The 55,544-nt window shown below is 43.4% G+C and overlaps 1 protein-coding gene across 1 annotated transcript; it reads right to left on the bottom strand.

The window, feature by feature from the left end:
- Positions 1–11,970: 11,970 nt before the first annotated feature.
- DAP (death associated protein) lies at positions 11,971–47,089 on the bottom strand. Its single transcript, XM_053397165.1, has 4 exons — positions 46,919–47,089; positions 41,691–41,793; positions 14,073–14,115; positions 11,971–12,704 (listed from the first exon to the last, which is right to left on the bottom strand). The coding sequence occupies exons 1-4, from the start codon at positions 46,971–46,973 to the stop codon at positions 12,585–12,587; spliced, it is 321 nt and encodes a 106-aa protein (XP_053253140.1). The 5' UTR covers positions 46,974–47,089; the 3' UTR covers positions 11,971–12,584.
- Positions 47,090–55,544: the final 8,455 nt, after the last annotated feature.

Below are 55,544 nucleotides of genomic sequence, written 5' to 3'. Positions count from 1 at the left end.
CAAAGCAAGAACTGGAATACAGCAATCCTTTGAAATTCACATGTATCTGAATCTGCAATGCAGTTTTTCAAGCAATGCTTACAAAAATGCATGCACCGGTATATAATTTAGGCAAAAGTGTGCATAAAAAACACTAAAATGCGAAAGGATTTGCATGACTTTTTTTTTATGCAGACTGTTGCAGAAATGTGGAGAACTGAATCTAAGATTTGAAAAATGGGAAACACAATACCAAACTGAGAGACACTACTTCCTGGTCTATATGGGACAGGAGCCATGCATCTATATGGGACAGGAGCCATGCATGCTTCTAGTATGGAAGACCATCAACTAAATGAATGCATATACATTTTTGCCCATTTTTTAATCAGTTCTCTGCAAAACTAAATTGCTGATATGTATTAAGTTCTGCTATTACTAAAATTTATGGCATCCTAAAAAGATGTCGGTAATATTTTCAAATGATGCTCTCCCCTTTTTTATAATTAGAGGGCAAGCTTTTAGATGCCCATGGCAAAACTGCCTATATGCATCTTTCTCTTATGCTCCAACAGAGATGATATATTTTTTCTTCACAGCCAACACATAATATTTACATATCAAATCAGTCAGTTTCTTTAAAAAAAATCAATTCTTACAAGCAAGTACATGAATTTGCACTTTGATTATCATCTAAAGGACAGGTTCAGCTGAAATGCACTATGACTCTCAGGGATGAATTTAAACAGTAATGTTCAAAGGGTTTAACCCATTTGTATGTGTATATGTTATATTTTCAATTATGAGACAATAAATTCTGTTTAAATTATGGCATGCCTTACCTCAGTTTGGTTTGGGACCAGCATGATCTTATGATCAGCTTCTAACACCATGAAATTGCCCCGCCCAGCTCCTACCTTTGCACATTCGACTAGGTCAGCTTCAACTTCGGCCGCCTTTATGGCCAATGCTCCATTAGTGGAGATTTGTAGGGTAGCCACTTGGTTGTCTCCCTCCACTTTCACAAGACATTATTAGTTAGATCAAATGTTTTCAGCTGAAGCGGCTTTTGGCCGCATGGTATTACTTCAGGTCTTGTAATCAGTGCGCCAGCAGTGTGGACTCACCCAGCTGTTGGGAAGTGCTGCGGTATGTCCCAATCCACTGGCCTTCCCTAAGATGGTCTGATTTCTATTTTTTAGAGGGGGTTCTGTCTCTTCTGCTTTTTAATTGGTTTATGAGCTGGGAGGGAGGCGGGCTAATATTCCATTTTCAGGTGCTTCGGTGTATGGTTTAGGGAAGTTTTTAATGTTTAATGCTGTTTTGTGTTTTTAAGATTTGGTTGGGAGTTGCCCAGATGTAAATGATATATTATTATTATTATTATTATTATTATTATTATTATTATTATGCTGTTTGGCAAGTCCAAAAAAACTGAGCAAGTGCCTGCCTTCCACAAGTCTTTGCTCCTGCCTGCGGTCATGTGAGAGGACTCACCCAGTCCACTGTCCCCAGCATCCTACTCTTAAATCTACACTTCAGGTAAGCCAATCATTCTTTTCAAAACTGTTAAGATACATAAAGAGAGAGAGACCATTTTCTAGAATGCGTTACCTATATTTTTGCACAACACAATTGTCAGCGCTGCCCAAGGTCCCAGCTCACACAAGACCAACGCTGCTTCTTCCTCAAGTAAAAAAGTCTTTATTGAAGTTCAGTTTCATTTCCAGACGCGCAGCGCGCAACGCTACGTCTATACCTTAGACCGTCGAAGTTCCATCTGAATCTCCTCCCCCCTGACACCAGTTTAAGATTCTAGCCTTACTCCACCTCTTACTCTGTTCCTTCTTTCTCTGGGTCCTCCTGCTAGTCGGAGTCTCAGCCCTCCTAGACTCCTCTGACGCTGAGTCCCCTGACTCTTCCCCCTCCCTCCTTCGGGCTTTAGGACCTGGCTCCCAATCCGGGTTTTCTGCTGTCCCGCGCTCCTCCACATTTGAACTTGGCGCGCGCGCGCAGCCTCCCACTTTCCTTCTGACCGTTACACTTGTGTCACTGCTCCCTCTTTCGGGGAGGCTAGCTGGACCTGGCCTTCCCTCCGTTTCCCCACTTCCCGATGGGGGCGTGGTTACCCCTGACTCATCTTCTCTCCCCGCTGGAGGAGAGGCTGGTCCTGACTCATGTGACTCTTCCCCCCCACTGTGCTCTGGTGGGGGAACTGGTCCTGATCCTCCGCTACTCCCTTGGGAGTCCCCTCTGGTCCCTTGTTTATGGAGCGTCCCCCCTGGGACCCCCCTCGCCCTTACCATAGGCGCCCCCTCCTGGGAATCTTCTGATTCGCTGGAGAAGCTCATGGAATCTCTCGGGTCACTGTCATATTCCCCTACGCTCCCCTCTGATTCCTCTCCTCCGCTCTCTATTTGCTCTCTCCCCTGCGCTTCTGCTCCTGAGCCTCTGACAACAATAAATCCGATTCTTACTGAAAACTTCAGGCAGAGCTTATAAAACTTAGGCAATCTATTGCTATCAAAGGGATCTTTATGTGCTTGCTCTCCAGTTGAAGGCCATAGTACCCAAAAGCAAATGAACTGAAGAGCTCTGCCAGATGATGTCAGAGGCTCATCTAGTCTCCAGCATCTTATTTTTACAATGGCCAAACTGATACCTATGGGAAGCCCTTAAGCGGGAATTGAGTACAACAGCACCCCCACTTGTGATTCCCAGTAACTGGTATTCACAGGCATATGTTACCTCTGACAGTGGAGGTAGGACATAGCCATCATGGCTGGCAGCTACTGAATGTCGGACCCTCCATGAATTTGTCCATCCACATTGGTTGCCATCACTGCATCTTGGGGTAGCAAACACAAGGAACTAGTTTCCCCCCTGTCCAGTGTTTTCCTATCAGCTTAATAGAACTTTAGCTGTATTGTGCCCAAGAGATATATGGAGCTCAGCTAGCATTGATGTATGTGTGTGTTTTTACAGTGAAGTCAAACTTTGCTTTTCTGTTATTGCTTCCTGAGTTTCAGTCTTCACTGATTTATTAGCAGTGCTATGCTACTACACCTAAAGTCAATATTTGAACTCCCTTTATGAGAAAAGAACCCTAGAAGCTAGCTAGCAAGCAAGCAAAAAATACTGATCACACAACTGTATGTTTGGCCACTGTTGAAGGATTTTGACCTTTTTACTTTGAAAGTTGGTAGTGATCTTTGCACAAGACATTATGCAATCATTTTGTATTATGTCTAGGTATATAGACATACACTCTATTCCTGGATCTACTCCACTGTTTCAAACCCTTTGTAATACTGGGCTACACATTTTTCCTCTAGACTTTCCTAAAATGGAAGTCAATAGAAACCGTTCAATTTGTCTTTTGTTGCAGTGGATTTAACTAGTTAATAGTTGTAGTGGTGTCTTATTTTTGAGTACAGTGGTGCCTCGCAAGACGAAAAGAATCCGTTCCGCGATTCTCTTTGTCTAGCGTTTTTTTCGTCTTGCGAAGCAACCCTATTAGAGGCTTAGCGGATTAGCGGCTATTAAAGGATTAGCGGCTAAGCTGCTAAAAAGCTATTAGCGGCTTAGAAAAAGGGGGGGGGCGAGCGGAAAAAAAATCGCAAGACTAGCAAGACGTTTCGTCTTGCGAAGCAAGCCCATAGGGAAAATCGTCTTGCGAAGCAACTCAGAAACGGAAAACCCTTTCGTCTAGCGGGTTTTCCGTCTTGCGAGGCATTCGTCTTGCGGGGCACCACTGTACAGTGATATTGTTATATCACCCAGAAGACAGTACATAACAGAGGCCACTCAAGTTTCCTCAAACCCAAACCGGAGTCTAATTTTACATTTTACCAAAATAAATAAATAATATTCTGTTGTTGTCCCCAATGCTTCTGTTCATCCTCCCAAATGTCTATTTAATTTACAGCTTCAAAACAGCATCCAACTATCTGAGCAATAAACTGAACACAGATTTAAAACAGAACCAACAATTAATTGCACCCCATGAGCTTGTTTTTTTTTTGGCGTAATTGTAGCCAGAACATTTTAGCTCTCTGAATTCTTTTCTATACCTATTAGCCCCGTATGGATTCTGCACTAAAAATAAAATTAAGATAAATTCCTCCCCGACATCATTACACTCCTCCCCAACCAACAAATGTTTGAAAATAGTTTTGTCACTTTCTTTTTTGGAGAATTTATCATGCAATTTTTTACTCACTCTGTTTTTTAATATATAATTTAAAAAATAGTTTTCCAATATACCCCCAATAATAGCCAAATTATAACAATAATAATTTATTGATTCTTGTTTTACAAATCATAGTGAATGGCAAGGAGCAATACAGGGAGGTTGCATCGCCAACTACTGGAAATTTCCCCCCACTCACATGTCTCTTCTGAATTTCAACTGCTGTGACCTTAGCAGAAAGGACTACTGCTTGCAGAAGTCCAGGCATTGGTGTGTGTTGGGGAGGGGGAAACCTCCTGGAACAGAACAAGATATGGCTTGGAGGGCTGCAAGAGGAAAGGAGGATGAGTGAAAATTGGGTGTCCCAACTTGCACAACCAGAAGCGCTTTCCACTAAAGCAAAGCCACCACTGGGTATGACCCTTGAAAAGCAAAGAAAACTTACCTTATGGAGGAAAGAGATATGACGACTCAGGCCAAACTAACTCTAGCTGTTCCCTGCTTTGCTAAATGCCAACGAAATGGAGAATCAGGTATTTCCCTCATAACCAACAGAACCTTATAGAACACTCTAACAAATTGCCTAGGTGCATTTTGGTGCCTCTGAGTTAATGACAAATATGCTCAAACTGTATGTCTTTAAATCCAGAAGCTTTTACCTGTTTACTCATCTTCCTCTAGCATCAAACTAAAGGAACAAGGAGCAGACCTTTTACACTAGTGGTGCCCTCACTATAGAACTGTCTTCCCAGCAAAGCCTTGCAAGGCCAGTTCTCTTTTAGGGTGGCTAAACAATGCTTTCTTCTCCCCCCCCCAAAGATAAATTGTAATTTATGCTCAAACTGAATTTTAAATTGATTTTCCGTTTGCCATTTCTCTAATTTTCATAATTTGTTTTAATGCTATTCTTATTTGTCTTTGATTGTTGTAATCTGCCGTCAGGTTCATAGTTTAGTTGAAAAGTTAGAAATTAAGGTTGTAGCCAACTACCGTATTTTTCGCCCTATAGGATGCACTTCCCCCCTCCAAAAATGAAGGGGAAACCTGTGTGCGTCCTATGGGGTGAATACAGGCTTTCGCTGAAGCTTGGAGAGCGAGAGGGGTCGGTGCGCACCGACCCCTCTCGCTCTCCAGGCTTCAGGAAGCTATCAGCAAGCCTGGGGAGCCCGCGGGAGTTCCCGCAGGGCTCCCTAGGCTGCGGACAGCAGCCTGCCGCCCAGCGCGCCCTGAAGCAGAGCGCCCCGCGCGCCGGGCAGACATCCGCAGCCTGGGGAGTCCTGTGGGAGTTCCCGCAGGGCTCCCTAGGCTGCGGATAGCAGCCTGCTGCACAGAGCGCGCTGAAGCAGAGCGCCCCGCGCTTCTGGCAGGCATTGGCCAGCCCCACAAGCTTGGGGGACAACGGGGAGGCGCAGCGCCGCCATCCCGCTGTTCCCCGGCCTGGTTTTTCCTTTATCCCCCCCCCCCCCCCAAAAAACTAGGTGCGTCCTATGGGACGGAGCGTCCTATGGGACGAAAAATACGGCAAGTCCTAAATCCAATGAAATTAATGGACCTAAGTTAGTCATGCCCATTAAATTTAATGGATTTACTTGGAGTAGAACTAACATTGGATAGAAGATTATATGTATCTCACCCAATGGCAGGAAACAGGATTCACCCTGTGTGATTCAGTCACAGATGCAGCCTTTGATGGTGAGATGAAGGCCAAGGCACCTGTCCTATTCAGTTTCCTTTCCTAGTACAACGAACCTAATTAAGTTGCCACCAAACAGCTGTAATGCAATCTTGCAAGCAGATAATTACTTTGGCAAAATCTGGAGCCACTGCCAGCACCTGGACTCCTGTTCAGAACTTCCCATTATAAATTTTCCGTTCCTTTTAAATTGGTGCACTGTGCAAAAAGTTGTTCCTTTTTGTTGAACTTTTCCTGCGTCTTCTAACAGCAGCACAAGACACAGAAATTAAACATAACAGGAGTTTCCCCTAGCATAGAGTGGTGGAAACATTTTTTCAGTCTAGTTTTATAAAACTGGAAGCCACTTCTTGTGTGATAGATAGCATCTTCAGTGTGTTCTGTTTGTCCTGTACATATTTTCTTTGGGGGGGGCAGGGGAGTTTACCTTGGAGATAAATAAGAACTAACTAGCTCAGAAAAAGACGTTAAGCGTTGGAGGATACTAGTAGCAGCTGCACAGTGCTGGTGTCTTGTTTCAGCTATTCATCCATTATGACCAGCCTTCCTCAATCTAGCCGGAGTTGATGGGAATGGTTGTCAAAAGCATCTGAAGGTCACTAGGTTGATTAAAGCTCCATTATGCACAGCAGCGACATACAAAAGCAGCCCACTCTATGTTGTAGCATATGTGTGTGTGTGTGTGTGTGTTTTTCTGCTGCATCGGGGGTCCAAAAAACCCAAGAGTTTTAATAACACACTAGCAATTCACCTAGTACCATAGCTCCGTACATTTCCAACATATACAGAATAGCAAAAGGAGATGCTGTGCTTTTAATAAATGTTCCCCTAATGAGCTCAACTGAAGAGTTTATTTAAGGATGTTGTTTTTGTTCCAGATTCTTCCAGGCGTCACATTTGTCACATCAGTTGCAGGCTAATGTCCTCTCTGCTTGATAAACCATCACTTGTGGATGTCATCATGCCAGCTGATCATAGTATCATGAGCTCATGGTGAGGCAGCTCAGGTTAATTTCCTCCCCACAGAAAAAGCAACAGTGATTTAAAATGCAGTTATTCATCGTGCTGAATTTTTAAATGGACAAGGCCGCCACAAGGTATTCAATAAATATGGCTCCATTGAAAGCTAATCTAATGTTGCACCTGCCAGATAAATAAGATGCCAGATCTTAAATTCAAAAGCAGTCGGCTTCCTTGCAGAATAGGATGCAAGGTTTAATGCTACATACTTCTCTCTAAATTTTGCTAAAACTGAGTGGATTCCCCAAGATGCAGTATTAGACTTTTGCGTCAAAAGCCACTCCCATGTATCCTTGAATTCAACTCCAGTGATGTTTGTAATAGCAGTCAACTGTGACAACCAAGCAAGCAAACTATACTTCATCCAAATAAGATTTGGCTAACAATTCTACTTCCAAAACACAATCCCAAATCTGATTGTATCCAACTAAGTTATACAGATGGCAACCATTTTGTGTGGTGGTTCCATTCCCAGCCCCCACACACATCGGCAGCGTACAAGCATGCCCCACCCCATTACACCCTACCCACGTTCTGCCCTCTTCTGGGGCCAAAAGGACCTGGGGTCACCATCTGTACTCAGAAAAGACCCATAGAAATTTACGGACTTAAGTTAGCCATGCCTATTAATTTCAATGGGTCTACACCAGTATTTCCCAAACTTGGGTCTCCAGCTGTTTTGGGACTACAACTCCCATCATCCCTAGCTAGCAAGACCAGTGGTCAGGGATGGTGAGAACTTGTAGTTCAAAAAGAGCTGGAGACAAAAAATAGGGAAACAATGGTCTACACTGATTTAACATTTAATACAACTGTATTGCATTATCATGTTTTAAATAGAGGTACCGTATTTTTCGCCCCATAGGACGCACCTAGTTTTTTGGGTGGGAAATAAAGGGAAAAAAAATTATTTCCCCCCCAGGTGCTCTGCGCTAATCCCGAAGCTTGGGGCGTGCGGAGCTCAGCGCGCCCCAAGCTTCTGGCTGCTGGCAAGGTCTCCGCTAGCCGTGGGAGAGCCGCGCGGCTCTCCCACGGCTAGCAGAGCGCTGCGCTAATCCTGAAGCTTGGGGCGTGCGGAGCTCAGCGCGCCCCAAGCTTCTGGGTGCCGGCAAGGTCTCCGCTAGCCTTGGGAAAGCCGTGCAACTTCACGCGGCTCTCCCAAGGCTAGCGGAGCGCTGCGCTAATCCCGAAGCTTGGGGCGTGCGGAGCTCAGTGCGTCCCAAGCTTCTGGGTGCAGGCAAGCTCTCCGCTAGCCCTGGGAGAGCTGGGTCTCCCACGGCTAGCGGATAGCTTCCTGAAGCCTGGAGAGCGAGAGGGGTCGGTGCGCAACGACCCCTCTCGCTCTCCAGGCTTCAGCGAAAGCCTGCATTCGCCCCATAGGACGCACACACATTTCCCCTTCATTTTTGGAGGGGAAAAATTGCGTCCTATAGGGCGAAAAATACGGTAATAGGAGTTTAACATTATCCAAAGAATGTATTCAAAACAGTGACAGGAGGAGTGCTTATTCTTACCACCACAGCATGGATAATTAATGTAAAGTTTTTATGATGCATTTTATGCCAGTAGCAAGGCTGTATAAAATTAGAAGATATTAACAGCCAAGTAGGTAAGTGGATAGGTTAGGATGTCCTTGGTAGTCTTTCAACATATTGTGCTTTCTTCTGTTACAGTTTAGTAAATGAATCTCTTTTAGGCTTTTATGAATGCAGGATATATTAATTTAATATTGGAGGTACCCCACCCCCCCCAGTGCCACTAGTGAGAAACTTTTTAAGGCTGGTCATATACATTTGGCTTGATTGGGCACAGGTTTTACAGGTCTGAATGATTCATTACAGATACACTTGACAATTTTTTTTAAAAAAAATCACAGAACTTGGCATATTCCATATCTATCTATTACACATTGACGATTGCAGTTTTGTGGATATTTGCAATATTTCATGTTGCCATGGTCACAGCACATAGGTCTCTATTCGCCAGGCACAAGTAGTGAACAGGATCCAATGACCCAAAGACAGTTATGAGCTGCAGTTCTCCAGAACCTTTAATTCAGAGCTATTATTAAGAAAGAACAAGGTGCTGAATACAGTGAAAGGACACTACAGTCAGCAAACATAGCCTTGCCCTGTTGGGAATAGATGTATCCACTGGTATATTGACCTTAGTGAAAGCAGCCTTGCATGGGCAGCCAGAAACACCACCTCCGGCAGATAACATTACCTCTCCCGCAATGCTTTTCAAGTCACGTCAGTTTATCATCGAGTGTAGGGATGGAAACAAAACTGTCACAGGTGTATGATCCAGGTATTAAGTGCTGGTTTCAGTGCGTCCAACAAATGAGCAACTGAACTCCAGATAGGACCTAGGTTGCAATGCTAAACATACTGAAATGGGAGCAAGTCCCGCTGGACCCAGCAAGACTTCTCATACATCGAAGAGTTGCTCATGTTCTCTTGATGATGTGCATAAAGCCCAGTTTGATTTATATCCATAAAATACATCACATGTACAGTTATTGAGATGAGCAGACTTTCAGAGAGTAGATGGCTACATTGCACCTCATGACAATAACATTTAAATTATATGTGTGTGTATGCAAAACATTTTATTTAATATCTAGCATTCAGTTTTCATTTGTCACAAGGTAGTCATTTTAATGGCACTTCGAGAAAGAAGAGTTTGCCTCATAAGCTACACACGCTGAAACTTGATTTCAAAAAAGGCAAAAAAAAATTCTGGGAACAAATTAGAACCAAGTCATTTAAAGCCAATAACATATTTGCCTTAGGTTTCACTTCTTATTGTTCACATGGCTTATTCTGGTCAAGTCAAGTATCTCTAGGACTTCAGCTGTTTTATGCACAGAAATCTGATAAGCATATACGTACATGAAATAAGTATAAGGATACCCTTTAACATTTATCCCTCTAGCATTCTATTTCCAGTGGGCAGCCTGATGATTTTGAGTGCTCACAAGCAGGGCATGAAAATGATAGCCTTTTCTCCATCATAAGAGCAATATTCCTCCTCCATACACCGAGTTCCAATTTAGTTACCATGGATAAGCACACGAGAAGCACACTCCATGAATGTTTTCCTCAGCAGAGAGATTCTGCCACTGAAATGCCTCAAGGGTTTGAAAACATTTTTCACAGTTACATGTGAAACATGCAAACAAGAGAACCATTTTGATTGCAACTATTTAGATACAGAGAGCAGCAAATCAACTCCATCTAAAGAACTCTAGGCAGCATGTTGCTCCTATTCACCAACTATGCCTGTGTTGATGAATCGGTGTCTAGGTAGGTTCTATGGCACAGTGACATCTAGGCCATACTGCACCAAGCACCACATGTATTAGGCAGTTTCTACTCATTTTTCTTTCTGCTCAATCATGTACTCATAGAAGAACCAGGCAACCATGCCTTAAAAGGCAAGGTTTACCGCGCCTGGGCCGGTTCACTCCAGTGGAGATCCCTCTGTGGGCCGGATTGCATGTGCGACTGCGATTTCCAGTGTCTGCACCTGCGCAGACGTGATTTCTGGCGTCTGCAGACGTGATTTCCAGTGCCTTGGAAGCGAGTCCTCGGTGGTGCCTTGCTGAGCGGGCGGCTCAGTTCGGGGGTGGCTCATGGGCCGGTTAAACATGGGCCGCTTGTGGCCCATGGGCCTTAGGTCGCCGGACCCTGCCTTAAAATGTGAGAAAAGATTCATGTCTTGACCAAGACATAGAAAGGTCCAGATGTTGCAGACGAGGTTGCTGAATTCACATACAAGCTGGAGAGCAGTTATGGATGACACCCTAGCAACACATGTTCAAGGATCAGAGGAATGACCCAATGCAAGCAGCTACCATGTCCAATTTGTAGTTGGGGGCATTTTTCCACGTGCAGATATTGATTCGTATTTGAAGAGTTTGCTGTTTGACCCAGTTTTCCTAGAGTTCTGTCATCAATTTAGGCATAATGATCAAGGGTACAGAGGTTCCCTCTGTGCCTAATAGCAAGGTGGGCATCTTTAAACATTGAGGAAAATAGTAGTACGCAGCCCTTTGTGAAGCTTTGACTTGTTTTACACACAGTGGCTGAAGAAACCAAACAGACCCCATTTCTGTTTTGTTTCAAAACCATGGCAGTCGTAAAATAATTACACATTTTTATGAAGCAGTATTTCAATGGGTTTTTATTATTATTAAACCTCTCTCCTCTTGCAGTTTTCTCATGTTATTCGTCATTAAAAATAAATGATTCTTCAAAGCCCAAGGGGAGTGGAAATCTTCCATGGTTGCCGGAAGAGAAATTGTAACAATGATTTATTAGCAGCCAACTTTTTCTGAAGTTATTAGAATGCATTGTAGTCTACAGGATTAAAAAGAAGAAGAAAAAAGAATAGTGTGGTTTCACCATTTAAAAAATAAAGTACCTATAAAAATGTAAATGAAATTTGGGTACAGTATATAGAACCAAGTGATTCTGAAGTACATGGTTGTTTGCATGACCAGGCTTAGCTTTCACTATAATGATTTTTACATCCCCCGCTCCCAAATCTAGCAGTGGATATCCTTATAGGCAGCTGGTGGAGATCTCCAGGTGTGCAATGCAACACTCATCTTGTTCCCCAATGAGTGCAATGGATCTAACAGATATATATGAGAATACACACCACCATCTTGAGGCCACTTGCCACACACTAGAGCTAATTTACTCTGCTTGCTGTGATGAAATAAAAGGACAAGTCATTGCCCACCAGTACTTCACACGTTACTGCATTAATATAACATAGATCTTAAATTGCCACTGTAAGATTATTCAAGTTTGTATACGGCGGGGTCCTTCCTGGACTGCAGGCACTTCAGATTGCAGGCAGAGCATTCAAACATGTGATTCACCCGGATCCTACAATTTGAAGCTATCTATTTAGGAATGGTTGTGCTGTCATGTGTTATTCCTGCAGGTTTAAAATCTGTTTCAAGTTTCTGTACTTTCTGAGCATGTAGAAAGTGTAGCAATAGGTAGACCATCCAATCTTGCCATTTTAATTGGATTCTTGCCTCTTATTGCTCTGTTGTTATTTTTCTTGGGGGGGGAATGTAGACTTTGGGCCAACCAGTTGGCTCATCTTTGGCTAGGCTGCGACATAAATCTCCTAAAGACCCACACTTTGCAAGAGAGATCTACCCATCTGAGAAATTTCTGGTCCTTTCATATCCTAGACTAAAATAAAAATAATTGCGCCGGCCCTTCCTCAAACATGTTTGAGAAAATGAAGAAGAAAATAATAAAAATAATTGCAAGGATGCCCTAAAAGTCTTACTCATACATTGAAAACCTCTCACCAGAAGAGGGCAAGCAAAAAGTAATACACCTCTTCCCCTCCCAATCTAATGCATTCCAGTAGTGCCAAAATCCAGAAATGAAAAAGTTTAAAATAATTATTCAAAGATCTAGGTTTTCCCAATCCCGTTACATTTCTATGACCATTTTTTTTTTATTGGCAGTACACAGGGACATGTTTTTTTTCAGCTGAGTTGTAGGACTGAAGACTCTTCCCTTCCCACCCCCACCCCCTTTTAACCATTTAAACCATAGGCAATTAAGGCAAAAGCATGAGATACCACTTTCAAAAGATCTGGTAGCACAAATCTCTTAATCATTCCATCCGTAAACACTATGGCTGGATCCTGGGACAGGAGCTTCATTTGCGAGGTTGGTGGATGTGTTGGTTGACATGTTGTGCGGGAGGATGCTTTTCCACAGAGGGATGCGGTTTCTGATGAGCCACCTGGGCTGCAGCTGGAGGGAAGTCTTTATCACCCTGATTAAAAAAACAAACACATCAGAATGAAAAGAAAAAGAAAAAGAGAGAACACCTGTCTCATCTGCAAGTTGTGTGTGTGTTTGCTCCAGCCTGACATGCCATAATGTCAGAGATTCTTACAAACTGTTTCTTGGGCTACAGAATATGAGCTTGTGGTTCGTATCAGCTTGCCCATTTCACAATATAAACATTTTCCTGTTGTTGAAATGACCATGGTGTATACAAACTGTAGCTGACCAGATCAGTTAAAATGAGCTGCTCTACAGGAATCTAGGAAATTGGCTTAAAATGCAGGTTTTGCACATTTTACTACTTATGAAACACATGGCTGCATAACGTGGCAAGCTGATGTGTGTGAATTTGCAATATCACAACGAGAGCTTCCTGGTAGCTGTATACTGCTGTCCACCAAGTGTGGGAAGACGGTGGCAAAGTCTCCCCATGGTATCCATTTTGTGACTGGTGCCCATAATCTTTCTCTAAATTCAAAATGTACATGCTATTCTGCACTATAAAGTGGACAGCCGCTAGCCCTTTTCTGACACACAAACACAGAGTTAAATGATGCACTTCATGCAGGAGCAATTCGGGCACCTTATTTTTCGCTCCATAAGACGCACCTAGTTTTTAAAGGGGGGGAAGCAAGAAAAACTATATTCTGCACAGAGCGTATAAGCGGCTCTCGCTTTTCTTGCTTTAAACCCTCCCGTCCCTCCTCCCACTTCGCTGAGAAGCCAGCAGAGCAAGCTGCGCAGCTCTCGCTGAAGCCAGCAGAGCAAGAGCGATAGCTGCGCAGCGGCTCTTGTTCTGCTGGCTTCCCAGCAAAGCGGGAGGAGGGACGAAAGGGAGCCCTTACAAGGGAGCGCTGAGCAGAGCCTGGCACCGGGTCTTGCTGGCTTTTCCGGGAGGCGTGGGAAGGGAAAGAGGGCAGCCAGTCAGTCCCTTCTCCCACCTCAGGGAAAAGCCCCCAAGAGCCGCCACACGCTCCGCACGGCTCTTTAAAAGGAGCGCTGAGCAGAGCCTCCCGCCTGCATTTGCTCCATAAGACACACACACATTTCCCCTTACTTTTTAGGAGGGAAAAAGTGCGTCTTATGGAGCGAAAAATACGGTAATTTCTCCAATCCTTTTCCTTTTTGGGCTTTGTCTATCAGACTATGTGCTTGTGGTCAGCAGCTGTCTTATCTTTCAATCTTTGTACGGCACTTAATATATTAGGGACTTCATGTGTGAATGATGACATAAATTAAAAATGAGAATAGGAGACATTAGATCTAAACCAAAAGGAAGTTGAAATTCACAAGAAACTGGCAAAGCTTCGCTTGATTTTAAAACAGTTGAAAATTAACAAAGATGGAAACTCACCCTTGCAATGACTCCAGAAATGAACACAGTTGGTTTAGGTGGACTGGAAAATTAAAGAGGAATATTTAGCTATATAACTGAACAGTGCCATTTGATACAGCCAGAGGGCAAAAAGCCACAACAGATAATTCCAAAGACTTTATTACTCAGACTTTATAATCAGTTCAAACGAGCACAGCCAGACACACTCTTGGAAACCAACATTCTCATAGCAATCTCCATGAATTATCTATTCAGCCCATCCTTGCTGTACTAGTTAATGTACCAGAGGTGCAAACATGGCTGAGTTTGGAAGATTTATTCTTAGATGTTCCAGATTCAAAATTAAATAACGCAGTGAGAATAAAAATGGAACCCCAAATAAGCGATATGACAAGGCAGCAACAGGTCCTTTAGTCTACGTTCTCTGGGGTTCAAGTCATCCTCATCTTTTCTTTGCTTGGTACAATGGATGGTGGAGAGCTGTGGCTGGGTGGAAGGAACTAGGACTACCTTATCATCTGCTTTAGTGGGAGTTTAAAATGTGCTGTGGCCAGAATGCAAAGTGGTAATCCAGCTGGGTCAAGTTTTAGTAGTACAGTAAACATAAGGCAAATAATATTAAATCAGCCTTTAAGGCTAACACTACAGCATCAAAATCCAGGAAACCTAGCTATGACATTTCTGAGGAGGATGTTTGATTTACAAACTTTTCAAATTTGTGTTAAGCACTTAAACACACGACAGTAAGAAAAAACGAATAGCAAACAACGTGTTAATAAAACATGAAATCTAGTTTCTGCATAGTATTTGCTTGCCATGACATTTGTTTGCCATGGCAAATCTGAATTTGAATGATTTCCTCACATATTCTCCCTATGACCTTTCAATTTTCACTGTTCTCCGTCGAACCATGAAATTTTGGAGCAGCATTTTTTTGAGAAGCACTTGCAGCAACCGGATTTATCCACCAGCGCTGCTCAAAGAAGATGTTTGTAATGAAGCCCCTTGGGTCAAAGAAGTATGGGCTGGTTCTCTCTGAGACAACTTAGGAGACTTCCACGTGAAAGCCGTTTCAATCTAAGGGCAACCTCTCAGGAAAAGGAGGCAAAAAACCCCACCAAGAGCACATGATTCTACCTCGAGTTGGCTCAGCTGGAAAAAACAAAGCTGGAAAAAGCCATCTCTGACAACCAACTGGTGCCCTCCTTTGTGGTCATGAAGGTGTTTTTGAGTCAGTGGGTGCCTCTGCTAATGGAAGAGGACAAGTGACTTTTCCGAATCCCTTTGCTGCCTCAAAAAATCAGCTCCAGAGAGTGGAGGAACCTCCACATCAGAGTGGAAGTTGGCAAGAGGAGCTTGCAGACAGAACGGCAGATTGACCAAAATAAATAAATAAATCACCTGCCCTTCTATTAGTGGTAAAGGTAAATGGACCCCTTCCGTTAGGTCCAGTTGTGACCGACTCTGGGGTTGCGGCGCTCATCTCGCTTTATTGGCCAAGGGAGCCGGCATACAGTTTCCGGGTCATGTGGCAAGCATGACTAAGCCGCTTCTGGCGAACCAGAGCAGCGCACAGAAACGCCGCTTACCTTACCGCCGGAGCGGTACCTATTTCTCTACTTGCACTTTGAGGTGCTTTCGAACTGCTAGGTGGGAAGGAGCACGGACTGAGCAACGGGAGCTCACCCCGTCGCGGGGATTCGAACCGCCGACCTTCTGATCGGCAAGTCCTAGGCTCTGTGATTTAACCCACAGCGCCACCCGCATCCCTTTTATTAGTGGAGACACTGCTAAATCAAAAGCTCTACCATAAGTGCAAGGTCACCAATTGGATTCCACTCCCTGATATAATTTACTTCCCATGTGTCAGAGCCAGGCTGGGGCCATGACTGATTGGACCTGCATACAGGCCTGGAATGTGTGTCTCCAAGCAAGTGTCTGAGATGAATTACTGGAAGTGAAGGCTAGATGACGCTTGCTTGCTCTGTTCAATAATTTTTTGGGGGGTGGGTGGGTGGGACAGGTGACTAGTATTTATACCAGGCCTAGTCATTTCATAGCCTTCATATTGTCATAGGGGCCAATATTGCACATCTGTATTTCCTGAAGAAATCAGAGTCTGATTTCTGGTGCAAGACACCAATTCCCTGATTTTATGACATGTACAGCATCCTGACATCAGCAACACTGCCATCTCTCCACAAATAGCTGCTAAAAATAGAAAGGGATAGAGAAATCCTGACAGCAGTCTCCCCTCCTCCTTCTCCAATCCTCCAGAGAAATGGAAAGGAGGAGGAAACAGAGTTTCATTCTTTCAATTGCTTTGCATTCTGCTGGTGTTTCACGCATAGTGTAACCTACATTTCTAGTATTTTGTAAGCTATAAATGGCTGCTTTGAGGATATATTTAATCTGATGAAAACCAGTTTGACAGATGTTGTTTTGAAGATACAGCATACCATACCTTTCTCTCTAGGCTTTCGTAAATAAATTTTAAAAAGGACTGCCTCCTTTAATGTAGGGAACGCTTGTTTTTAACAAATGCATTTAGCGAATATAAATAGATGCAATTTAAAAATAATAATGAAAACGAAGAAGTGCCAGTATAAAACCTAAACTTTCAGAGAGAATATTCTCATTTCAAAATATCATAACATATGGGAAGAAATCCAACACCTGCTTATGATGAAATGTTTGAAGCACTCGGTGCTTCTATTAAGAAATGCACCTGCTGAACATCAATATCTTCAAGGAGTTCATTTATTCTTAATCCTATAATATGGAATTCTAATATTTCATAATACTAAAGCTTAAACAAGGCAGATATTGACATTGCGGAGAACTCACACAGAAGACTGATTAGTTGAAAAGGCCACTAAACCAGTGAAATGAGATATGAGGAATACTAAAAAGTGTTTTTGCCTTCATCATGTAAGATTTGAGGTCTTTAGTTTCATTATTATTCATTATTATTGTTACAGCGCTTCCATCTCACTTTATAAAGTACTCGCACACCACTCTGAAGTCTGTTCAAAGTAATTCACATACATCATTGCAGTAATCTTTACAGCAACTATACGGTAAAGGTAAAGGTACCCCTGACAATTATGTCCAGTCGCGACCGGCTCTGTGGTGGCAGCGCTCATCTCACTTTAAAGGCCGAGGGAGCCGGCGTATGTCCGCTTCCGCAGACAGTTTTTCTGGGTCATGTGGCCAGCATGACTAAGCCGCTTCTGGTGAAACCAGAGCAGCGCACGGAAACACCGTTTACCTTCCCGCTGGAGCTGTACCTATTTATCTACTTGTACTGGTGTGCTTTCAAACTGCTAGGTTGGCAGGAGCTGGGATCGAACAATGGGAACTCACCCCGTCGCGGGGATTCGAAGCACCGACCTTTTGATCGGCAAGCCCAAGCGGCACAGTGGTTTAACCCACAGCGCCACCCTCGTCCCCAACTATACGGTAGGCCAGTATTATGTGCTTCTATATTCTCTCTATATGTGGCATTGTTATTTGGATGTGGAATGGGGTGTCTGGAAATGCTATGTCCCAAAATAAGCAAGAGTGTGGGTTCACAGATCTCCATGGAATTCAGGGAAGAAGGACAAAATAGTTAATTATTATTTTTTAAAAAATAGTATGTGCAAATTACTTAGGGAAATAACTCATTGCTCATACCTTTGTGGAAAACAGATAGTGGCTCAGATGAAACTTTAAGTGTAAAAATACTTTTAAAAAGAGAGTTCAAAAAGCACAGGGGAACTGTCAACTATTTTTTGTTTTAAAAATATGGATTTCCCCTGACCTGAGGGAATGTAATAAAAACCATCTACTTGCTTTGATAAATCTGTAAGCAGGCACCAATCCTATAGGGTCCAAAGAGTGACACTAGCAGGGGGTTTCTTCAGCTCAACCTTCATTCTATTGTTTTCAATATTTCACCTGATCAACGCGACTTTTCTAACGAGTGGTCCTGAAGGTAAAACAGGTTTGAAATGCTTTGCTGCCACGTGCTGATAATTTGCTTCTCACATATCGAATTCGTCGCTAGCGGATCGGCACAGAATCAAAGCATTCTAAAACACTTCACAAGAGGGAAGGTTTTTGTGCGAGGCTGAAAATGTGCAAGGATTTCCACTAGATGGCACTGTGGAGCCTCCGAACTTCGCAGAGAGGCAAACAAGCAAACTTAAAAAGATAAACTGATTCTTTCTCCCTCGTAATTTTAGAACACAGAGTTGCAAATAATCTACTTCTTTGCGATGGGGGGAGGAAAACGCACACTCGTACATACGTTTAATTCTTAAAGATGTCAATTGGAGAGTTCAATGAATCTCCAAGGAGCTCATGGTGATACACACAAGATTTCTCATCTTAAATTCACAACAGCCCTGAGAAGTAGCCTGGACCGAAGTCCCATTTATAGGTTCAAAGCATAGTTACGGACATAAAGCATAAAAGGACAGCAGAACTACCAATTCCACCGAGCAGAAAGTTATGAAAGGATTTTTCATGCAAGGTTCTTGACTGCAGGGAGAAGTCTATGTGGGTTTGCCACAACGTCGTTGTCCCCAAAATTTCCATCAGTATTTCCAGCTCAATGTGGAAATGCTGGGGTAGGTGGTTAAGGGCAGGGATGTTGGGACAGGACCGCCAGTTGCAGCCCAATACCCCTTCTGCATTTCATGGTCACACATGGTCTTTGAATGAAGGAACAGAGCTTCTGAGACTGGGTGAGTGGGCATTGGAATACAGTGGACCCTTGGGTTATGTTACCTTTGGGTAAGGTAACTTTCGGGTTGCGAACGCAGCAAACTAGAAGTGTATACTTCTGGGTTTTGCCGCACGCACACGCGCAAAAGTGCTCTATTGCACCGTGCACATGCGCAGAAGCGGCGCCTCATGTTGCGGACTTACTGGGGAATGTAAGAAGCCCCGGAACGAATTAAATTCGTATCCGGAGGGTCCACTGTAATTCTTTTTTCCCCCTAGTACTGTACAAGTCTAACACTCCATGCATTATATTGCACAAGCTTTTATATTCACACAAATAAAGACGTAGCTATACAGAAACAGTCTCTCAACAATAACTATTTACAAACTGATTTTATAAAACTTATTAGAGTTATGTCTTTATGTGCTTTGCTCTAACTAAAAAAAAAAAATCAGTCATATGGAAATGAGTCATTGATCCATTTTTCTCAAGCCCACCTCTTAATTCGGATCCTGCGAGGACAATAACCAGACGGAATTTCCAGGTGTCAAGTAGCGATGAATTTTCCTTTTGTCCAGGGGGCACCAACCATTTTGGGCACACATCTCGAATCCTGCAAAAGTGCTATTGGTGCCAGTCACAAAATGGCTATAGTGAGATGTGTGGCACAACACAAAATGGCTGTCTCATTTAAATGAGAAGAATAATAGGACCAAAAAATGCTCTGGGCATCAACTGCCCCAGCAATGGTGGGGAAAGTACCAATATCAACCACAACCACTCACAAAGGGAAACTCTTTCTACGTCTCCTTTGTTCAGAATGGATGAATGCCGAATCCTGGCATGAAATGAATTGTGGGTGTGGCTTTGGGGTGGGGGTTCAACGTGGATAAACTGAACAAACAGTATCTGAGCAGGAAAACCTAGCAGTCTCTGATGAATTGTAGATTTCCTGCATGATGGAAAAGATAGTGGTAAACTGGCACCCATGGGTGCCATGTTGGAAATCTCTACTTTAGTCCCTTCTGTACTCCCATCTGACTGCTGTCACTGAAGATGGTGACAGCAGCCACGAAATTATAAGATGCCTGCTTCTTGGGAGAAAAGCAATGACAAACCTAGACAGCATCTTAAAAAGCAGAGACATCACCTTGCCAACAAAGGTCGGTATAGTTAAAGCTATGGTTTTCCCAGTAGTGATGTATGGAAGTGAGAGCTTGACCATAAAGAAGGCTGATCGCCGAAGAATTGATGCTTTTGAATTATGGTGCTGGAGGAGACTCTTGAGAGTCCCATGGACTGCAAGAAGATCAAACCTATCCATTCTTAAGGAAATCAGCCCTGAGGGCTCACTGGATGGACAGATCGTGAAGCTGAGACTCCAATACTTTGGCCACCTCATGAGAAGACTCCCTGGAAAAGACCCTGATATTGGGAAAGATGGAGGGCACAAGGAGAAGGGGACGACAGAGGACGAGATGGTTGGACAGTGTTCTCGAAGCTACCAGCATGAGTTTGACCAAACTGCGGGAGGCAGTGGAAGACAGGAGCGCCTGGCGTGCTCTGGTCCATGGGGTCACGAAGAGTCGGACATGACTAAACGACTAAACAACAACAACAACATACTCCCATCACCACAGTTTGATGGAAGGTAGCACACAGAGACAACATACTGCAATCTCTCCAATCACTGATCCTTGTCCTGGGCCAGTGGAGGGCAAAGGGGAGTGTGAGTGGTGGAGGATGGAAATGACACTAATTCTGTCCTTTACTGACTTTCCCAGCAAGACTACTGTAATGCATTATACATGGGGCTGCCCTTGAAGACCGCTCAAAAGCTTCAATTAGTGTAGAACCTGTCTTTTAGAATACTAGCTGCTTCTACAAAGCGGGGCCCAATTTTGAAAGAACTGCACAGACTTCCCATTTGCTTCCAAGCCTAATTTAAGGTGCTGTTACTTTTATTTATTTGGTCTCTATTTCCACAGAGTTCAAGACTCGGTAAGAACAAATATGCATGGCTGAACTACCTCTGAGAAACTGGTTCTGAGGACCATGTCATGTTTTAAAGTGTTTTCAGCTATGTATGTGAGGAACTAGTGAGTATACTCCTATGCTTAAAAAAATAAGATAATTTTTCAATTTTCAAGAGAAGCAAAATATGTTGGAGGCAAGGTCCCTGAGCTTCTAATAACTGTGGATTGATTCCACTTGCTTCTGGCTTTAAGTGATACAGACTACACAAATGCCCAAATCTTGCTGAAGCCTCCAAGAAGTTCTTCTTCTGTTCCAGCTCTCTCTCATTCATGATTTTATCTGCACCAGCAGAAGGAAGCAAATGCCCTCCTAAGAATTGAGCTGTTCTGTGGGCAACGGCTGAAAGAAAACAGCAGGAGTGAGGAAAATGTTTATAATTCCATGTCCCAAAGGGCCACTGTTTTTTGTTTGCTTTAAGTCACGTTAACTACCAGACCGCAATCCATCGCTGGGACAGTGCTTCTAAGCAGAAAGGCTCAGGCACTAGCTCTTAAAAACAGTAATTCATTTCTGCCAGATCAAAAGATCTGTGTTTACAAGGCATTTGTGAGGCACTATCTAAAGCTATAGGCTATCTCTCCTTTGCAAGAGGGTTTATTTATGAGGCATGTTAAGTTTCTTGATCGCAACTATATACCTACTGGTAATGCCCCCTATTAATATTATGCTAGCTATGTGTGTGCTTTGTAGGTATTGAATTTTTTCTTCCACGCACAGTTATTTTGCCAGTGTACAACTTCCCCCTATCAATGATTATTTACAACAACGGCTTTTCACATGCATGTAATTTTCCTGTGAAGAAGACAGAGGCAGGGATATAAGGCGTACTGCTTTAATTTTCAAATGAGGCATTACCTGCAAATGAAGGGCACTGTCAGGGCCAGACTATGGGTGGCTACACACGAATCTAGGCTCTGCCTCTCAAGATCAGTCAGTGAAGGTAGAAAAAGCTGTGGTCTCAATTGCTACAAGCAGCTGGTATTGCTCCACAAACTAGATAAAGGTAGAATGCCATGCCCCTAATACCTATAAAAAACCCCAGCCAGTTTGGGGGATTCTTGCTGTCTCCCACTTGCAGTGTTCGTTGCTGAACACACCTATATTTCTACTGTACCTGAAGATGGCGTCAAGGACACAGGGTCCACATTAGCTCAGGCTACAATTTTTAGGTCCCAGATTAAACCCAGAGTCCCTTTTCAGGAACCATGTTGCTTGCAAGAAGCTCAAAGATTCTCCATTCAATACCCACACTGGAACTTTTTGACAGCAAACATTCATTCCCCTTCTAAACACCAAGACACACTAAACCCAAACCTACCCATGCAAGTATTTGTATGCCTCAGCTCTCCTGGGTGATGAAAGAAACAGAAAACAGGCTCTTCCCCATCTACCTATAGCAGCACTAAGTAAAGGCTGTGAAGATTTATCTAAGGTAGCCTCATAGAATGAGGTAAGTTACTCTCTTCACTAACCAAGATACATCCCACATATAAACCACTTACAGATTTGCACACATACGCACCACCCAACATCGACAGTGGATCATGTCATGTCACCAGAAGTGAGCAAGTTGTCACACCGTGCTTCAAAGTTATTGTTGTACAAGACACCAGCTCAGAAACCACACTGCAGATAAACACCGTTTGCCCTCATCCATAATACTCAGTTTTCCATTATGCATGTAAGCAACTGAATAGAATAACAGTCATGAACATGCCCCCTCAACGCACCAACATCCCACCGAGTGATCTTCAAGAACAACTGAGGGGAAAAAACCACACCACTTTTATCACACCCTGATGAATGCGGATGATACACCCAGCAGCTGCAAGTTAGCTTGTGGGCATCATTGCACCCTGTGATCCATTGAGCCACCTCCATTACCAAATGAAAGGGAATAATTCATTTTCTGAATGAAAAGGGAAAGGAAGAATGTAGGATATGGTTCAGCCTTTCTGGGTCTGCACTACTTCAGAATGGGAATAGAAGCGAGGGGGGCAGAACAGAATTCAATGTTCTCTCAAGCTAATGAAAAAACTACCCTTGGTGTGTGCAAAAAAGGGCATGAGTACATGCTAAGTTTTCTGTGTGAGCAAGGAAAGGTTCTCACCACCCCAATCATCTTTCTGTACATGAGGACACAATGAAACATGTACATCACTTGCATTCCTAAGTGGTAGTCTTCAGGAATTGTGGTGGCATTCTCTTGCTGCAGATTTGCTCCATCCAGGGTGGATAAAAGTAAATGATTTTAATAATAATAATAATAATAATAATAATAATAATAATAATAATAATAATAATAATATAAAAAAATGGATTTTTAAAAAATTAAATCAGATTTTTTTATTTAAATCATTTTTTTAATTTAAATCAGATTTTTAAAATAAAATGCTTTTGAAGGGAAAATCTTTCTAAAAATAGCTTTCTATTTAAGTTGCATTATAGTCCAAAGGAAATAAGGATTTGTTTTAAGTTTTAAAGGTAAAGGGACCCCTGACCATTAGGTCCAGTCGTGACTGACATGTGTGCTAAAACTCTAAGTTTTTTTTTAAAAAACCCCGTTTAAACCACATCAGTTAACAAACACGGATTCATATGCTATAATGTTACTGTTTTAGTTAAATAAATTGTTTAAATTGTTATTAAGGAAATGATTATTTCTCTCCTTCCAATAAAGTACAGCAGAAAAGTTGTCCAAATATAAACAGTTAACTTATTAAAACTTCAAAATCAGTAATTTTTGATATAACTGTAAAAACTACTCTGAAAATTTATTATTCCAAAAATGAAACCTTCATCTGGTTGTAAATATTAAGATTATACCAGCAAGAATTGGTCTTTCTGTAAAAAAAAAAGATTGAAATCAAGTCTTACTGACTAGTGATTTAAATCAAATCCACCCTGGCTCCACCTACATTTTACACCCTTTAATTAGGCCAGTAGAGAGATGAAATTGTGAAGGACCAAAGAAGTGCTTCCTTCTTCTGGGCATTGTGCCATTTGATGACCTTTCTCCATTTTTCACCCTTTAAACAGTTTCCCTCTAATCCCAAACCAGATTTAATCTATACTGCGTTTCTACAACAACCCCTTTTGCTTCTATACCCAAAATGACAAGCGTACATGAACACGACTATAACCAAAAGCAATTTGTTGTTGTTGTTTAGTCGTTTAGTCGACTCTTTGTGACCCCATGGACCAGAGCACGCCAGGCACCTCTGTCCTCCACTACCTCCCGCAGTTTGGTCAAACTCATGCTGGTAACCTCGAAAACACTATCCAACCATCTCGTCCTCTGTCGCCCCCTTCTCCTTGTGCCCTCCATCTTTCCCAGCATCAGTGTCTTCTCCAGGGAGTCTTCTCTTCTCATGAGGTGGCCAAAGTACTGGAGCCTCAGCTTCACGATCTGTCCTTCCAGTGAGCACTCAGGGCTGATTTCCTTAAGAATGGATGTGTTTGATATTCTTGCAGTCCATGGGACTCTCAAGAGTCTTCTCCAGCACCATAATTCAAAAGCATCAATTCTTTGGCGATCAGCCTTCTTGATGGTCCAGCTCTCACTTCCATACATCACTACTGGGAAAACCATGGCTTTAACTATACGGACCTTTGTTGTCAAGGTGACGTCTCTACTTCTCAAGATGCTATCTAGGCCTGTCATTGCCCAAAAGCAATACACACACACTTAAAACCTGGTGCCCCTTCCCAGATGTTTTGGACTACATGAGGCCCTGCCAGCACAACTATGATGGCCGCCATTGATTGTAGTCCAAAAGCAGCTGGAATTCCATTGCCTTCTGGCTAACCTAGTCCAGCATCCCGTTTTGTACAGCATCCAACCAGATGCCTCCAGGAAGGCCACAAACAAGACACCTGGTATCATTTAGAAGCACACCAGTGAGATTCTATCAGTGGTGGCCAAACTTGGCCCTCCAGCTGCTTTGGGACTACAATTCCCATCATCCCTAACCACTGGTCCTGTTATGTGATGGGATTTGTAGTCCCAAAACAGCTGGAGGGCCGAGTTTGGCCACCACTGGATTACATCCAAAACATTACAGAATTACCTAGTTAAAATAATGAAGCACGGAAAATGGATTTCAGTTTTTTAGACCGAAGACAGAAGTCTCTGGGGTGGGGGGAAAGAGTACATTGGTCTTAATTTCATTCACAGGGTGGGGGTGGGGGGAAATCAGACACGCCATCTGCCACGTTACGCAGATTACATGAAGATTAGTGTTGCTCAAAAACACACACTTTCAGCTCCTGTTTCCAAAGCAGCATGCCGTTTGGCATTACATAAATGGCTGACAACAGCAATAATCTGCAGAGAGCCATCCAACCAGCTGAGTGGCATCTTAGCTTAACGTCTTACTGCCACCAAGTTATGTAAATGTGTCCATTATTTTAATTCTAGAATGTGTCTGAGCAAAGCAAGCACCCAGTGCTCCTACTTTCTCAATGCACTCCAGTGGGCTCTGTTAGCATGGGGGTGGGGTGGGAAGAAGAAGAATGACTGTTAATACCTTGCCTTCATGCTTTGGAACAATTTTTAAGGGCATGCCAGTAAAAAGGAAAGGACCCCTGGACGGTTAAGTCCAGTCAAAGGCAACTATGAGGTTGGCGCAACGGAACACCATGACGGAAACCAGAGCTCATGGAAATGCCGTTTACCTTCCCACCGGAGCAGTACCTATTTATCTACTTGCACTGGTGTGCTTTCGAACTGCTAGATTGGCAGGAGCAGGGACCGAGCAACAGGAGCTCACCCCATCGCGGGGATTCGAACAGCTGACCTTCTGATTGGCAAGCCCAAGAGGCTCAGCGGTTTAGACCACAGCGCCATCTGCGTCCAGTAAACACCTGTTTCATGGAATTAATCAACCTGCCACCCTGAGATCTTCACATGAAGGGTGGTATACAAATTTAATAATATAAATAAAATAAAATATTGATCCCTTCTGGTTACATACTAATTATTGTGGAGTCCTCTTATAATCAAACATTACTTCAATTGTGTGCAGTGAAAGAGTGGAGGAAACCCATCAGTAAATCTCAACTGTTGGTATAAAAGGATTGTTAAGTGACCAAAAACCTAGGTTAAGCTAAGAAGAGTTCTGAGGCTGGTTGATAACAGGGAAAGCCTAAATAATTCTCCCAGAGAGCATGAGAAAAGCAGTGTGAACTTATATATAGCCTATTAACACATTGCTGGAGTTTTTTGTTCAGGTTGTAGGCTGGGCTCTAACTTCTTTAGAGTAGACTTAGAGGGTCAAAATACTATTTCTCCCATGTCTGGTTTTGAAAGGGAATCTACCCTCTCCCTAACTGAAACATTATCCTAACAATTGTGGATTTTCTCATAATCCATCATAATGTCTAACCTTATGTTGAACTCTACTAAGCTTTTTAGCCTCAAAGGAATCTTGTCAAAAACAACCTTCTCTTGCTTGTATATTGTGTGCCCAAAATACACTATTTTATCAGTATGATTTCGGCTTAATAGGCATGTCTGTGAAGAGTGAACAAGTATACAGTGGTACCTCGGAAGTCGAACGGAATCCCTTCCGGAAGTCTGTTTAACTTCCAAAACATTCAGAAACCAAGGTGCGGCTTCTGATTGGCTGCAGGAAGCTCCTGCAGCCAATCAGAAGCTGCATTGGACATTCGGGTTCCAAAGAACGTTCGCAAACTGGAACACTCACTTCCAGGTTTGCGGTGTCCGGGAGCCAAAACGTTCAACTCGCAAGGCGTTCGCGAACCAAGGTATGACTGTACTATGGTACCTAATTCTCCCACTATTTATAGAAGCTGCTTCTCATGTTGTGCTGGAGTTGCTAGGTTCCAACTCAGAAAACCCTCATCATCAGAAGCTACGATTGGGTCTACTAGCTCAGTATCATCTACACTAACTTAGCAGTAGCTCTCTAGGATTTCAGACAGGGTTCACTTCCAACCCAACCTGGGAAATGCTAAACAACAACAAGAACAACATATTTATACCCTGCCCAACACTACAAAACATCAAACATTACAAACTTCCCTAAACAGGGCTGCCTTCAGATGACTTCTAAAAGTCAGATAGTTGTTTATTTCCTTGACGCCTGAAGAGAGGGCGTTCCACAGGGCGGGTGCCACTACTGAGAAGGCCTTCTGTCTGGTTCCCTGTAACCTCACTTCTCGAGTGAGGGAACCGCCAGAAGGCTGGACCTCATTTTCCAGGCTGAACGATGGGGGTGGAGATGCTCCTTCAGTTATACAGTGGTACCTCGGTTTAAGAACTTAATTCGTTCTGGAGGTCCATTCTTAACCTGAAACTGTTCTTAACCTGAGGCACCACTTTAGCTAATGGGGCCTCCTGCTGCCGCCGGCACACAATTTCTGTTCTCATCCTGAAGCAAAGTTCTTAACTCGAGGTACTATTTCTGGGCTAGTGGAGTCTGTAACCTGAAGCGTCTGTAACCTGAAGTGTCTGTAACCCGAGGTACCACTGTACTTGGCCGAGGCCGTTTAGGGCTTTAAAGGTCAGTACCAAAACTTTCAGTTGTGCTCGGAAATATACCGGGAGTCAATGTAGGTCTTTCAGGACCAGTGTTATGTGGTCTCGGCGGCCTCTCCCAGTCACCAGTCTAGCTGCCGCATTCTGGATTAGCTGTAGTTTCCAGGTCACCTTCAAAGGTAGCCCCACGTAGAGCGCCTTGCAGTAGTCCAAGTGGGAGATAACCAGAGCATGCACCACTCTGGCGAGGCAGTCCGCAGGCAGATAGGGTCTCAGCCTACATACCAGATGGAGCTGGTAAACAGCTGCCCTGGACACGGATTTGACCTGCGCCTCCATGGACAGCTGTGAGTCCAAAATGACTCCATGGCTGTGCACCTGGTTCTTCAGGGGCACAGTTACCCCATTCAGGACCAGGCAGTCCTCCACACCTGCCTGCCCCATCCACAAAAAGGAGGAAGCTCCCATTTTGACACTTTCAGCATTGGCAAGAATCTTTCTTACTGCTTCAGACTGCCTCAGTAATCTGGTGCAATGCAAGCAACACAACCTGTTATTCTCCCCAACCCACCCCGTTTTAGAGGTGCTGTAGGAAAGCTCTACTCAAGGCTATACCTTGTGTTTTGGATTGGAAAAAATAAGCTTCTGGGTGTGTCCCAGTCAGGTTCCCGCCCTCCTTCTGACTCCTCATGGATAGGAAACTAATGCCACACTACCTCATAAAATTCAGGGGCCGGAGTTGCCAGGGGCACCTGCAAATAAAAGGTTGCAGCCAAGATCAGCCAGAACTTGGTAATTGAATTTTTCACATCTAGGTCTGCTGACTTAGGTGCAGGGTGTGCAGAACACGTACTTTGCATGGTTCAATCCCTGACAACTCCAAGCAGGACTGGGCAGGTGGGGAGGAAGACTCCTGCCTAAAACCTTGGAGAGGAGAGGCACTGCCAACCAGTGCAAATAATGAGGCAATGGACTGACTTGGTTTAAGTCGACTTACTTGCCTTGTAGGAGGCAGATTTTTCATTTATGTGCCAGTATCCACCACCGCCGTCGCCCCAACAACATGCAAGAGAAAGCCCAGGAAGACGACCGACTGCAAATTGGCAGTGGCAGCCAGGCAATTGTCTACCTAGCCAGGACTTAATCCAGGTTGATGCCTGAAATCCTATTCTTATTAGCAGCAATTATATTTTTTCATTTCAAAGCCAATATCACTGTGCTACCCTGTCAGTTTTCATCTTATCCTGGACAGAGCCTCAGAGCATTCCATGACTGTGAAAGAGGCAATTTTAATTATGTTGGTTTGGAAGATAACAATACGTTACAGAGCTGACCCCTACTTATCTGGGCTTGAACCAATTCTTTTGAACTTCTGCTTTGATCAAAGGAAGAAACCTCACCGCCCTTTTAAGGTTCATTGATGGAAGTCTCATATGACCAGAACTTTAGATGAAATTCTAACAGCACTATACATTATTTTTTTTAAATCTAGCAGTGCAAGTCTTACTGACTTTTGCAGGGTGCCCTGGCAAACCATTTTAAGGAAGTGCCTGCTTTCAGTCTTCAATATTATCAAGCCTCTGGTTTGCAGACTGAAGGGAAAATCCGCTTCTCGAGTTATCTGGCAAAACCTTTGTCCCATGAACCGCTGCGCTTTGATGTGCTGGTATGCTACTCACAAGGACAACATTTTAATTCTTACATGTAAGGGTCATTTAAACTTGTGAGACCCATTTGCATTCTGAAGCGGCATATAGAGCCTAATCACAGTTACCTTTAAAGTTGGCACTGATGCTATCTGAACTGCATGGGATGGATGTTAACTAACCACAGTAAGGTGCGATAGCAGAAATTCGCATTCCAAAACAGAGAGGACAGAGGCACACAATTTTGCAGGTAAGCAATCACCAGTGTTTCATTTACATCAGCAATCTCCCTGTCCTACCCTTTTAAAAGGATTATACAAAAGTAATAGGGACGCGGATGGCGCTGTGGGTTAACCCAGAGCCTAGGACTTGCTGATCAGGTCGGCGGTTTGAATCCCCGTGATGGGGTGAGCTCCCGTTGCTCGGTCCCTGCTCCTGCCAACCTAGCAGTTTGAAAGCATGTCAAAGTGCAAGTAGATAAATAGGAAGGTAAACAGCATTTCTGTGCACTGCTCTGATTCGCCAGAAGCGGCTTAGTCATGCTGGCCACATGACCCGAAAGCTGTACGCCGGCTCCCTCGGCCAATAAAGCGAGATGAGCGCCGCAACCCCAGAGTCGGTCACGACTGGATCTAATGGTCAGGGGTCCCTTTACCTTACAAAAGTAATGCCTCCTCTTTCAGTTGAGCAGCCATAATTTTTCTCAACACTGTACATTCAAAGCACAATATTTCAAGTTCAATTTAAATACTGAATCATACCTGACCTAATAGCTTATACAGAGTGACAGAATTACATTACCATTGTAACTCAAGTATTCAAAGAAGTAAAACAGTAATTAATTAATATACTGATGGGGGAAGTGCAAAATATGCACATTTCACAGGATATATTGATTTTAGACGAGAAGTGATTATCTAGCTTGAAAACATTTATCAGGTTCCCTTTAAATTAAGAAACTGAACAACAAGACGATCTCATAGTTTTGGTTTGTGGAGTATTCAGAGATTGCTGGAAATTGACAGGTGTGTATGGACAACACACTGAAGAACTCTTAAATCCAGCCATCATTCCTTCTACCACTTCCAAATCTTCATTCAGGTATGTTTCAGAAGACAACGTGCAAAAGGTAAGTAAAACGTACATAAAGGAAGAAGCGAAGGCAATTTTGTTTAATATGCTAGAATATAATAAACGATGATCAACCTTACTACAAGAATAATACAAAGCTGAAAACTCCAGTCTAGGAGAGCTCAGTTACTCAGCTGATTGGTGGTTTCTTGACAGACCTTCAGACTAAAACTTTTTCACTCTATATAACATTCACAGGCCATTCTGGAAGAATCTGAAACCAGTAGATTAAACTGGAACCACTGAGTAATGGCCATTTGCTAATACTTTAGCAAATCCATTCCAAGCCACTCTATGTGTACGTCACCTGCGTATTTCCTACACATCACATAAAACCCTAACTCCTCCCCCTTCCCCCCTTTTCATGTTTCTCTCAGATAGATCGTAAGTTGTTCAGAAAAGGACTGTGTAATTTCTGAATAGCATACTGTTAGTATCCCTCAAAAGGTAGCATATTTTAAATGAAAACAATGTATGAAACTTTCATTTTAATCCGGTTCTGCAAGAGAGCATTACAAAAATGGGAGGGCAATGTGCTAAACGTCTTTTTCCAGAGCAAGCAATGCTGAATGCTGAACTTAGGAGCTATAGATCAGAGCCTTACCAAACAAATACAGTAGTACCTCGGGTTACAGACGCTTCAGGTTACAGACTCCGCTAACCCAGAAATAGTACCTCGGATTAAGAACTTTGCTTCAGGATGAGAACAGAAATCGCGCGGCGGCGGCGGGAGGCCACATCAGCTAAAGTGGTACCTCAGGTTAAGAACAGTTTCAGGTTAACAACGGACCTCCAGAATGAATTAAGTTCTTAACCTGAGGTACCACTGAATCTTGGTAACAAGATATGTGCAAGTCAAGCAATACTTACCCAATGTCAAATGAATATGCCCCCCCCAACCTTGTGTGGTCAAGTCAAGCTGCAGTGGACACCAGAAGGAGTTTTAATTTTGGAGCCTTTCAGACAGCTGGCGATATGGTAGATATAAGAAAGAGCATGCAAACCAGAACAGTGTTCTAACAAGACTGTGAAGTTCTGAACTTTCTTCTTTAATTGAATGGCCCCTGGTATCCCAAGTAGCAGAGCAATTTTACTGACCCAACAGCATACCAAAAGTGAGTGATGTTTTGTGTATGTGTGTGTTTTAAAAGGAGCATGAGTCAAGAGGGCTTGAGATCACACATTTATGGGATTTGTCTCATTAAAGGAGGCTGCACAATCTGTTTTTTCTCACTGCGCAAGAAAGATAAGAAAAAGATACTACCCTGGGTATAAAACATACACTGGGTAGATGAAAAGCTTGCAGTAAATTTGTGAGAGATCTGTATTCTTACAGAAATGTGCTTCTAAACAAACACTCGCTGAACTGTGACTTGAAGGACTAAGTATGTCAAGATTGTTTGGGGGGGGTATTGTTTTGTTGTTTTAACTATTTACTTGTGTTTTTACTTTGTATTTTATCCTGTGACTCGCCCTGATGAAGGGCGGTACACTGGTACCTCGGGTTAAATACTTAATTCGTTCCGGAGGTCCGTTCTTAACCTGAAACTGTTCTTAACCTGAAGCACCACTTTAGCTAATGGGGCCTCCCGCTGCTGCCGCGCCGCTGCTGCACGATTTCTGTTCCTGAAGCAAAGTTCTTAACCCGAGGTACTATTTCTGGGTTAGCGGAGTCTGTAACCTGAAGCGTATGTAACCTGAAGCGTATGTAACCCGAGGTACCACTGTATACAAATCTAAATAAAATAAAATAAAAGGCAAATATTAAGGGCAGAAACATCTCCACCCTTTTCATTTATTAAAGCTGCTGCTATAAATTAGGATGCAGTCTTTATGCCCAATTGTACACAGTTGAGTAAACTGGGCATAATCAGATGGAAACTGGATAAGCACATCTGAACGCAAATGGAATCTGCACATGTGCTATTGTGCTGTTGTATAATTTCAACTGAGCCAATCGTGTGAAAATGCGCGCATCCACCTGCCTTATTTCAGATGGCATGGGGCCTTGGAAGTAAACAAGCCACGATAAAACCGTGACTTCAGATCCTGCCTCCTTGGGAAGCCATCGCTTGAACCAAACACAGTTCCCACAATTCAGATTCTACATGGAACTGTTACATTGACAAGTTCACCAATTAAATGTCACTTCGGCCCGGTTTTCAGAAAAAAAGCAGATGAAATGGTAAACCTTTTTCGACTATGCCACTTCAGACTGCAGCTGGGGAATGCCATAAATAAATGCTCGTTCATAGGAAAAATTCTCTCCGTGCAGAAAAATGGATGTTGGGGCCTCCTCCTCAATATGCAAAATAGGGGATTTTTATTTTTATTTTATTTTGTATGGGGGCTCGTTCAACCATGCGACTCCCCACCGGCAATCTGAAGTGATATACAATCAAGTAACAGGTTTATCAATGCATCTGTTATTTGTGAGAACTAGGCATTTGTATAAAACATAATCATGTTGACTGAGCACAATGTGGTAAAGACGCCATGCTATTACAGTGAAGCAGAACAGACAAGCTTGCTTTAGCAACAGCAAAAACGAGTGCTTTTAAATGTATGATTGAATGCAGATATGATTTCATATCAGGTCTTCAAAGCATAGCCTGAATACCTTGTTGTCAAGCATCAACAATGTAAGATTAGGATATCAGGGCCTACTTTTAATCAAGAATGCCTTGAAAACCTGCTGCAGTGCAGGACATCAAATTAAAAAGCTTTGAGGGCGAAACCTGTTCTTTGCTCAAGGTGGCATATAGAAAGAGTATCCTGGATCATTTCAGTATCAGTTTAAACTATTCAAGAGGTAAAAGGACTTGAATTTGACCCAGAAGAAATATTTAGGTAAAGGTAAAGGGACCCTTGACCATTAGGTCCAGTCGTGGCTGACTCTGGGTTTGCGGCGCTCATCTTGCGTTATTGGCCGAGGGAGCCAGCGTACAGCTTCCGGGTCATGTGGCCAGCATGACTAAGCCACTTCTGGCGAACCAGAGCAGCGCACGGAAACGCCGTTTACCTTCCCGCCGGAGCGGTACCTATTTATCTACTTGGACTTTGATGTGCTTTCAAACTCCTAGGTTGGCAGGAGCAGGGACCGAGCAATGGGAGCTCACCCTGTCACGGGGATTCAAACCGCCGACCTTCTGATCGGCAAGTCCTAGGCTCTGTGGTTTAACCCACAGCGCCACCCACGTCCCCAATAAATATTTACTCCAGTTAAAAACCCTTTTTTGCCCCGTCCACTGGAAGCAAGATCAAAAGTCAGGGCCAAATATCTCCCTTTGTAAACATCTGCATATCCAATATGGTGGTGGAAGCCTGTAATTTAGGAGCTATGGGCAGAAGCATGGCACAGTGGTGTCCTTAAATACAGTAGCATTCACAAGGAATATGGACTGGGTGACAAATCTGAAAAATGCACTGACCTTCAAAGCTCTCTGTCACTATTGGGGGTGGTTAAGCAAGTTAACTGCAGAGAGGTCATTTTGAAAGCTACCAACAAACAGATCGAGAACAACTGGAACAACTTGTTCTACATCCCCTTTAGTTGTTCACCTTGAATATTTGTACTACTTATCAACCTGCCTTGGGGCAGAAGGACAGAGAGAGAGAACAGGTGTGTTTGCAATAGTTAGAATTTAATTTCTGCCACACAACAGTAACCTTTTCAGATCTAGACCTTGCCTTGAACGTCAAGCTCCAAGATGGACGCCACTTTTTATTTTTAAACACGTCTGTTTTTGTACTCCTCACTTCCCCTCTTCTTTTTAAACCAAATTAAAAAAAAAACGATGCCGCTAGCGAGAGCAGTCGACTTGTGGGTCATGACCCAACCACGCTGAAGATCCAATGGTGTAAACTGCTGGAGTAAAGGCATGCCAGATTCAGACCATGCTTTTGTGTGTGTTTTTAATACCGTGGTACCTCGGGTTACATACGTTTCAGGTTACATACGCTTCAGGTTACAGACTCCGCTAACCCAGAAATATTACCTCGGGTTAAGAACTTTGCTTCAGGATGAGAACAGAAATCGTGCTCCGCCGGCGCGGCAGCAGCAGGAGGCCCCATTAGCTAAAATGGTGCTTCAGGTTAAGAACAGTTTCAGGTTAAGTACGGACCTCCGGAACGAATTAAGTACTTAACCTGAGGTACCACTGTATTAATATCACTGATAATAATTCATTTAACAGTTGAATATGGTAGTGGGATGCGGGTGGCACTGTGGTCTAAACCACAGAGCCTAGGACTTTGCCGATCAGAAGGTTAGCGGTTCGAATCCCTGCGACAGGATGAGCTCCCGTTGTTCGGTCCCTGTTCCTGCCCACCTAGCAGTTCAAAAGCACGTCAAAAGTGCAAGTAGATCAATAGGTACCGCTCCGGCGGGAAGGTAAACGGCGTTTCAGTGCACTGCTCTGGCTCGCCAGAAGCGGCTTCGTCATGCTGGCCACGTGACCTGGAAGCTGTCTGCGGACAAACGCCGGCTCCCTCGGCCTATAGAGCAAGATGAGTGTGCAACACCAGAGTCGTCCGTGACTGGACCTAATGGTCAGGCGTACCTTTATCTTTACGGTAGTAGGGTTCCTTTCTTCCTCCTCTGCTCTCCTTTTTACCAATATTCTTGCCCAACCCTAGCCCTTGCATGATGGAGAACGTAAAAGAAAAGTCTGTGCAGTTGGAAAGTTCATAGAAAACATTCCACCCAGAGGAATGGCCTATCAGCCTGCTCCAGCAATGAGTCTTGTGTTCAGGAATTCGCCAGCATCTGCAATGCCTCCAATGTCCCCCAGCACATAGGCTGCCCTTCAGAGGATCATGTGATCAGCACACAGGGTTCCAAGCATGTACAGTAGAACATGCCTAGAAACTCTCCCCGTGATCAGAACCCTGATTAGACAAGGGCTGCCAACTGCAGCGAGTTTTCTAGGAGCATTCCAAAGTGTTCTCTAGGTGCCCTGGAGTCAACATGGTTAAGAACTCTCTAAAGAACTGTGTACTAATCTCATGGAGGTCTAAAGGTCAACTGGCACACCCACTGTGGATGGTGCTTCCATGCCAGCTCCTGTCCCATCCTCGTTTACAATGCCACAAACACTTGAACAGAGCCAAGGAGCTTTGCACCGTCGTAAACACTAACAAATTTATTCCTGAATAAGCTTTCATGGATCAGAGTCCACTTTCTCAGTTCCAAAACAGTAGCTGAGCCAATGGTTATGGAAGACTCATTTCAATCAACTGAAGCAGGATATTTCACAGCCAAATAAACTATGGGATTTTCAAACACCGCAGCCTGAATTGATCTCAGAGTCTAGCGTTCCCCCTTCGCCAATCTTTTGTCATGTTTATCTTTTTGTTTGTGCAAACTAGCAAGCCTACTGGTTCCGTGCTTTCATTTTATACCTCATTTGCCTCAAAACGATCATTGTCCTTATCCTAGCCAATTATCTAAAGCCGGTTTTGACTTTGAAATATAGAAGATAAACTATAGCAGCAATAAATGCACAAGCAAGAACCACAGTTTTGGGTAATAGCACCACTGAGGAAGCTCCCTTTCTAGCTCAGATCAAATAAATGCAAACAATATTGTTTGTGAAAGGAAGGAAGGAAGGAAGGAAGGAAGGAAGGAAGGAAGGAAAGAAAATGCCTTTTGAGGCCACCCATATTTCTTTGCTAAACTAATTACTGCCTATATTTCTTGGGGCGCACAAGCAAAGGCTAATAAAGGCTTTAATAATTAAACAGAAATGCTGCCTGTTTGTCCTTCAAGTGTATCTGTTGCATTAACTTTCTAGATTTTGACAGACAAGTCGGCATGTAATTCTACGCCTGCCTCACGCAAGCAACTCCAGAGGCCCAATCCAACAGTTATGATCATTTCAGTCTAAATAGCTCAGAATATTCCACCCCCCATGTACACCACTTGTGACAACAAATGATCTTGCCAAATGATCTATTGTCCTCTCAGGAATTCCTAATCTAAGGTTTTAATTAAAGTTCTTCATCTTAATAAATATGACACGGCCAAGCAACAGCCAGCGTACATACGACTGCCAATCAAAACCAGGATCTGGCGCTGAATGAATAAACAAAGTGAGAAGAAGCAAGGCAACTGCACAAAACCAGCTCTTAAAATAATAGCATAAATGTTTCATTTTTTATCAGAAACACAGAGGCTGAAAACCTGTAATATTTGTTTAGGGATTTTATATACTGGGCCAAGTTCAAAATCAATAAACAAACTAAGATGAGACTCCATTATGAATTTCTCACGCTAATTTACATTCAGGATTTATTCGCTCACCATTTCTTACGTTCAACACAATTCTTCTGCCATCCACAGTGCAGAGTGTGAATGCAGCAGAGGAGTGTGATTAACACTGTCTTCAGTCTGCCTTGTCCCTACGATCAAATGTTCACCACAGTGGTAACTATACGTCTGTCTGGGGTGTAGAACTTCAGACTACAAGTTGGGGCTCATATAACAGAACATGAGTTCATATTAAAAAAGGATCCTGCACATAGACAGTGGAGAAGGGTAGGTTAGAATGTCTACGTCAGTCCATTTATGTGTTGAATCCCTGTCGGGGAAATGGCCCGGTAGAAATAAATATACTACTAATAATAACTGAGTACAGTCATACCTTGGAACCCGAACACCTTGCGAGTTGAACGTTTTGGCTCCCGAACGCCGCAAACCTGGAAGTGAGTGTTCCGGTTTGCAAACGTTCTTTGGAACCCGAATTCTGATGGGGCTATCGATTGACTGCAGGAACTTCGGGAGCCACTCTTTGGTTTCCAAACATTTGGGAAGTCGAACGGACTTCCGGAATGAATTCTGTTCAACTTCCAAGGTATGACTGTACAGAACGCATAGGCCCAAGCCATGAGAAGCCTACTGCTCAATGTGAAGGGAGAAAGCTCCTATGAATCAAGCCTAAATGTACAACCCCATACAAATCTTGAGCCCAGCAAATAGACACAAACTGGGCCAAGAGAATAATAATAATAATAATAATAATAATAATAATAATAATAATAATAATAATTTATTTATTTATACCCCGCCCATCTGGCTGGGCTTCCCCAGCCACTCTGGGCGGCTTCCAAAAAAATATTAAAATACTGTAATACATCAAACATTAAAAGCTTCCCTAAACAGGGCTGCCTTCAGATGTCTTCTAAGAGAGGAAGGTTAGGTACCCTTGTCGGGAGATACTTCCACTAAGTATATATACCCTAATCTTTGCCAACCTGGTGCCTTCCAGATGTTTTGGACTACAACTCAGTTCCAGCTCAGAAGTGAGAGAATAGGGCTAGACCACGTCTTGATTCAACACTCTCCATGAATTATTTTGAAGCCAATATATTAACCTTTGTTGCTCTGCCAACAATTCAGTTGTTATCTTTGACTGGTTATCTTCTGGCTCCCCACTTTAATTAGCTGGGAACTTACCTATTGGCTAAGAACCTAATACAAATAATTCTCTAAAGGTTATTCCCACAAGACTACCCTAGTAAGATTCCTTTTTGCAAACACTTACAATTCCTTAAAACATCATGGTTTCACCCGAAGTAAATGGTGGGTGTGTACAATGTTCAGAGAGAGGAGAAATGATCCTTGTTGTGTGATTTATTTGTTTTTTGGCAACTGGAAAAAAGAATCTGTTTGAAATGTTAGTCATGACTAAGGCTGCGATCCCAAACGTATTTACTAGGGTCTACTGTCCCAACAAATACAATGGGACTTACTTCTGAGTAGCCATTTGCAGTATTGCACTGCATGCAGAGTCCCACTAAATTCAATAGAACTTAACAGAGGCTAACTTGATCTGGATCCAACCCTTCGTGCAATAGCCACCCCAGTCTCTGGCTGCAGCCATAAGAAGATTTCAAGAAATATACAACACTTGTGCCTTTGCATTGCATGCAAAAGACTCCAGGATTAATCCCAAGCTTCTGCCAGTAAGTGCAGATCAGGAATGGGGAACATATGGTTCTCCCTATATTGCTGGACTTTCAACTATTAGAAACATACAGTATAGACATTCCGCTTGCACCCCTCCCCTTGGCTTGATGTTGGGGGAAAAAGAACCATCAATCTTTGTTCAAAATTTATTACTAGCTTGTATCCCTTGCTCCTCATTGGGTTTCTGTATTTCAAAGGACCTGAAATGAAGAGAAAACGATACCATTCCCTTTTAACTGCAAAGTAGGGGGTTGCTCTGCAATTTCAGGCACACCTGGACATTATTGGCTTCCTGGCTTCCTGCCAGTCTGCTTTCCACTTGGATATGGACTGTGCTTTTGGCTTTGTTTAATGATCTTTGCCTAGAGGTCGATGTGAGAAATTGTACCCTACTGGCTTATTACATCTTCATTCTTTGCTTTATGCTGCTATCCATGAGGCACTGTTGATTCAAGGGCAGAACACAGACGGCGCTCGTGGGAGCACAAACCTACCTGGAACAGCCTGACCAGTAAATGGACGACCGGCGCATAGTCCTAAATAATTGTACACTTACAGCGTTTTTCCTCCAAAGCGCTCCAAGTGTTTCACATTGTGAACAGTGGGAGATTCAAGATAGGCAAAAGGAAATGCTTCTCAACACACAGTTAAGCGTATAGTTAGAATATGGGATTTGTTACCATAATAAGTGGTGAGAACCACCAATTTAAAGACGGCTTTAACGGGGGATAAGACAATGCGTGGCCAATAAGTCTACAAATGGCTACTAGGCATGATGGCTATATAGAATCATAGAGTTGGAAGAGACCACAAGGGCCATCGAGTCCAACCCCCTGCCAAGCAGGAAACACCATCAGAGCACTCCTGACATATGGTTGTCAAGCCTCTGCTTAAAGACCTCCAAAGAAGGAGACTCCACCACACTCCTTGGCAGCAAATTCCACTGTCGAACAGCTCTTACTGTCAGGAAGTTCTTCCTAATGTTTAGGTGGAATCTTCTTTCTTGTAGTTTGGATCCATTGCTCCGTGTCCACTTCTCTGGAGCAGCAGAAAACAACCTTTCTCCCTCCTCTATGTGACATCCTCTTATATATTTGAACATGGCTATCATATCACCCCTTAACCTCCTCTTCTCCAGGCTAAACATGCCCAGCTCCCTTAGCCGTTCCTCATAAGGCATCGTTTCCAGGCCTTTGACCATTTTGGTTGCCCTCCTCTGGACACGTTCCAGTTTGTCAGTGTCCTTCTTGAACTGTGGTGCCCAGAACTGGACACAGTACTCCAGGTGAGGTCTGACCAGAATACAGTGGCACTATTACTTCCCTTGATCTAGATGCTATACTCCTATTGATGCAGCCCAGAATTGCATTGGCTTTTTTAGCTGCCGCGTCACACTGTTGGCTCATGTCATATATTACCTCCAAGATCAGAGGCACCTTGCCTCTGAACACCAGACACTGGCGATTAACAGCAATAAAGGCTGCTGTGCTCATAGAGTTGGGAGGGAACCTATGGGTCATCTAGTCCACCCCCCTGCATGCACCCATACGGGGATCAAACCTGTCACTTTGGCGTTACCAGCACTACGCTCTAATCCAGGCATAGGCAAACTCTGGCCCTCCAGGTGTTTGGGACTACAATTCCCATCATCCCTGACCACTGGCCCTGTTAGCTAGGGATGATGGGAATTGTAGTCCCAAACATCTGGAGGGCCGGAATTTGCCTATGCCTGCTCTAACCAACTGAGCTATTGCCGAAGTAGTCATGATCTGTTTCTGGGGTTCACAAAGGCATCCGATTGGCGCTGCGCTAAATGGATCTTTGATTTAACCTAGCACAGCAGTGTTATGTTCTCTTTAAGTATTCGGGTAAAATAATATTCATGGACCTTGAGTACTTATTTTATATGCATTTAAATGTGCACTTTCTGTATTGATTTTCCCCCTCTGTTATCCACTGGGCAAATGTCAGTTGATAAAAAAGGTCAGCCTCTTGGCCAAGCTTACTAAATGCAAGCAATATAAACATTGCATCATATTAAGAACACCACATGCCTCTGTGATACCTCTGAATACCATTGTGCTAGGGACGAACGGCAAGGGGGGGGTGTAGTTTTCATGCCCCACCCAAATTTTTCATGCAGGCATCTGGAAGACCACTGTAAGAGTGTGCTGGATCAGATCAGAAGAAGCTTTATTTGCATCAGCCACTAGCCGTGGCAATGCAATGCAATAAAATATACTGAAGATAAGAGGTAAAAACTTAACTATACAAAATACATTTTGGACGTTTACATCAATAATCAAATAATAGATCTTATTCTAATTGCCCTGCTAATTTTTTTGCAGTTTTTGCTAGGAGTGCTGGATTATGAGGACAGTTGAAAAACAGAGGGCAGTTAACATGGGGTGGGGTGTCTTTTTAAAAAGTCAACCATCGAATAATCGTTTAAATGTAAAACTTTAGATTCTAACCATTAAAAATCTTAGGATATAGCACACACATTATTGGCACGTTTTCGAAATCAGACGTTTCTTTTTATAAATCATATTCCCACCCCCCATGCCTATCTGACCATCAGCAATATGGTTCTATGTAGCAAAACATGAAAAAACACACCAAGTAAATAAAGTCCATTTTCATTTCTACTGAGTAAGTAGCAGCTGAACACAGGAAAAGACCAGTGGCCAAGCAGATGCGTGTGAGAAGTGAGACTCTCTGCTTGTGCAGTTATTGCATGCTTAGAATCTGGAGGAAATCACCAGAGGTTTATAATAATAATTTAATAATAATTTATTATTTATACCCCGCCCATCTGGCTGGGCCTCCCCAGCCACTCTGGGCGGCTTCCATAAAACCAATAATACAATAAAAGCTGCTATAAGCTGCTACTAGTGCCATTCATTCCCTTCCTGAATATTTTCCACTAAAGCCTATTTCCAGAAGCCCCTGAATAGCTCTGTGTTCATACAAGAAATGTTTAGGCTACCCACAAGCCTTTTCCTAAATATCTGCAACCCCACCTCAATCTTCAATAGACCACCTGGCTTGGCTGGCCCAAAGGTAAAAAGAGGTAAAAAGAGGTGGCTGCCAAAACAGATTTTAAAAAGAAACAGGCAAACACACACCCGCCCCCACCAAAGCAGGAATTCTATTTTTCCAACTCTTTTCAGTTTTTACTGAATTCTCTACCTTGCCTCCACCTTAGATGTCATTGAAAACTGTCATGCAATCACTTGGATTAGCATAAATAAATGTGGATCGTTGAGTGTGTGTTATTATATTTAGGGAGCCATTCTATGAACAAGAAAGGGAACCAGAGGGAAGTTCAGCTAGTATAAAGTTACACCAGATCCAGTCTAAGTCCCCAGCCCTACCCCTGCTCTGGTCCTGCTCCCAGATCACCCCTTTTGGGGGACTCACACCAGCCTCAGCTCAGCTAGCTGAGCCCCAGCTGAGCAAGTTCCACGGCTGCATCTTTGGCTGAGACGGAGATCTGTTGCATTTTGGCAGATCTTGCCATAGGACTGCCTCCGTGTTCACCCAAGCTGTCCAATTCCCCACAACTGTGCTTTGCTGGGAAAAGAGTAATCGCCTTGCTCATTTATAATAATACACACGATGGAAAGGCCTTCACCTGGTGCCAGGAGTTTCCCAGTCCTCCTGTTCCTTCTCTTTCTCCTCTTTGGTTTCTACGACATGTGGATGTTTCTGCACGATTCTCATTCCACCAGCTTTGACTGCAACAAAAATAAAGGGGCCTGTCAGATACGCTGCATGATGGCAGGCAAACACATTAAAGCCACGTGAAACATTAGAAATTAGTACTGCATCATCAGAATTCGCCCATGAGCATTTCTGATGGTCCAAATGGATCAGATATTGTGATGACCACTATACAAACGCTGTTTTTGTTCTACATAATTGTGAGAATGAAACACAGAAGTGATACAACATTATTTTCACCATACTGCCTGAGAGGAATAGAAAATAAAAACAGCAGTGATTTTCATTTCCTATAACTCATATTCTAACAGCAGGAGCTTCGAGCTAACTGCTCCTTATAGGTAACTTCAATCTCCCTCAACCTTTTAGTTGCACGGCTGAGGCCAGTACCAAGCCTGCTATAAAGACCACCAAAACCAAAGGCTTTCTTTTACAGCCATCTCACTTTATTTCTGCAGTTTCTGAAAACTGAATCTAGACTTTTAAGCCATACTCAGCTTCACTCCTACTGAGTCAAACTGCTACCATGCATTTAACAGATGAGTACGGCGGCACAAACCAGTTTAGGGAAAATCAAATTATTAACGTTGTTTTCGCAAGGACAGTACATCCAAAACAAATCAAGACACTTGAAAGTGCTTGTTGGAAACAAAGCCTGTGAACTGTATTTTGGCTGCCGATAATGTTGTCTGGATTTGGGATGAAAAACTCCCAACCTTTTTAACTCCAGTGATTAATTTCCCAGGGATTGTGGGGGGACAATCCAATCACTTGCAGTTGGTGGCAGTGCGGGATGTGGGATAAATTAAAGGTAAAGGGACCCCTGGACAGTTAAGTCCAGTCGCGGACGACTCTGGGGTTGCAGTGCTCATATCGCTTTACTGGCTGAGGGAGCTGGCGTACAACATCTGGGTCATGTGGCCAGCATGACTAAGCCACTTCTGGCGAACCAGAGCAGCGCATGGAAATGCCGTTTACGTTCCTGCCGGAGTGGTACTTATTTGTCTACTTGTACTTTGACGTGCTTTTGAACTGCTAGGTTGGCAGGAGCTGGGACCGAGCAACGGGAGCTCACCCCGTCATGGGGATTCGAACCGCCAACCTTCTGATTGGCAAGCCCTAGGCTCTGTGGTTTAACAGAGTAGTCAACACTAAACCACAATGCATATACATAGCTGAAAAGCACTTGTGTGAATTACTACATTACAAGGGACATTTTCCCATTAGAAATCAGTGAGATATCCCTCAATATAGATCCCTGAACCCATTCATCATTCTGAATAACGATAGCATTTTCCCCAAAGATCCAGATTCCCTTCAACAACAATTCCCAGAGCTACAGTATTTTTTTAAAGGGTGTGTGTGTATTGTTTTGCAGATCATCCAGAAATGTACTTCCTATCTAAGAGCATTTAGTTCCAGCATCATCGAAACTTTGTGCAATAGCACAAAGTCAATACAGGTGTAGATTTGGACCTACCCATGACTAATAATAATAATAATAATAATAATAATAATAATAATAATATATATATATACCCCGCCCATCTGGCTGGGTTTCCCCAGCCACTCTGGGCGGTTTCCAACAAAATATTAGAAATACAATAAAACATCAAACATTAAAAACTTCCCTAAACAGGGCTGCCTTCAGACGTCTTCTAAAAGTCAGAAAGTTGTTTATTTCCTTGACATCTGATGGGAGGGCATTCCACAGGGTGGGCGCCACTTGACCTAGACTTGGTCGAGCCACTCTTAGCCCTGACTTCTCTCGACATTTAAATAATAGCGGCCTATTTCATAAGGTGGAGATCTATATATCCACCTGGTTTTCTAATATAGAACTTGTCTGTGTGAAGACTTCGAAATCTTCCATCTTCTTTTTGAAAGTGCTTAGGTGGAGCCCAATATTTTGTTTACTAGGCCTGTAAAAACATCTCCATCTTTCGGACTGTACTGATGCACATGAACTATCTTTAGGCTGATTGCCTACACCTTACATGTTTGTCTAAAGCAGAGGGACTTGTGCTTGTTCGTCTATAGGGACTTGTGATTGTAATAAGTGCCTATTAACACAACACATTAATGGCCCCTCTTCCTCTCTAGGGTTGATTGGTAATTTCTGTCCAGGCTACTTCTCTTGTTGTTTTCCTCTCTGCACATGAACACCGCAATCCATTGCACAATTATGAGCACTCAAATCTCACTGAAACCCATGGAGCTTGAGTCCACATAACAATGTGCTAGATTGAGCCTAAAAACACTGTGCAGGATTGCCAGAAGCAGGGGAAAGCCAAGAAGCCACTTTGGGGCAGTTCTGGAGAAAGTGAAGAAGTGGGAGCACACACACACCGGCCCTTAGAAAACAGGATGCTCACAGCAGATTAACTAGGGGCCATCCATTTTCAGAAACAATTTCAGAACAATTAACTGTGCAAAGACCTGCAGGGAGGGGCAAATAGGAGGGGGCAAAGTAGTGCCACACATTGATTTTTCAACATTTCCCTCCAGTGTAATTTAGCCAGTGTTCCTGAAAAAGGAACATGGTGGGGGCCAGGGGAAGGAAAGTAGGCCAGATCCTAAGCTTGTTCAACACAGTCATATGACCTGGCAACCCAGCGCAAGTTAAGATAGCAAGAAGGGTGGTGTAACTCAAACACTACTTTAAAGGCTTGTTTTCCCTAGGCTTAGGCCAGTTCAACCACCAGTAGCTTTGCAGCTGAATGGAGTCTGGCTCTAGTATAACTTTGTGCTGGCTTAATTTGCACCGGCTTGCTTTATGCCTGTTTCTTGTGGATGCAATTGATCTCTCAATGTAGGGTTCAGCTCCTCAACACCACCAACACTTATCAGCTGTTTACCTAAGCAACAGCTGGTCCTCTCTCAAACTACAGAGCTCAAGTCAAACATGCCCCTTCTACAGCTCGCAATAATTTTTACTTTTCCTTCTTCATTGCCTTCAGTTTACACGGTTCTTTATATATAGTAGAAGGGGGGGGAGGAATACTTAGAAAACAATTAGAAAAATAAAAGTATTCTTCACTTCCAGAAAATTAAAAAGGACTATAAGGAGAAATGTCCTGGATCATTGGTTCCAATTGGGGGTCTGTGGACCCCAGGAGATCTGTGGCACCATTCACGTAACAAAAACTACCATAAGGATAGGGAAAATTTCAAAAGTAGGGAGTCCAAGGCTTGGCTTTTGACAAACAGGGAGTCTACAGTACTTAACTAACTGGGAACCACTGTTCTAGATCTCCCGCCTTCCTCTTATAATAATGAAATTTCTTTAAACTATTTCCCTTACTTTCAGCATAGGACTTTCAAGATTAAGGCATCACGAAACAGTGGGGTCATACAGGTCAAGAACAGACTGGGAAGGTTAAAGGTTGAAGTAAGAGAAGTACTGTCTGCAAGTGAGCAATATAATCCAGGAAGATGAAAGGGAAGTTAAATGAAGAGACACTAAAAAATGCAGTTCTTGTTTTCCCTTTGGTGATTTCTGAAATCCACAGGGTTTACAAGCACAGCAGCTTCAAGACAGCTCCATGTTCAGAATACTGTATTGCACAATCATTTGGGAAGTTGCTTAGACTTTGCTCTGAACAACAAATGTTGAAGTTAGACAAATGAATAAATCAGCATGTGGACACAAAGCCATTATATTCCTGTTGCTCAGGGTGGAGGGGAATGTTTTTAATCTTCTTCTACTGAAATTTTTGCTTCAGGAGTTTTTATTTTATTTTTGAAAATCCAACAATAATTTATGAAAAGCATGGCAGTAATTAAATCAGTAGCAAGAATTTTCTGTGCTTTCATGGAAAGATTAACACAAAATAAGAAACTTGCTTACTTTTTTGACATTTTGTTTTAACCTCTACTTTTAGGACATGGCAAATTCTTTGGACAGTCACTTTGGGGATTTTTTTGAAGTTTTATTATTATTTTTATACTGTTTTATTTAACAGTAGCTTCAAATATTGCTGTTGCGCAGAATGTAACTAAAGTGTGTCTAGGACTGCAGCCAACCTGAGAATAAGCACTATTAAACTCATTGAAAAAAGCTTATACAATCTGGCTGCAATAGTACACTGTAACTCTCTGTACTGTATTATGGCATCCACACACACTTTGCAATGTTCCTCTGTGCTATGGTGTCTATAAGCTAGACTCCTATGAGGATCCACCTGGTGACCTCCAAGTGGCTTTTCACAGGACACTTGAGGGATCTGTTTTCTTGCATACGTTGGCATGGCGTCCTCAAGCGGAAAGCGGGGAATGGACAAAGTCCTACTTTGCAGAAGTTTCAACATGCATAGGCCATACAAAACTTTTGTTGCTTTAAGAGAGGCGGAAGGAAGCACGTATTAGCAGTGCAGCACCTTCTGTGCACCCCGATCCTCAGCATGTTGACTTGACAGTAACGTTGCAATCCTGCTTACCTGGAAGAAAGCCCCGCAGCTTCAACGGGGCTCACTCTTTGGTAAGCACAGTTACAGATAGATAGCCGTGTTGGTCTGCCATAGTCAAAACAAAATTTTTTTTTCCTTCCAGTAGCACCTTAAAGACCAACTAAGTTAGTCCTTGGTGTGAGCTTTCGTGTGCATGCACACTTATCACATGTTATCTGAAGAAGTGTGCATGCACACGAAAGCTCATACCAAGGACTAACTTAGTTGGTCTTTAAGGTGCTACTGGAAGGAATTTTTTGTTTTTGTTTTGGTAAGCACACTTTGGGCTGCAGCCGCCCCCCCCCCGTCACCTCAATGAAAATGGGCTTACTTCTTGTGCTCAGAAAAACATCAACAACCCCAACTCTGCTCCATGGGGCTTGCTCCCAAGTAAATGTGCACAGGATTTGCAGCTTTAAAAAGAATCGGGCACCCGCCTCTTTCCCTGGTGCGCACACAAAACATGTCCACACACCCACACCCCGGCCCACTCTCCATTTAGGACGACATGCAAATATTGTGTATGTGTGTGTGTGTGTGGGGGGGTGATTTTTAATTTTAAAAAACTTACCAGCTTCCCCCTCCTCCCCTAATCACCCCTCCCAACAACAAACTCCCGTTTGGCCAAGCCAAGATCTGGAGAGGTGGAAAGAGAGAAGAGAGAGAGAGATCGGGGGAAGGTCAGCAGTACCAGCAGGAGGGTGTCCAGCCCGGGTCTCTGTTTTGACTTTAGGCGGCGAAGACATGCTCGCTCGGAAGCTGCTGCTGCTGCTGCTGCTTGCTGCAAATCAAGAGTCAGCCCCAAAAGCTCAAGCGCAAAGCGGCTGCTCCGGCAGCGTCCTCAGTTGCCAACGTGGCCTCTGGCTGCGCACGGATCTGTCGTCAGAGCGCGCGGCGAAGCGGGAGGAGGAGGAGAGAGAAAGGGACGCGCGGAAAGAGGAGGACGCTTCTCCTTCCTCTTCCTGCGAGCAAGGAAGGCGAGAGAGGCGCGTGCGGGCAGCTGCCTCCTCCACTCTCTCTCCACCCCCCTTTTTTTTGGCTAGGGAATCTATTGCTTTGTGTTTGTTTATTCAGCTCACGCAATGTATACATTGCAAAAAAGAAGAAGAGCGGTTTGCAAAAAGGGGGAAAATCTAGGGTGGAATTGCAACGTAGAATTGTAGGGTTGTTGGAAAGGGACCCCCGCCCCCAGGACATTTAGCCGAACCCCCTGCAATGCAAAAAGTTAAAATGCTAAACCAGGTTAGAAATTATGCGTCCCATCTGTCTCCAGAGCCTATGGAGGAGTTGCACCTTCAGGGGCTTAAGTTGGAAAGTTGCAGCCCACCCCCCCCCCCCCGTGGCTGTAGAGAAATCCAATATGGGAGATGTTAAGTTGTGGGCGAACATATCAGACGACACAGCGATTCTTCCAAAGCAGCTCTTCATTTGTAAGCTGGAACAGAACTGAACTGAGGAGCTCAGTCAGCCTGCTTATATAGAGCTCCACTAGAATGCAACAGTAACCATTTTCTGTAACTAGCCAATCACTGAACGTCACTTTCGACCCTTCATTTGCATACAAACTATCCAATCACTGGGCATGCATATTTGTGGTATGATAAGGTCAAAGCACATAAAGCATTTAAAAACCATATTGTCAGGAAAGCATTGTTTAATGTCTGGACAAGATATAAGGACCTACTTGAAAATAAAACCCCAAGGTGGTTGTCACCGATGGAAGCGAAGGCTCAGAAAAAACTCAATATGGAGGCTTACAGTTATCAGTTATCAGTAATGTGAGCTCCTGGCATGGGCTCCAACACCCTGGTACAATCTTCAGCAAGGGCTTGAAGGGCTGGGAGCCGCAACACAAAGTTTAGGGCGGATTCGAAATGAACTCCGGCAAATGCGTCTTACCTCGTCGCCTCCTTGCTTCTGCCTCACCACTTTCTTTCAGTCTTGAGTGGTCGTGAGACTGTGGAGAGACCCGGCGAGCGAGTGACGGAGGGGCAGAGCAGCGTCAAGGTTGCTGCTGCTCTAGGCAAGTAATTAAAACCAATTGCTGAGCTCCTTTGCCGTGGGAGTCACAGGCTTTCAAGATTAATGGTGTCGTCTATTGTTCCTTATCTACAAGGCGCTGACTCATCCGGCACTTTCTCTGCTCCACAATATGGAGGCCAAATGGCTGAAATATTGGGAAATTTTGGAACAAGAGGGAGATAAATTAAAATTGCAGAGCTTTGAAAAACTAAAAAACAAAGTGCGAGATTGGCTTCATTATTATCAAATAATGGAGGCATACAATTTGGACAAGAAAATTGGCTTCCAGGTGGAAAAATCAAAATTGGAAACAGAACTGTTAGATCCCAAAACTAAGACTCTGTCAAGGATGTATAACCTGCTGCTGAAATGGAATACTCAGGATGAAACGGTGAAATCTATGATTAAATGGGCACAAGATGTTGGACACAACATTATGTTGGCTGACTGGGAACAGTTATGGACCACAGGTATGAAGTTTACGGCATGTAATGCCTTAAGAGAGAATATTATGAAAATGATATACAGGTGGTACATGACACCAGTCAAGCTTGCAAAAATATATCATTTGCCTGATAATAAATGCTGGAAATGTAAAGAGACTGAAGGTACATTCTTTCACCTTTGGTGGACGTGCCCAAGGATTAAGGCTTTCTGGGAGATGATTTATAATGAAATGAAAAAGGTATTTAAATATACCTTTTTGAAGAAACCAGAGGCCTTTCTCCTTGGCATGGTCAGCCAATCAGTGTTAAAGAAGGATAGAATTTTTTTTATGTATGCTACAGCAGCAGCAAGAATACTCATCGCAAAGTGTTGGAAGACACAAGATCTACCCACCCGGGAAGAATGGCAGATGAAGGTGATGGACTACATGGAACTGGCGGAAATGACTGGCAGAATCCGAGACCAGGGAGAAGAGTCGGTAGAAGAAGGTTGGAAGAAATCTAAAGACTATCTACAGAAACATTGTAAAATTAAGGAATGTTAGAAGGATGCTGGAATGAAGTTATGTGGTTTTAGCAGTAACGTTATAAAGGAATATGTAAAAATGGATTGTTAACAGGTGAGAATGTAAAGTTACAATATATTAAGATAAATTATTAAGATAAAAACAAAGATGGAAAGGATTTGCTGAATTAACTAACTGAACTAGAACACAAAAAAGGGAGGTGTGAGGAGGTCAAGGAAACAAGCAAATGAAAGGTAAGATATGGAAAAATTGATTTGTTTTTAATTGTTTTTATTTTTTTGTATTTTGTATTTTTTGTTTTATTTTCTTTTATTTTTGTAATTTTTTGAAACAAACTATCCACTGAACATCACTTTCGATCCTTCATTTGCATAACTATCTACAGTATCCCCCTGCTGGCCCAGGGTGAGAACTTCAGTACATAACAGGAGAGACATGCTTTGTTGCAGCTGGGGCAGATGAAGGTGTTTGGTTGTGCCCATGCAGGTGTGCCATTTCATCTGCACCCCTCCCAGTGTTCATTCCTTCTCTGGCCACTGCTGTGGATACACAACCTGACTGATGGTTTCCATGTGCTGTACAGTGTGCTAACCCAGAAATAGAACCTCGGGTTAAGTACTTAATTCGTTCCGGAGGTCCGTTCTTAACCTAAAACTGTTCTTAATGTGAAGCACCACTTTAGCTAATGGGGCCTCCTGCTGCCGCTGCACCGCCGCCACACGATTTCTGTTCTCATCCTGAAGCAAAGTTCTTAACCCGAGGTACTATTTCTGGGTTAGCGGAGTCTGTAACCTGAAGCGTATGTAACCTGAGGTACCACTGTAGTTGTCTAGCAAGGGATTCCCCTAAAGTGGAGTTAATGTAGGCAGCCTTCGTGTCTTGTTTGCTAACACCTTTGTAATGCATAGTAGGTCTGCCTGGTGCCTGAAGCCAGCTGTCTGTAGGGATCCTGCACCTTCCATTCTGTGGGCATGACCAATCCAGCACAGAGGTCCTCTGCCCTGCCATGTGATGCCCTAAATCTTCCTAATGCAGCGCATGTGGAAGGCGTTGAGGCGTCGCTCCTGGCAAGTGTAAGTTGCCCACAACTCATTACTATTGATAAAAGGTAAAGGGACCCCTGACCATTAGGTCCAGTCGTAACTGACTCTGGGGTTGTGGCACTCATCTCGCTTTATTGGCCGAGGGAGCCGGCGTACAGCTTCCGGGTCATGTGGCCAGCAGGCCTAAGCCGCTTCTGGCGAACCAGAGCAGTGCACGGAAACGCTGTTTACCTTCCCACTGGAGCGGTACCTATTTATCTACTTGCACTTTTGACGTGCTTTCGAACTGCTAGGTTGGCAGGAGCAGGGACTGAGCAACGGGAGCTCACCCCATTGCGGGGATTCGAACCACCGATCTGATCGGCAAGCCCTAGGCGCTGTGGTTTAACCCACAGCGCCACCCGTATCCCATTACTATTGATACAATTGTCCTAAAAACAGGAACTGCAGAATTGTAGAGTTGAAATGGGCCTCAACAGCCATCTAGTCCAATCCTATGCAATGCAGGAATCTCAGCTAAAGCATCCATGGCAGGTGCCCACCCAACCTCTGCTAAAAAACCTCCAAGAAAGGATGGTCCACGACCTCCCAGGGGAGAGTGTTCCACTGTTGAACAGCTCTTACTGCCAGAAAGTTTTTCCGTATGTTTAGCCGGAATCTCCTTTCTTGTAACTTGAATCCATTGTTTCCTTCAGGAGCAGGAGAAAACAAGCTTACTCCATTTTTGATGTGACAGCCGTTTAGATATTTGAAGGTGGCTGTCATATTTCCTCACAGTCTGCTCTTCTCTAGGCTAAACATACACAGCAGCTTTCAGTCGGTGCTTAAAAGAGTACAATGGTACCTCAGGTTAAGTACTTAATTCGTTCTGGAGGTCCGTACTTAGCCTGAAACTGTTCTTAACCTGAAGCACCACTTTAGCTAATGGGGCCTCCTGCTGCCGCCGCACCGCCGGAGCACGATGTCTGTTCTTATCCTGAAGCAAAGTTCTTAACCTGAAGCACAGTTTCTGGGTTAGCGGAGTCTGTAACCTGAAGCGTATGTAACCTGAAGCGTATGTAACCTGAGGTACCACTGTACTGGGAAGGTGCCTGCTCAACAGGCAGGGCAGTAAAATGTTTAGGAAATGAACAGCATGCTCTTTAAAAAGCAGGGTTGGGAAGGCTGTGGAAGACAAGCCTTTTGGCCAACGTGGCTTAACAGCTATTGTTGGCTATCTAGAGCCTCCATGTACAGGGGCACTGTACCAGCATACCCCTGGTTCACACAGAATTAACAGCAATAATAAAGAACACAATTGAATTCACTCCAGAACTTTTTTTATTTTAACAATGTCCCAAGGTACAAATAAAGGGTTAGCATCTAAAGAACTTACCATCTTGCTGTTGATTGCAGCAGGGTTGTCTATCATCCAACTTAGGAAAGTTTTGATAACTATACAATTGTGGCACAAAATGTATGGAACATTGCAATTTAAGGGGGGGGGGGATACATTTAGTTTAAAATTCATTCAAGGAAAGGCAGAACCTTTGGATTTTTGTGCAGTGTGGTGGGATTTTAAACAATATGCTAATAACAGTAATTTGTGACTTGATTCCAGAAGTAAATAAGAATGTTTGGCTATCGTGAGAATATAAGATGATGTCGTCCTGTTTGTGGATAGGCTATATTCCACTGTCTTTATACTTTGCTTTTAGCATTTGTACTCCTGCGGATTACAGCATAACACCAGTTTATTAATACCATAGCAGACCTACATGAAAAATAATAACATTTTTAGAAAAGTAGTGAAAATGTGAAATGACATATTATTCTTGATACTGTAAAACACACACCCCTTCCATACCCATTGTTTATACAAGTTATGTTGGTTGAATTTGTATTTTGCTATACTGAAAACTAATTTAAAAAAATGGGGGGGGGACTGTTGGAAAGGACCTTTATAAATAAGTGTTTTAAAAACAAAATAAGTACATTTTGCAGTTACCTTTGCACCCCCAATTTTTATCTTGCAAAGCCTTTGCTTTGATTTATAAACGCAAATAGACATTGGCATTATTTCTTCATTTGTAGTATTTCCAGCACCTAATTTGAAGGAGGATTTCATGCCTTTCATAACTGCAGAGCCAAGAGTTATTTAGCAAGGTCTCCTAGCACTGAACCGTTGCGAAAGGTGCTAAAAAGGCTGGTGGTGAGGTTTTGCTAGGTGTTTTTTGTTTTTTGCAGATAGTAAACTCCTGTCACCAAGGAGCCATAGTTGCAAACTGCCTTGAGTTTGCTACCAGAAACTCGGTCTGTTTTTTCGATAGCAGTAATTGGGCTAAAGATACAACCAACAAATATGTCACGGTAACCTGGACTCTGACAACGATTGCACAAGTTTAGAAAAGCAAATGGTATGACAGCATCTAAGCACATGCTGCTGTAAAGTTAGTCAGTTAAAGGAGTTGCATGACTTGTAGTCTTGATTGATTGAATGCACAAATGAAAACTAGGGAGGAATATCAGGTGGAAAAGGTTTCCACTTTTTAAAATGGTTATTGAAATGCATAATACTATTCCATAATATTGAAATGGTGAATACAGAAAGCCCTAAACCAGTGGTTCTCCAAAGGTTTGGCAGGAGAGGGTGGCAAATACAGCAGGAAGATTCAAGGACAAACAAATAAACATTTAAGCATTTCGGTGTAGTATAGTATAGTATCAAAATATTTTATTTGCAGAATATGGATAGATAGGGAAACAGGGATTTTCAGCTCTTGACAAATAAGAAAGCTCAAAAGAGAAAGGCTTCTTTGTGTTGGTGAGAGTTTGTCTGTTGCAAATGAGACCTAATATAAAAGAGATTACAGTGGTACCTTGGGTTAAGTACTTAATTCGTTCCAGAAGTCTGTTCTTAACCTGAAACTGTTCTTAACCTGAAGCACCACTTTAGCTAATGGGGCCTTCTGCTGCTGCTGCGCCGCCGGAGCACAATTTCTATTCTCATCCTGAAGCAAAGTTCTTAACCTGAAGCACTATTTCTGGGTTAGCAGAGTCTGTAACCTGAAGCGTATGTAACCTGAAGCGTATGTAACCTGAGGTACCACTGTATGTGGCAAAAGCAAGCTCACACCTCTCACTGAATTTATATACATACTTAAGGTACATGTGTAAGAGGCTCATTTATAGTTATATTTTGGGAATGATTGTTATGCAGTGGCATGTCCCATGATCATATTATAAAGTAGTTGTGTTCTATGTTAGACATCTAGCAATGCCAGGAGTTGTTTCTTTTTGTTGTCCAATGTATTCCTTATCAATTTTAAAATTTGGTGTGGCCCTAAGGTAAAATGTTTGAGAACCACTGCCCTAAACAAACATTCTCTTGCTTAGATTGCCTTTGTTATCTGCTGTAGTGCTGCGTTTGTCTGTGTTGTTGTGGCTGTGGCTGTGTTGTTGGTGAGTGAAATAATTTTTGGGAAGCCCCCCCCAAAAAAGGCTCAACATCTTTCAGACCAGCCCCCCTAAAGAAAGCTCAACAATTTTCGCCAGCCCCCCTAAAAATAAATCAACAACTCTGAACTCCCCCCCCCAAAAATGGGTAGATCACTGCAGGCCCCCCCCCGGAGTAGATTGCAGTCTCTTGGGATGTCCCTGTGATAAAGCGTGTTCACCTTCATGGAGAGCACATGTTGTGGTGGGGTCTAACAGGACACCCCCTCTTGGTTACTGGGCAGGACCGTTTGGATGGCCATGACTGATTGGGCCAATCTGGGTTGTTGGGGAGATTTTGATGTTTCCATTTAGAGGCTTGGCCCAAAGGTTGTATATTCATGGCACGCAGCTTTTTTCAATCTTTTTTTGCTGCGTGCATCGGATCACCTGCCCACCCTCCCTAATTTAGGGCTGTTGCGTTTGATATTGCTATGCCTGTCATGGGGTCGCTTGCTTTGGGGACAGGGGCCTGGTAGGAATTTTGTCCATTTGGCAGATTGGCTGGTGCCATTTGGTTTTTGCCTACTGTGCCTGCCCCTCCAATGCTGCTGCTAAAAGGGAATTCCGTTAAAGGAATCCAGGGGTTTGCCATGCTTTTGTCCGTATCCCCGGCAAGGGGCTAGGGCCGTGCAAGCCCCTGGGAGCATGCGGGGAGGGGTGACGGTATGGTGCCCAGACCCATTCTCTCCCCAATATTGTTTTCCCATACTGGGTATAACTGGAATCCGGAAGTCAGTTCTGTCCCCAGGCGGGGGGAAAGATAGTCGTAACCAATGCCTAAACAACCACTCACATTATGTATTTTAATAAAGGTGTGGCCAAAATTATGCCAAAAACCTTAAACAAAAATTCTATGTGAATTGTGATTTATTTAGGGGGTGGCTTGGGGACCTCGATAAGGGACGTGGGTGGCGCTGTGGGTTAAATCACAGAGCCTAGGACTTGCCGATCAGAAGGTCGGCGGTTCGAATCCCTGCGATGGGGTGAGCTTCCGTTGCTTGGTCCCTGCTCCTGCCAACCTAGCAGTTCGAAAGCACGTCAAAGTACAAGTAGATAAATAGGTACCGCTCCTGCAGGAAGGTAAAAGGCGTTTCCATGTGCTGCTCTGGTTCGCCAGAAGCAGCTTCGTCATGCTGGCCACGTGACCCGGAAGCTGTACGCCGGCTCCCTCGGCCAATAAAGCAAGATGAGCGCCGCAACCCCAGAGTCGGCCAGGGGTCCCTTTACCTTTACTGGGGACCTCGACACGCAAAGAAGCGTTTCACAAGTCAGCCAGGCAAGCAAGAATTTAGGTCTGGCCAAGAGAGGAAGCTTGGGATGGGTGTAATTCCAGAGGCCAAATGCAGCTGTCCACGCCTAAGATTTTGCACCTCTGTTACTGACAGATACTTCACTAAGTAGTTTTGGTTGCTTACAGAGTATGGTATTTCTGATCTCTTTTCTTTCTGTGATCTTTGGATGAAGAGCGTCACACGAATGCAGTTAAACAAACAAACAAACTGTACGCTGTAGGTCACTGGCCATACAGCTTGTCTACGTAGGGCTCAGGCTGGAGCTATATCATAAATATCTATGTAGCTCTGGGGAGGAAAGCATCGTGGGAAGGGCTGAATTAGAGCAGCCAGATTATTGGGCTGAAAAGTGTTAAACAATCCTTTCTCTGAAGGGCCCTGGGTGACGGGTTCACTCTTCTGCGTGTTAAATAAGGGTAAAGATACAATTGTAGGGTTGCTATACGCTCGGAATGCTATATCCACATTCATCAGCATCATCCAAATGTCTGGGAAAATCTGGACGTATAG

This window comes from Podarcis raffonei, chromosome 7, assembly GCF_027172205.1.
Source record: "Podarcis raffonei isolate rPodRaf1 chromosome 7, rPodRaf1.pri, whole genome shotgun sequence".
Taxonomy (NCBI): Eukaryota; Metazoa; Chordata; class Lepidosauria; order Squamata; family Lacertidae; genus Podarcis; species Podarcis raffonei.
The sequence above is the reverse complement of the archived record's forward strand: the minus strand, read 5'-3'. Positions and strand labels throughout refer to the sequence as shown.

Bases quoted from the DNA above. Each gene is read 5' to 3' on its own strand.
- DAP (XM_053397165.1), bottom strand. From the start codon at position 46,973: ATGTCTTCGCCGCCTAAAGTCAAAACAGAGACCCGGGCTGGACACCCT. The intron at 41,794-46,918 runs GTACTGCTGACC...TTTTTGTTGCAG, and splicing joins GGCTGGACACCCTCCTGCTG to TCAAAGCTGGTGGAATGAGA. The intron at 14,116-41,690 runs GTGAAGGCCTTT...TTAATTTTCCAG, and splicing joins TGGGAAACTCCTGGCACCAG to TCCACCTAAACCAACTGTGT.